The following is a 72,089-nucleotide window of genomic DNA, read 5'->3' on the forward strand; positions in this document are numbered from 1 at the left end:
AAAAAAAAAGATTGATTCCTTACAAAAGATTGACCAAATGTAATGGGTAGGGTAGGGTTTAATATCACTTTAAATTCCCTGGGAACAGAATGAGAAGTTGTTCACTGGAGCTATTTAGCAAAAAGGCAGGAAAGGATGAAAAGATGCTCTGGATAGAAAGATGTGCTGAATAAATATTGCCTACTTTGAGCCAAGACATGTAGTATGTCTAATAAAGCAATGAGCATTTGGAGGACAAACTACTGGAATGTAACTATTTTAAGGTTTACCAATTGGTAAATGATGTCTGAGCATGGTCGCTGATGTTTGTAACCCTAGCTCCTCAAGAGGCTGAAATTCAGAAAAATCACAGTTTGATGACATCCAGGGAAAAAGTTCATGAGAACCACCTACCCCATGTTAATACCTGGGTACAGAAGTGAGTACCTGTTAGCCCCACTCCAGTGAGAAGCATTAATAGGTGGATTACCATCCAGGCCAGCTGGGGAAAATGAAAAATGAACCCTATCTCAATAATAACCAGAACAAAAAGAGTTGGAGTCATGGTTCAAGTGGTAGACCAAGTGACTAACAGATATGGTGCCCTGATTTCAAACCCCAGTGACCATGAGAAAAAAAAACAAGAAAATAACCAATTATTATAAAATGAATCTTTGCTGTTAATATTCAAAATAGAAGTTGCCTTAGTGTAATAGCAGGAGAGGGAAACATCTGGGAGAATGAGAATTTTCTGCTTCTTAATTTGAGAGCTGACACACGAATGTGCAAAGTTTCTGCAAATATATTTTGCTTTGCTATATCTACATTAAAAGAACTTCCAACCTGAGTGCTGGTGGTTCACGCCTGTAATCCTAGTTACTCAGGAGGCTGAGATCTGAGGATCACAGTTCAAAGCCAGCCAGGCAGGAAAGTCTGTGAGACTCTTATTTCTAACAAACCACTCAGAAAACTGGAAGTGGCACAGTGGCTCAAGTGATAGAGCACTAGCCTTGATCCAAAGAGCTAAGGGAGAGTGTTCAGGCCCAGAGTTCAAGTCCCATGACCAACAAAAAAAATAATAACTTCCACAAAGTTATGGATGGAAAGTCAGGAGAAACAGACAAGCCCACAGAGGACTGCTGGAAAGATTTTTCTATTCACATGTTCCCTATGGAAACAATCTGGTAATAGGTATCAAAATTATAAATACACATCTACTTCAATCCAATGATTTATCATTTTGGAGTTTCTCCTACAGAAAAATTACACACATGAAAATGCAATATAAATAAGAATATTCTAAATAAAAATAGTTTTTCTAAATAAGAATATTTTTGGTAAGTTGAGAATAATGTAAAGTGCTAATAACAGAATACATTAAATAAAGCATGTAGAAAGAGATGCTATGTCAGTGTTTAAAAAGTTTTAATAAAATGAGAAATTTCCTATGTAATGACTTAGAAAGAGCTCAATGGATAAGGAATGAAAAAGGAGATTCTTAAAATCTTGTGTGTTAAAAACAAAGGAGGATACTTATATTTGTTTGTACTTAAGAGGACGTTCGAAACCTAGGTAATCTTATTAGTAGTCTATACTTTTTGTTACTCTTCAACCACTAAATTACCTTTCCCCCTAAAAAAAGCTTAATGAAAAATAACCACAAAGTTAAAAACTAGATTCCAGCTGTGATTAAATGCTATTGCAAGGCTTGTATTGCTACTCGGGATGAAAAAACCTAAATGCAAAGATCTAGCACAAAGTTACTACCTACAGCTTACCCTCACAAAGGCAAGCCATGAATTCAAATTCCCTGGGATCTCCCTGGAGTCTCCTTTCCTATGATCTAGAACTTGCTTCAGATATCTTGTCAAGGAAGAGATAGATTGTGATTCTTTGCTATAAAAGTGTCTGTCTTCCACAGCAAGGAATACTCTTGAGCATGTGACTTCTCAAATCATGTCCTGCTCAGGTTCTTCTCATTCTTTCTTTTTGTCATCCTGAATGAATGAAAAGTTGATCAGAGGCAATATCTTTATCCTTACTTATATATGGAAAAATATTAACTCCTTTTGTTCACTGTCCAATTAGGAATGAAACAGAAACAGACATAGTAAGGAAACAAAGAAGAGCGTGGAATAGCTCACATGGCCCATAGTCTGATAGATGGGGGATAGGAAGGGAAAGAAGACATTTCTTGATTTTGTGTAATGACTTGATCAAGGTTCTATTCAGAACATGAATCCAAGTTTTCTGATTTAAAGTACACTGTTGAATGTATAGTGCTTCTACTTCACTAGTGGTACACTTTAATTCCTTAACTATAGAAACCCCTCCAGTGTTATTCTGACTCATAGGATATTCTTTTATAAATACCTTAAGCAGAAATCTCTTTTGGGCCAGTGATCTACAAGAAATTTCACACATTTACATCACATTTTTAGGTGACTTTTCTTTTGTCAGTTGTAGGACTTGAACTCTGGGCCAGGGGACTATCCCCTAGCTCTTCAGCTCAAGGCAAGTGCTCTACCCCTTGAGCAACACCACCACTTCGGATTTTCTGGTAGTTTACTGGAGATAAGAATCTCACGGACTTTCCTGCCTGGGCTGGCTTTGAACCTCGATCCTCAGATCTTAGTCTCCTGAGTAGCTAGGATAACAGGCATGAGCCATCGCCGCCTGGCTTCTTTAGAGGCATTTTTAAGGACTACAAATGGGAGTCTAAGCCAGCTGGTGAAAGCTTTATATTATATTGTGGGGAAGTAATTAGATCAACTTTGATAGGAAGTAATCAGTGAACTGAAGCTCACCCTTTAGGGCACTGAATTTGTATTTGGTTACAAGAAGAAAGGGAGCCATATCTATCACATACACATAGTCTCAGGGTGTGACTAAGACACACCATGAGCACCAGAATTTATCCTCTTTCATTTCACCAGCTCTTAGTGTGGATCATTTCTGAAGCAACATTCACATTTAAGATACATCAGCATCCTATAGGGAAGATAAGCATGCCGCAAAACGTTCGAAGAAATTGCAAGGCGATCTTGTACGATGTACATTTTTATGATTTCTCGCTTTCCCTTTGAAATCCAAAGCACAAGTCCTTTCCATCATCAGCTTAATTCAATCAAGTATATATTTATTAAAGAAAATTAGGGCGCATGGCTTGCCAAGAAGCAATCCCATCTATCAGGAATTTCAAAGTCTACGAAACGCCCTTTGTGGAATCCATATTCCCATTCTTTGTCTCCACTCTCTTCCTCTTCCGGCCTCTGCCACTCTGCAAATCTCACACTCCACATCACAGAGCAAGTTTTATCAGAAACTCCACATTTAAGGATTGCAGCATGTGGTTCCCTAAAATAGAAAGCTTTGTGACCTTTCTCAAAATCCTCCCCATCCCATATTTCCTTCCCAGATCCACAGCCCATTCTTTCTGGGGACTGAAGAGTGTAAAGAATGCACAGCCAGCAAGAAGCTTTGGAGCCCAGCGGGGCCCTGGTGCGTGCATGCATATACATGGAATCAGGGTGAACCGGATGGACCGTCTCTCCCAGTGAGTGAAAGTCTTAAACCAAGATTAACCTTGAAGCTCAAATTAGATAAAAACAAATAGAAATTTCTCCACAGGAATAAGAGCTTAATATAAAGGAAAAGTATTTCATAGCCCACATAACTTTAATTAAGATGAAAGGGTTTCTGAGTATCTGCTTCCTTGACAATCTTATGTTTAAAGATGTGTGTTGAGCTCAGCATGAAGGAACTGGTCTACGCAGCTCATTATTCACTTTTATAAGGACCTACTTTGGAAGCTGGCATCACTTCCAACTTCCTATCTAAGCATGCTATCCTCTAGGTCTTTGTTACATTCTTCTAGGAATCTGTTGGCCCTTTGATTCCAAGATGGGTGTACCTTACAGCAGAGGTGCCCCTTTCCAGTTGAAGAAAGACAGAAGCCTGTTGAGCAAGGCCTACCATCTTCCCCAATGTCTGCAGCCTCACAGGGGACAGGTATGGCCAGCTGCTAGTGTGATTTCTCACAAGGAATTCATTAAGACAAATTATTTTTCTTAATAGACAAAATCCAGTAGGTACAAGTGTATGCTCCAAAGCCTAAGACAGACACATAAACACACTGAAAAACTAGGAAAACCTTCCCTACAGTTGTTAAAGGACTGGCAGAAGGGTGTTTTTTTTGGGGGGGGGGACTGATTGTCTTTTTTTATGGTCATCTTTGTAATATGGTTCTGATGTGTTAGGTAAACATTCTTCCATTTTCTTCTGCACATTTAAGCCATGGCTGGATATCAATATTTATCATGGAACTTTGTTAGAAACAGATGCTCCTGGCATTTCTCTGTAGCCTCCAGAGAACTAGGTCAGGGTACAAATGTCACCCGTCCACATGTGCCCAAAGTTGGCTTCACAAGTTACAGGCTGATAACACAGCTGTGCTGTGCCTGCCCGCAGCCTTGATTTCTAACCACTGAGAAGAATCACGATGACATTCACTTCTTAGAGGGAGGAGCCACTTAGATAATACATCTAAATTCTGTATGTGTCTGACTCCTAATAAGCATCTAAATAGATTATAATTATTTCTTTCTATTGCCAAAGAGCATAAATATCCAAAATATACAAACATGAAATATCTTCTGTTAGGTGAACTGCATCCTTAGGTGGGATCCTAACACAAATTATTTAATATCCAAAGACCTCAGCTTCCATATCTGTAAAACTAGAGATAACACTTACCTATCTTGGGTGGTTAGATAAAGATTGAGAGATAAAACATGAAGAGAGGGCTTAGGGTAGTTAGGAATTTAATAAATATAGGACATTAGCAATTATTATTTAAAATCTGTATAGCAGGTATTAGAAAAGAGCCATCTTTCAGAATCCAGGATCTGTGTGATATCTTCTTACCCCAGTTTTTATGGACACCGTTCAAGTTGACCTGTAAGTCAAATTAAGAAATGTGCTTTCTGCAGTGTGAGAGATTAAAAACAATAGTACTGGCCAAAGCAATCTTTGTGATTTAAAATAATGTATGGTCTGTACCCAAATAAAACAAGCTTTAGAAAACAATACATGGACACCCTACTGATCCCCTCCCTAGAGCCCTGAGTCTTTTGGACACTCACACTGAAGGAACATATGCAACTGTTCTTCATCCTGTTTTCTAGTTTTATTTTACCACAAGCCCTATTTGTTCTATAATATCTCTTAGTAATTAACGAATTGAAATATATCCTGGCATATGATTACAATCAGAAATAAAGTGATCTAATGCATTTGAATAAGGTATAGTTTGTGATGCTGGTGAAGTAGTAATTTCTCCAAGTGTGTGTGTGTGTGTGTGTGTGTGTGTGTGTGTGTGTGTGTCTGTGTCTGTGTGTCTGTGTCTGTGTCTGTGTCTGTGTCTGTGTCTGTGTCTGTGTCTATTACAGCGTGCGGCCTTGAACTCAGGGCTTAGGCGCTGAACCTGAGCTTTTTTGCTCAAGCCTGATGTGCTACCATTTGAGCCACAGCTTTACTTCTGACTTTTTAATTGTTTTTATTGGAAATCAGAATCATACAGACTTTCCTGTCCAGGTTGGCTTTAAACCATAATCCTCAGATTTCAGCCTCCTGAGTTGCTAGGATTACAGGTGTAAGCCACTGGTGCCTAGCTAATTTCCCCCAATTTTGTGAATTAATATTATGCATAAATATTACTCTAGGCATCACTCAGCAGGTGACTATTCACTCTGATGTACACTTCTACCATGATGTGCTGCCTTCACCAGACACCCAAAGCATTGAGATACTCAACTGTACTAAACCTTGGACATTGTAGATCTGTGTGCTAAAATAGATCTCCATTCACTTTTTAAAATTGTTATTATTATTATTATTATAAAGGTGATGTACAGAGGGTTTACAGTTACATAATTCAGGTAAATAATACATTTTTTATTGGACAATATCATTCCTTCTCTCTTTTCTCTCTTTTTTTTTTGGGGGGGTGTCCGGTCGTGGGGCCTGAACTCTGGGCCTGGGCGCTGTCCCTCAGCTCTTCAGCTCAAGGCTAGCGCTCTACCACTTGAGCCATAGCACCACTTCTGGCTTTTTTCTTTTTGCTTATGTGGTGCTGAGGAATCGAACCCGGGGCCTCATGCATGCAAGGCAAGCGCTCTACCACTGAGCCACCTTTCCAGCCCCTCCCCATTCTCTTGTTCTCCCCCAGAACTGCTCTTTAGAAGTAGCCTATTAGGCATTTCACCATAGCAATAGAAAGCTGACTAGTGTCCTTCTAATAACAGTTGTTGATTGCCTACTATGTTCCAGACTCTTCTGGAATGTAAGCACACATGCAGCAATAGGACAAACCAGTTCTTCCTCTCACCAAGCTTAGGTCTGAGTGACAGCAACTAAATGAGGAGGTGTCTCCCCACTTGTGAAGAGGGGAAGTCATTGTAGCTACCTCAGGGGGAAGATGTAGTCAGGAAGATGTCTTCAGTGGTATATATCATGAGGAAAATTAGCAGAGTATGGCTGAGAATGGAGAGTGATAGGTGGCAGGGGAAGGGGGCATATAGAGTAGTCAGGTCTCTCTTGGGAGGAGAAAAGAAAATGTGTGAAAGTTCTACAGATGTCCAGAAAGTGCAGCAGGTCCAGTCCTCTTATGTACTCCATCCTTGCTGTCCAGTAAACACCGAGCTGTTAGCTGGATGCCAATCAGGCTGTTCCCTCGGCACAGCCACTCTCCAAGAGACAGTGATCTGTTCCCTTTGAACAATAAGAAAACAGAACAAACAGAGCAGACAGAGCAGAGCAGAGCAAGGGCAGCTCACACCTGTAATTCCAGCTACTCAAAAGGCTGAGATCTGGAGAATAAACATTTCTATACTAGTCTAGGCAGAATAGTCGACAAGATTCTGTCTCCAATGAACCAGTAAACAAAAAAAGCTGTACTGGAGGTGTGACTCAAGTAGTAGAGCACAAACCATGGGTAAGAAAGGTGAGCAAGAGGGCGATTCACTGAGTTGAAGGCATGGCACCAGCGTGCATGCACACGCACGCGCACACACACACACACACACACACACACACACACACAAACCTGTGAGAGACTGAGTCCCTTGGCCCTCTATTAGAGAGCTAGTAGATAATGCAGCTGGGGTTCTCTCAAGCAGCACAAAACCGACTGTGGCTCTGAACATGGGTTGCATTACCCCTTTGCCTCCTGGAGTAGGATGGAGCTGGTGAGGACTTGCTCTAGAAGAAGAGGCAGGCAAGGAAGTCCAGCTCCTAATTTGACCATGTGACAGCCCTGTTCCTTAGTGTTCAACCTCATCACTACATGTGCACAGAAGGAAAATGAAAGAGTAAGTTTAAGGTTCTAAGAACAAAGTATCTGAAACTCCAAATACAGGTGGGGAGTAAAAAGATCTCTCTCATTCTATTAGACTCACTGAACATCTCCGACCCCATGATTCTTAGAACCAGAAGGGCTTTGGATTGGGACTGTTTTGATTGGGAAATGACTGTCTATAAATAACAAGATATCATACAGATGGGAATCAATCCTGATACACATAGTTTGAAGTTAACTTTACACAATGGGTTTTAGAGCACCTAAAACCAGGTGTATGGAATTCAGTCTACTTCAGGCATTCTGTTGGGGGTATTCTAAAGATTCAGATTTAAAACATTTCAACTTTGGCATTTTCAGGTTAGGATGAGCGAACCTGTACTTCACTTTAGACATGATTTAACCTGGCTTGTTCTAAATTTATTAAAATCTTACTCCCATTCTTTCCCTTGCTAATGAGGGAAAGAATGCATTTTAAATGGTCAAAACATTGTCAAGTAATAGACCTTAGAAATAATCATTGGTGGTAAGGCCGAAAGATTTCAAGGTATGAACCGCAGAGTATCAGACTTCCTGGTTATCTTACTCTCTTGTTTCCTTATATTTTTTATTTGTCCATCACTCCTCATAGTTCATCATCTGTCACAGGTGCTCAATAACTAGTAAACTGACTCATGGAAACTGGAGTCTCTAGGTACAATGATTGGGCCATATACATAAATGCTTTCAAAATTCTTACAGACCCTCAGAACCAGGCTGTTTCTTCCAGAAAACATGGTGCCTAAAATGGTGTTGCAATCATAAGAAATTTTTCTGCAGAGCAAAGAACAGAATGAACTTTGAGTCACTTTGTGTAAAAAGCCAACATTCACAGCCTTTTGCTTTTCTACTCAGTGTGGAATCTTTAATTCAGTCCTGGGTTGGGAGTTTTGAGGAACTTTTTTAAAAATCATTTGTTGAACCAAGGGCTTCACGAATCCCGTGAAGTCTTTTCCTGGTATTAGATACAGCTTTTCATTTAATTAATTTTAATACAGTAATTTATTTTTATATTTTCCTCTAATCTTGTCAACCCAATGTGGATTTTGCTTTTAATAAAGTATGGGGTAAGCTACTTAAAGTGGACTAATTGGGCAAAGCCTGACTTGTCCATCTGATCAGAACGGACATTTGAAAGCGCTGATGAGGAGAGAGCCATGCTAGCTCAGAATCCTCAGGGTGGAGGAGGCAGCCATGTGGGAAGAGCTAGCCCAGCAGAAGACTCAAAAGTGACTTCAGAAGACCCATCTCTAGGGTTACTTAGCCCACAGCCTAGGTGTAGTATGTGTTAGGGAAGGGGTGATGATTGTGTTTCTGAGAATGGGCTGTAATTCCTTAGGCATTCCTATACATCTGTCCAGTAGGCCTGCCCTTGGTAAGACAGCTCGGGTGACAGGCCTGTGCACACACTTCTATCTGAGCCCTTGGCTCCATACCTGTTTTTTTCTTTTTCTATTCTATAAGCAAACTACAGTTCTTGTTTCAAAGAATTCTGCCTTCTATTTCAGTTCAGCATCTATCTTTTCTATTGTATTTTTATTAATAGGAGTCGTTTACAAGAAGGTTACTATAGTTCCATAAAGTTTCGCATGTATCTTGAATATAAAAGCAAATGCAAAATCTTGAGGTTGAAAGAATGAAAGATAAGCCCAGACTTGATGTTTATGCCTGTAATCCCAGCTACTAGAGGGTAGAGGTTGAGAGAATAGTGGTTTGAGGCCCTTGTCAGCAAAAAAAAAAAAAAAAAAATTACTGAGACTTTATCTTAAAAACAACAGCAACAACAACAACAACAAACAAGCTAGTCTTAGTGACCCAGACCTATAATACCAGATACACAGAGGCATAGACAGGAAGATTACAATCCCAGGCCAACCGCAGATAAAACTTGGATACCTTAGATAAAGAATAATAATAACAACAACAACAAAGGCTAAAAGGTCTGGTGCAGGATGGCTCAAGTGGTAATTCATCTGTCTAGCAAGTAAAAGACCCTAAGTTCAAATCCTAGCCTTGCCAAAAGCAAATTTAAAAAAGAGTGAAAGGTAGATTCTTGTAGTAAGAGCCCAGGAAATCCTCTAACCCTTCTTGAGCTGAGCTGAAATGATCACTCTGGAAGCTATTGGAGACTGCTCTAAACTGGTCCCGTGTTCCCTTGGGCTGGAGAGGTGTGCTGGTGGAAGGCCCAGCTTCTGAAAGGTACAGAGTCCACTTTTGGGTTTCAATTCAGAATCCATCCTGGCCTGAGGTCCTAGAGTTTCTCCTGTCCAAATGGGGGACGCAAAAACAGCATTAGGCTCGGTGTTCTTTGTGATGAGATGAGTTCGTACACGAGGAGTGAAGTGTAACTCACGTGTGGAAAGCTCTGTGTTCCCTAACTACTGGCTTTTTTGTCAGAATGCCTGGCTGTCATGACAGAAACCCAGCCCTAGAGCCACAGGGGTTCACTGACTTACGAGACATAAAAGTGAACAGCAGAACCAGAGGCAGATGCGCAGATTACTTCATACCTTCCTCTCTGCCCTCCTTCTGTCTTTGTCTGCAGCTCCTAGCTTGCCCTCCAATGGAAATGAGAGAGGCCTCAGCCCTACAGCCCTACCAGACTCTCAGGGCCATATTTCATGGATAAAATCAAGATGCAGGATGAGCATCTCATTGGGCTGATTCCAGTACTGAAGGCACACCTCGGACATGAGACCGAGAGCCAAGAGAGGCTTCCTAGCCTAAGAGAGAGAAGGAAGGAAGTGCCTAACTAGACATCCAGGGCAGGGGGTGGGTCGGGGCTGGATCTGTTACCAAATGAAGAGAGCAGGAAGTAAGACTAACAAACCACACTTATCTCCTTCACCTGTTCACTCACTTGCTGCCTGTGCTGGCTTCTGGTATAAGCAGTAAAGAAGGCATTTGGTCCAGGGACAAGCCCTGGTATTCTAAGAGCATTTTATTATGGAATATGTGATTGACTATTTAAATGTTTTATTGAATATATATATGTATAGGTATGCGTATATACTTATATAATGTATGTAACATATACATATAATATACATTAAATATATATAAGTGGCAAAGGATTATATATTAATCATAAAGAATATATATTCAGAGTATATTAAGCCAGGTGCCAGTGGCTCATGCTTGTAATCACAGCTACTCAGGAGGCTGAGATCTGAGGATTGTAGTTCAAAGCCAGCCCGTGCAGGAAAGTCCATAAGGCTCCTATAGCCAATAAAACACTCAAACACCCGAAGTGGTGCTGTGGCTCAAAGTGGTAGAGCAGTAGAGTTGAGCAAAAGAGCTCATGAACAGCACCCAGACCCTAAGTTCAAGCTCCACGATAAAAAAGAGTATATTAAAAAAATATATATTTATATATAAATATACATATAAGAATATATATTTATATGAGTTTGTATATAAATATATATTAATAAAGAGTATATATGGTTTATTAAACATATTTAATGTGTATTTAGTTATTATATATGTTTTATTAAAACTTACATATACTCTTTTCTAGGATGTAAGTGCTTACACAATGGCTACCTCCCCCCGCCACACACACACACAATTCCCTTTCATTGCCATCCATGTTGCTGGTGCTTGGTTTGGTTTTGCACTGATATTTTTGGTGGTACTAGGGGGTTGTAAGCAGGGCCTTATGCTTGCTGCTAGGCACGTGTTCTACCTCTCCAGCTACTCTGCTAGCCCTTTTTGTATTGGTTATTTTTTGAGATAGACTTTTTCTTTATATGCCCGGGCTTACTGGACTTCAGTGCTCCTATTGGTGTTTCCCTGCGTTGCTACAATAACAAGATTCACCACTGCATTTAGCCATCAGTTGAGATGAGATGGAGTCTCATAAACTTTATTTTCCCTTAGGCTGGCCTCAAACTGTGATTTCCCCTATCTCTGATGCCAAAATAGCTAGTGGCTTGTGCCACTTATTCACTTGTTCACTTTCTGACAGAGCGTTGCTCTTTATGCCAGGCTGACCTGGAATTCAGAATCCTCCTGCCTCAGCCTTCTGAAATGCTGGACCTACAGGTTTGCATCACCATGCCCAGGAGCCCACCACTCCCTATCAGAGACTATCTTCTCCTCTAGCCGCCTTAGCCCCAGCTTCTTACATGATGACCATCTGACTCTTCCAACACCAGGGAAAAGTTCACTGTGATAACAGACAAGTAGGTAAAAGATAAGGGTGTGGGTGCAAAGTCTAATAGGCAATTTGTAGGTTGAGAGGGGCTTCTTCATTTCTCTCCTCATTGATCCCATTTTTCTCAGTGGGAACCCAACAAGCAGAATGAGGAGGGGGGAGAGGGAGCTAGGAAGTCAGAGGGAGACCTGGCAGGATGTGTGGTGGGGACTTGGTGAGTTTATGGTGGACAGCAGCAAGGGCCCACCTGAACAAAGGCTTCTTGGGGAACCCCCTTCACAGGGAGAGGAGGCAGTAGGAGAAGCCACAAAGTAAAGGTTTGGCAAACATGAATAAAGACTTCGGATTTTATTTCCAGTGGACCCTTGAATAAACAAACTTGATACCTCAGGCTTCCCACTCCTGACAAAACAAGGTAAAAATTCCTAACCTTTCCATTCTTACCCTGGAAGAAAGCCAGAATGGATTCTTACTAGGTTCCATGAAACCGAACAGCTCCAGACGCCCCGATCAGCATTTGTTGAAAAAGTAAAATTTCTCATCCATGCATTTTCTCTTTTCTTCTTTGCACAGCTTATAGTGTTGTTCGGATCCCTTGATCTTCCAATTGCACTCTCTCTGTGGCACTTTCTTTATGGATTGAACTCTAAAACTTTTCACAGACAAAACAAATAGGGGTCAGTCATTCAGCCTGTCTTTCCTGAGCAAAGGTGGTGATCCTAACACTGTGAACTTATTTTCAACATTTTTGGAATACTTTGCAAATATATATATATATATATATATATATATATATATATATATATATATATATATATATGAAGGGTAAAAGATTAAATGTGAGCATACTGAAGTTTGATGGGTGAGTCTGAGCCAGAAATAAACTTCCGTGGAATCATAGATGGATATCAAGGCCACAATTTCTCTTTGGAGAAGATATATTTTTCTCTTCTTGCCTCTTTAGGATTTTCAGGTAGAGCTCTTTCTCCTCTTCTAAAGATACTAATTATAGCATCATAATGATCACCAGCATTTTACACATCCAAAAATCTTGGATTCACAAAATATGTTACCTACATGATGGAAAATAAACAATTTAGAGGTCCTCCTTTGAAGACTACTTACATGGGCAGGGGAGGAGTCCTGTCTTGAGATAATATTAAGATTATATTAGGATTAAATGTTTACTACAATGTTGATTTTTGTTTATTTATAAATATGTCATTAAATCTTTGACAAGATATTGATTTTTTTTTCAATGTGGTATTATAACTATAGGTGATTCACTTAATTTCTCTACAACATCTTTAAAAGTATTTTTCCAGCTGGAGAGCACTCCTGTAAACCTAGCTATTCAGGAAGTTGAGATCTGAAGATCAAGGTTTAAAGCCAGCCTGAACAAGACAGTCTATGAGATACTAATCTGCAGTTAATCAGCAAAAAGCTGAAAGTAGAGCTGTGACTAAAATAGTAGAGTGCCAGTCATGAGTGAAAAGGCTAATGGACAATGTCCAGGCCCTGAATTCAAGCCTCAATACTGCCACATACTATTCAGGGGGAAAAGAACTGATTGAAATTTGGGGGTAAACTATTAAGTCATGTGACCTGGCCTCAGATCTTATAAAATGATAAATACCCTCAATCTATCATTTTTATCAACATTCATGTAGCAAATATATAACAGCTTTTTATTTGACAAAATACAAATTGCACTGACTGTGAGCCAATATTGTTTCTAGATGTTTCTATGGGATTCACTAGGTCCTCAGAATATCCTTGTGATGTGGACAGTATCTCTGTTTTTGTGATGTAACATGGAGGCAGGGAATATAGTTAACCTGAGATGCCATGGCTGGTACATGGGGACTTAGGGACAGTCCCCTCCCAAAGGCAGAGTCCTAGAGCCCAAGTTCCACCCATATTAAGTTGCCACCTTTAATGCGATGCTCTTGGTTCCACTCACTACTAAACAGCAAATTACATCAAGTTCCCATCTGCCAACAACATACAGCCATGTAGAAAGACAGACAGATCACAATCTAATAATCACAAAAATGCAGTTACAAAATATTACAAAAATCTCATACAACTCAGATGGAAAAAAGCAGAAAGTGTGTGATCTGCATGCCAGCATGCAAAGAACAGAACTTGCATGTTAGCCTCTTTAGTAAAATAGGTCATTTCTCTTCCTGGTGGTGACCAGAAGGTGGAATGGGGGATAATGAACTGGAGACCACAGAAAGAAAAAGAGAACTCCCCTTCCCTTGCGTTACAGCCCACAGCCAATTGTTCACTCCCTGTTTTCAGTGAAAGGCAACATGAGTCCACCCACATAAGAACTCAACATAGGAACTCATTTCTCTCTTGGAGAAGAATCAAGAGAAGACTTTTGTTTTAATTTAGCAGAAACCTGTCTTACTAGTGGTTGCTCTGCCATTATGTCCCCCAAGTATGTAGTCTCATAATTTCCTGTTGTCCTCTTCGGGTAGGGACAAGTTAAAATCATAGCACATGGAATCATTGCAGCTTTATGTTCTGTTAGTGTTTGTTAGTACACATTTATGATTGTGTGTATGTGTGTTTGTGTGTGTGTGTGTGTGTGTGTGTGTGTGTGTGTGTTATTGGAGATTAAACTCAAGGCCTCTTGCATGCCAAGCAAGCACTCTACTACTTGAATCTTGTCCCCAGCCCCAAATTTGTAAGTTTTGATGATGTAGTCAGGAGCATTTTATTTTAACTTTGCTCTTTTAACAGAGAAAGAAAGATGTCTTTAATTAGGAACCAGGTCTTGTGTGGGTAGGACAGTGTGAACTGTATAATCTAGATCTCATTTTATTTTTTTAGTTCCTATTTGGGGATGACTTTTTAATCTGGACACATTTGCGCTAATCTGTGTGAAATTATTCATGATGAATACACTCTTGAGGTAGATTGACCTTCATCTTGTAGAATCAAGTTGTCTTGTTCAGCATTGCTCACTGTGGTCATGAGGCTTTGCTCAAACCCCTGTCTGGAGAATAAACTCTTCTCATCTGGAGGGAAACCAAGATGACATCTCAGGACTGGGAAGAATTTAGAATTTAATACCCGAAGGACCAAGTCCATGAAGAGGGTCTTGAAGTATCTTCCATAGTGCTGGTTTGGTGTAGATAAAATGATATTTATCAAAATGAACCCAAGAAATGGAAACAAAAGGTTTTTCACTATTTTACTTTTTGGTTTTGTTTTGTTTTTTTCTCCCTTTGTCACTGTTTTTTTTTTTAATCACTGCTAATTTTTTTGTCACTGCTAATTGCCTTCTATGTAAGTTTATCTGGCTGGAGGAGAGTAAGGGAGACCACCCAAATGGTAGGACAAAGGGTGAACTAATTCAGACACTATGTTGAAAATGAGCTATACTCCTTGAAAGTGGGAATGGGAGGGATAAAATGGGAGCAAACAAGAAGAGGTGACATTGTTCAAAAAGAAATTACTCATTGCTCATTATGTAACTGTAATCCCTCTGTACATCACCTTTACAATAAAAATAAATTAACAAAAGAAAACATTTAAAAATGAGTGCATCAGAACAGTGGCTGCCGTGGTGACCAGGTGGATGTTAATGCTTGCTGAAGAGCGATGAACCACTGCAGGTGTGTCCAATAAGCATCCCACGATGAAAGGAGAGTTACTCCTCGCCTCAAAAAGCTGTGTGTACTCATTTGCCAGTCGATGGCTCACTCGTCTCAGCTCTGCTTCTTCTGGGTTCAGAATTGTTCCTTCCTCATTATAACATGAGGGAACCTTTAAAGATCATCTAGCCTTCAGCAAATGTAGAGGTCCTCCTGTAGAGGTCCCTTTTCACAAGATAAATTCAGTCCAAGTTCACTTAGACACTTAGAGGATAAAATGAGGACTTTCCATTACTGTAAGAAATACCTGAAAGCAAAAACTTTATGAAGATAAATTTTGTCGGGAGCCAGTCACGCCTAGCAACTCAGGAGGCTGAGATTGGTGGGTCGTGGTTTAAAGCCAGCTTGGGCAGGAAAGTCCATGAGATTCTTCTCTCTAGTTAAGCACCAAAGAAGCTGGAAGTGGAGCTATAGCTCAAAAGGTAGGGTACTTTCCTTGCGCAAAAATACTCAGGGACAGTGACCAGGTCTGAGTGAGTTCTAGCCCCAGGACTGGCATTCACACACACACACACACACACACACACACACACACACACACGCACGCACGCACGCACACACAAGGATAAACTCACAAATAGTAGTTTTGCCCTGTTGACTTGGGCCTGTGGTACTGTATCATGGCACCACAACCTGGCATGAGTATGTAACCGAACAAAGCTACTCAAAAGAAAGGAAGTGGAAGGGGCTACCTCCCAAGCTCTTCTTGCCCTTAAGATGGTCTTCTAGGCCCTACCTCTCAAACATTCCACCACCTCTCAGTAGTGCCACAGGTTTGGGATGAAATCTTTAATACCCAAATCTTTCATACCAGGTCTAAACTAGAGCATCAGAGTCAATAGGCCATGTGCTGTGGGAAAGAATAATCTATGTGTTTCTGGCTCTCTTTGGGTTCCTTGATCTAGTCCTTCCTGAGACTCACCATGGATTTCTGTCTCAAAATCCCTTAGCCTCTACATTTTTGTCATGCATTTTCCTTTCTTTCCTTTTGATTGACTGATTTGCTTAAACCAAGCATAATTGCTCATCTTTGGAACTGAAGTCTCAACTGACACCATGGCTTTAATAATGCAGTGAACATGATCACTCTGGTTGTATGTATCACCTGCCTTAAAACAAACTGCCTCAACCATCAGCCTACATACCCAGCTCTAGACCTGCATGCAGATCAACTGGCTCTCCTATTAAAGCAACAAAGATACTAGCCAGAAAAAAATATATAATAAAATAGGAAAAACAAAAAGAAGTTTTAATGTGAGAAAATGTTGCAGGCATTTCCTAGGAATAGCTCTGACCCAAACCCAGCCAGAGCAGATTCCACCGGAGAGATATAAACAGAAATCACACCCTGACTGCTATAATTAAACTAAACTAGATTTTAGAGGAAATTCTTCTTTGTGAGAAGTAGAGTGTATAGAGTAGTTCAGTCTTCTGTAGCACTTAGGAAAACACTTATCTACTTTGTGGTTTGCAGGCTAAAATCTTTTTCGAAACAAACTGATCAATATAAAAATAAAGCATAAGAAATTCTTCTGAAATACTGTTGATGTAGAAGCTATGGGGGTTCAGTAGTGTTAAATGTTTTCTGTAGAGTTGAGGCTTTACCCAACACATCTAAAATAATCATCAAATTCAACACAGCCTTTGTCATTATGCTTTTGTATTAATACTCTTGTATGTTAATAGTCCCTTTATCCATATTTTATCTCCAACTCTATGTCTGATTGTACTATTTATATCCAGGGATGGGAGTCCCTGATAACTTTAAGAGGATTAATATAAAGGAAATGGGCTTTATTAGTTTAGATTTGTTTTATTAGCATTCTACCGTTTGATTAGAATGAGAAAGTCCAGGGAGTTTTGTTTGCCAAGCAGAAGTAAAAACAACATAAAATGAAATAAACCGAACCTTCATGTATTATTGATAGAACACAAAGACATATTCCACAGCATTATTGTAAGGACAAAGGTCCTTGTATGTGACAGAGAAGAGCAAAGACATTTCTAATTTATTTTTCCAGACTGCTTTTAGTTCCTTCACCGATATTTTTAGTTAAGTGAAGGACATACTTTCTGTAAAGGGAATTTAGAGGGGAAGATACCAAAATATGCCAGGCAACTATATTGAAATATTTACCATTTGTTGATTTGGGATATAAAGTGAATGACAGATTTCAGCATAATATTTGCAGAGGGAAAAAGAGAATTTTCCATGAGCATCTAGAATGGTACTTTACTTGGATTTGTTTAAAAAAAAAAAAAAGCTCTGAAGAATATGAAAGTTAATCTGAAGTGGGGGAGAATTCGTCTGAGAACCTAACCACCTCTGGTCTACAGGTGATTAGCAGAAAAGAAGTTCTCTGATGAATGTATTGTTGGGTTTTTTTCTCAACATAACATTTGCAAGGCATTGAGCTGTTTTGTACAATGGCTTAGTGACAAAATAGGTGTGGTCCTAAACACATCATTACAATGTATGTGTAATGATATATTACGATGTATCATTATATGTGTGTCCACCTTTTTTTTTCTCAGTCATGGGGCTTGAACTCAGGGCCTGGGCACTGTCTGCGCTTTTCTGTTCAAGGCTAGTGCTCTATGACTTGAATCACAACTCCACTTTCCATCTTCTGGTGGTTAATTGGAGGTAGGAGTCTCATGGACTTTACTGCCCTAGCTAGCCTCAGATCTCAACCTCCTGAGTAGCTAGTATTATAGGCATGAGCCCACCTGTGTGTCTGCCTTTCTTCTACCATCATCTTCTCTTTCAATCTCCATAGATTGGTAAATCTCCTAATTGGTTATATAGATTTGGAGATGATCTCTATAACATTTATTTTGAATAAAACTCTATAATTAGTAGAAATTAGAAAGCCCAAAATATGGGGGAGAGAAAGCACTGGAAACTATATTATTATCTGGAAACAATTATTAAAAAGTTCCTGTATGCTTGGAATTGAAATTTCACCTTGAACTTGCCAATATCTTACATTTGGACCCATATCTTCAAGTGTGGTCTGGAAGACATTATTAGCAAGAGATTATTATATCCTCCAATATAAGTAATAATTATGTTAATGCTGCTTGAGTACTCTTAAATTCACAACACATTATTTGGGGTTTGTTTAATAGGGGGGCCGGATAAAATTCCAAGTTTTATTATATATAAGCAAATATTAATTTTGATAGCCCTTATTTTGTGCCTAACTTATTGAGGGAGGGTATTATCTTAACAAAGTCATGTTTATATATTATTTTTGGATTATAAATTGATTTTATCTTATTGACTCCCCTATCAGTAATCTAAAATATTATATCTGTCACTGTAAACATTAGCCTTTGAATTTTGTATGTTTCACAAATTGGAAGAAAGCCTCAAGCCTATCCGTGAGCACCAATCTATTAAGCCTCAAAGAGGAAGCACTGTCTTGGTGCTTCTATTTCTTGCGGAGCCACCAGCTTGAAATTTGGCTGATGACTTTATTCTAGACCATTTGAAGCCTATTGACCTCTTTTCTGGGTGTGAGGGAAAGCTTTTCTCTCTCTCTTATACGGAATAGCTCTCACACCATTCATTCTTGCCAGGTCCTTCAAGGGGAAATGCTGCAATTAATACCAATACATTTTTTTCTTTAACTTTTTGAATGAACTTGCAGAATATTTGTCTTCATCCTTTTAATATTTCCCTCCTCTCCATTTGTTAGATTTTATGGAATCAGAAGTCCTTCTGAGAAGACGTTCATTCTGCACACATAGTAGCAAGGACTCTTTCTAAAGGGTAATGTTTTTCTTTTCCTATGTGGCAGTGGTAGGGATGCAACCTTAGCCAGATAAATTGCTCACTCTTCTCTTTTCTCACTATTATGACTTTTAGCATAGATTGGGTTTCTCCATCAAAAGTTCTAGCTATACTTTACGGTCTTCTATGAGATCAAAATTAATTGCTTCTGTCATTGTACAGACTCCTCTTGAACCATAAACCTCAGGTCACTTTCCCGTTGCACAGGGAAAGCAGAGACTCAAAGCCAAAAGTTTACTTTCAGTGGTTAATTGATTCAGAGCTCCTCTGGGACACTGGACAGATATCAAAGATAAATTGCTTTGTGTTCCTTCTGGTCTTAGGGCAAGAAGTTAGTCTTTTACCATTAACTACAAATGTTAACTTTAAAGCTCATGGAGGTGTTCTTTACAAAGTTGAGGAATATCTACTTGGTTTGAATTTTTATGTGAGGATTTTTTTTTATCATGAATGGGTGTTGAATTTATCAAGTGTTTTTTTTTTTTGAGGTCTCTCTTGATGTGATCATGTGAATTTTCTTCCTCAGCTTCTTAATATGATGGGTTACATTGGTTCTTCCAATATTTAATTAGTTCTAGAATTTTTAATTAGTCCATCCTTACAATAAACTCTACTTCCTTACACAAGGGAAGAGGTGACACTGTCCAAAAAATTTACTCACTACCTGACATATAACTGTAACCTCTCTGTATGCTGCCTTTATAATAACAATAAAAATTAAAAATATTCATCAGGAAATAAAAGAATAAACTCTACTCATTTACAATATTTAAAAAAAATTATTACTGAAGACGGGCCCTGGTGGTTCACACCTGTAATTCTTGCTACTCAGGAGGCTGAGATCTGAGGGTCACGGTTTGAAGCCAACTCAGGCAGGAAGATCTGTGAGACTCTATCTCCAATTAATCACAGAAAAGAGCCACAAGTGGCTCTGTAGATCTGCTAGTTGAGTGCTAGTCTTGAGCAAATAAAGGGAGCTCAGAGATAGCATCAAAGCCCAGAGTTAAGTCCCAGGACCAGAATAAAAGTTATTACTGAATTCTATTCACTAATATTTTGGTAAAAGCTTTAGTTTTTAATTCATATTAATAGGAAATTTTATTCACTATTTTAGGTTGTATTGATTATCTCTTTCTCTCTGCCTGCCTCTTCACACCCCCTTTCTCTCTGTCTGTGGTTAGGTAGCTAGGGGACCTATGTTTAGTTTGTTCTCACAGTGATACTAGCTTCCTAAGATGAATTGGGAAATGTTCTCCTAATTTCTGGAAGAGGTTTATACAAATAGTGTTAACACTTGAAACATTTGATAAATTTCTTCAGTGAAACCATCTAGGATTGGGAGACTATTTTATAGGTGAGACTTTTTTTTTTTAATTACAAATTCAACTTCCTTAGTGGTTATGAGGACATCTAAATTATCTATTGCAACTGAATGAGTTGGAGTAGTTTGTATTTTTTAAAGAAATGAACATTTTTTTTTAAATCATCAAGTTCATGTGTGGTGTTGGTGTTGGTGTTTTTCCTTATTTTACTTGTGATGTCTGCAAAATGAGCAGCAATATCTTTAATAGGTCTCTTGCTTTATCTTTCCTGAATTTTGTCTACAAATCAGTTCACTATCTCATTGATTTCCTTTGTTGCTTTTTTGTTTAAAATCCATTGTTGTCTGCTCATCTTTATTTATTCCTTCCTTCTTGAGAAGGGTTATTTTTGGTCCAGTTTTAGATTCTTGGGTGGTAGGTCGGTAATTTGAGCTTTTTCCTTTTTTTACTAGTGGCTCTTCAACATTATTGATTTGAGCTTTTTTTTCTTTTCTAGCATTTATGCTATATGTTTCCCTCTCAATACTGCTTTAGCTTTTCTACATTGTTTCAAGACTTTTAAATTTATTGGCATTTATGGCCTAGGATAATATGTTTTGGCTGTCTGCCATATCTATGGCCTTTTTGTAAGACAAGTTCTTTTAAAAACAGTGTGGATTTTGCTACTTTTGAATATCACTTTCTCCAAATATTAGTTTGAATCTTTTCTAAATCCTTACTGGTTTTCTCTCTAGTTTACTTTAATGGTTAAGGGCAGAGTGAATAAATTCCCTATTATGGTTTTGTGTTTTTCTGTTTCTTCCATTTAAATCGATTTTGGCTTTACATATTTTGGAATTCCATTAATTTTTGTATGCCTCTTGAAAGATTATCTCTTTCATCATAGTATAACCTTTCTTTTTTACTAATGACTCTTTTCTTAGATGTGAAATTAGCCTTATTTGATATTAATATAGCATTCTTTCTAGTAATCAGTGATTGCATGGTACATATATATCCATCTAATTACTTTTATGTCTTTTATATTTGCAATAAGTTCCTTTTTAAATGTTCTATCTCTGTCATTTACTTTGTATATTAAAGAATTACATTTAAATAGTTATGGACACATTAGGACCTACATGTGCTATTTCTACTGTTTGTTTCTTCTGTTTGCTATCTCTCTCTCTTCTTTCCCCTGCCTTGCTATGAACTGAGCAATTATCTCAATTATTTCATTTTTCAGCACAATTGCTAATCATATTTTTCTTTCCTCCTATTATTCCAAGTTTTCTTCTTCAATCACTTTTCTTCTGTGTAAATTCCCTTAGCTGATTCATAGACAAACTTCAAGCAAGACAAAGCAAGATACCCATTAAAGACATTGGAAGTAAAATGGAATATCACCTTGTGATATCACCTTGGAATATCACTCCTTGTAGACATCACATGTAAAATAAGGAAAAATAACAGCACCAATGCTATGCATGAACTTACTAACTTAAACCTATAGAGGAAACCTACAGAGGAAATTTTAGTAATTAAATACTTAAGTGCAAGCCCTCTATAGAGGAAAGATGCTGCCAACAAATTCTCTTAGTTCTTTCGGATTACCCCGCCACTCAGGGAGGTTCTGTTCAATAGTTCCAGTCTATTTTCTCTGGCTAATGTCTCTTTTTCTCTCACTACTTTTTCTCTGCCATCAGCCTCTTGCCCTTATACTATGGTATCATGCACTGTTTTTTTAATCTATTGTACTTTGATTTTCAGTTCTCACATTTCCAGTTTGTTCTTCTTTATATCTCCTACTCCTTTATCGAGATTTTCCTTTTCATTGCTAAGTCTTTCTTATTTTTTTTCTTTTGCCTTCATGTTAACCGTTATTATCATCTCACATCTCTGTATTCATGGGGTTAGCATTTGTTTCTTACCTCTTTTCACTTAGATGCTCATCTCCCTGGGTCTTGGTACTATGGACAATTGTCATTAGACACCTGGGCATTTGTGTATTACAGCTTACGAGTCTGAATGTTATCTAAGGTTCTCTGTTCACTAGGGTTTTCTAGGACAGCTCCAGCAGGATAATCAACAATCATTGCTTCATGACTGTCACATGAAGGCAAGAGGCCCTGTTCTTCTCGCAGCGTGTGTTGATAGTGGAGGTCATAAGGTCCATGTTATTGCTGTTGAGGCCTGGAGGTCCAAGTTCCGCCTCTGTAAACTTCAGCCACACAGCAGAGCTATGAGGGAGGGACAAGACTTCTCACTCCGTCCCAGAAGCAATGTAAGTCTAGGCTCCCTTCACAGCCTGTTCTGGGACAGTCTCTGTGGTGGCATCTGGTACTCCTTATGTTGTCACAAGGATGGATATCTAAACTCCCCCAACTAGTCCATGCTCATTTGACTGGGGTGAGTTCTTATTTTCCCCCTGTGGTGTTACACCCGAGTATTTAATTACTAAAACATTTTCTGTCTTGTTAGAGGACCTCTTCCTTGGGCAAAAGGTGGTCGACTTTCCTTCGGAGCTGCATTCCTTTTTCCAGTGCCTTCTGAAGCTCAGAATGATTGGCTTTTTAGCTCTAAGTTCAATGTGCAAGCTGGAGAAAGGATCATGTCTACCCTGGTCCTTAGGTTCTAAGGTTCCTGTCAGGTCTGCCTTCTTTTCTCTACCTTTCAGAGGTCTATGTGACACACAGTGCCAAGGGGTTTTAGCTGTACGTAGCGAGAGGCATAGGGGAACCCATGCCCATCCATCTACACCAAACTAGAAATAAAGAGGTTTGACTTTTCAATAGGTAGAATGAAGACCTCAAAGGAAGAACCCTGTCTTTGGGTATCTAACCATTGTATTCTATCTCAGTTAGTTGTTCTTGAGTCCCACATCCAGCACTTATCATTGTTGGTAACTAAGAGGTAATAAATCAGGTCACATAAACATGGCACTACTTCAATACCAACCCCCCCCCCCACTTACTTCAGACTCCTGTTAGATGGTCTGTAATTTTTTTTTTACCACTATCCAATTACAGAGATGCCATTCTCTGAAAAAGAGGACATCCTTCACCCCGCATCACTGATGGAAGGCCACCATCTTCTTGGAGAATGTGATGCAGCTCTGATGAGGCATAGCTTTACTTTGCCTCTCAGAACCAGAATTGCCACCACCTACCATGTGTATCTACATGTCTCCAAAGTTGGCTTTGGAAGTCAATTTGGTAAAAACAAAAACTCGGAATCATTTCACCCAGTCTCAAGTCTTCACTTACAATTAATAAACATCACTCAAATTATGTCTCCTCTAACTCCAAGGCCGCTGTCTCTCTACCTTAACCTAGGATTCTGCCTTTCTTATCTACAGCTAACATGCCTACATCTCATCTAATGGTCCCTTGTGCAAAGTTGTAAGAAACATTGTTTGAAGTTAAACAAGACAGCCTCTGGAAGAATCTTTAACAGTTCCTCTCTCTTCATCCCATATATAGTAGCTTACAGCTTAACCAGATATCCCTAAAAAAGAAACACGTGTATGTATTTAGATTTATCATAGATTTTATTGCACAAGTCTGGGGCATAACTCAATCACAGAGTACTTGCCTAGCATGTGTGAGGGCCTAGATTGCATCCCTAACACTTTATAAATACATACTTACTTACAGACATACATAAAACTCTTATTTAGAATAACATAATATGCATTGCTCTATTATAAATTTCATATTTACAATTGATTCTCAGAGAATGCTTTAATTTTCTGAAAATCTCCTAGATGTATAATTAAGTTATGGTCACAACAAATAAATGGATTCATTTCTGATATGTATGTTGGTTGATCATTTCCTTTACATTAATGAGTCAAAAAAGAATAGAACTTCACAGATATGTATTAAAACTGCATTGTTTTGTCAAGGAGATGATTGACTAGCTGAATCAAATAATTGTTTTCACGTATAAGGACAATATTTGCTTGATTTTGTATGATAGTAACAATGAAATATGTGCAAAAATGACATACTTGCAAATGTAATGTGAGATATTAACATTTTTCCCATCACTCAAGTCAACAAAATCAACAATATAATAAATCAAGCCCTGATTTATAGTGTCTGACAATTACCAAGAAATAAGTACTACCATAGCTGATTTCAAGCTACCAATAAGCCACAAATAAATAAAAGTAGAGAAAAGCCACACAATAACATCCCATTGTATAGTATTTCACCTAGAAATACAATATATATATAAATGTCACCAGGAGCACATACAATAAAAATAGATGAAGTGAAATAATTAGGAAGTAATGACTTTTATATTATATTACTTATATTTTCATGTAATTTAATTTTTAAGTTTATATAATTTAATTTTTCACAATGTCTGTATTTAACAACCAACACAAATCTGTTGAATATTTAATAATCACAAAGCTATTGTAAGCTAGCCTATGAAGATCTGATATAGAGTCTGAGGATTCCACCTAAAAACAAAACAAAACAAAACAAAACTTATACTAGTTTACTTTTCTCCACTTCTATGATCAACTCCTTCATTTAAACTTTAAAAGTAATTAATTACTTTCCCACCATTTAGCATCAAGGATAGGTTAGTGTTTGGTACCTAGAAAAATTTCAAATGTTTGCTGAATGAATGGAGAAATAAATAAAGGAATAACTTATGTATTGACATACTCTCCTACTGTTTAATCCAAGTTCTAGATCATGACTGATGTTCTGTACAATTTTTGGATAAATAGATGGTCAAATGGGTATATGAATTAATAGATGGTTGAATGAAACGAATAACGTTTTCCTGTATTCCCAGTAGTAAACTTGAACTCTGATGTGTCATGGCTTTTTTTTTTCTGTTATTGGTAATTGAACTGGTGGCTTCAGACTTACTAGGCAGGTGCTCTACCACTGAGACATGTCTCCAGCTCTTTTTGATTCAAGCAGTCTACCACTGAGCTCTTCCCCAACTACTTTCACTTTTAGTTTGCTTTTCAAATAGCATGTTGCATTTTTGCCCAGACCCAGCCTTGGCCCACAATCTTCCTGCCTCTGCCTCTAAAGGTTTTGGAGATAGGGTGTTGGGGATTTTCCTCTGGACTTGCCTCCAATTGCAGTTCTCTTATCTCTATCTACCTCCCAAGTTACTGGGATTACAGGCGGCCATATACCACCACACCCAGCCTAGCATTCTATAGTGTGTGTGTGTGTGTGTGTGTGTGTGTGTGTGTGTGTGTGTGTGTGTGTGTGCGTGTGTGTGTGTGTGTGTGTGTGACTTAAGTGACTATATAATCTAATATATGAATAGATGGATGGAAGAATGAATGATTGAATATATGAAACATGAGTAAGTGAATGAAAAGATGAATGAAAGAAGCATCGTTAGTAAAGTCAGAAGACTTTCCATCCTTTGAGAAAGCTGTCTTCTAAGTTGGTTGCTTGATCAGCTCATTAGTTCTCCACTTGGTTTGCTGCCATGGCTATATTTTGAAGAACATTTTTATTAGCTTTGGAGTGACTTGCAAGGTACTCTTGAATGCACTCTTGGCTCGTCTGCATTCTTGTTCACACCTGACCTGCCATCGTTTGCAGATCTCCCTGGTTTTCTTACTTGGGCCGTATTTCTAAATGTCCCTTTGATCTCTGGCACATACTTTTGCTGGCTTCCAATAAGGTGTTTTCAAACAGTCTCCAGATTTCCTGTGGCTTATTGACTTTTTAAATTATTCCTTTCATTTGTTTTTCCTTCCCAGTGCCTACACTTGTTCTTGAGTTCTCTTTATAACATGGAGTGACCACATGATATATAAATTTTCTCTCCCAGCCCAGAATAGCCTCAGTGTTCTGATCACCCTGAGATAGTTTTTCTTCCCAAGTCTTGTCTGCCAGTCGATCAAAAGGAACTCTAAAGTATTGTCCCTCCTTAATAATTCTAAAAAGGTATTTTTGTAAGAAAAGATGATTAATCCTCCCCAATAAGCCTGTGTTTACATCACTAATGTAAGGTGAGCTGTGGATAAATGAATCTCACATACAGAATAGTGTGCTGTGTGTAGGTGCTATAGAATGTGTGTGTGTGTGTGTGTGTGTGTGTGTGTGTGTGTGTGTGTGCCTGTAATAAGCAGGTACTTCTAAAACCTATTGCCTTCTCTTCTAACTAGGAAAATGTCTAATCTCCATCAGTCTTCTGTGGAAACCAAAATGTTTTCAAATAGAACTCATGAGGTGCGTTAGGTTCCTACAGAGGCTAAATGCTATCTCATTTCCTTTTTGATCTGTTTTCATATGCAAAGCCATGTCCAGGAAAAGAATCCAACAACCACAAAGAATTAATAGAAATAATTTGATCTAATGAAAACTCAGCTTTCATGTTTTTTTTTTATTATTTTTGTTTGTTTGCTTCTAAGTTTTCTTTCTTTTTTTCTTCTTTTTTGTCATGGAGCTTGAATTCAGGGCTTGAATGCTGATCCTTGAGCTTTTGTGCTCTAGGCTAGCACTCTATCACTTGAGCCACAGCTCCATTTTTGACTAACTGTAGTTAATTGGAGAAAAGATCTCACCATGTTTCCTGCCTGGGCTGGCTTTGAACTGTGATCCTTGGATCTCATACTTCTGAGTAGCTGGGATTATAGGCAGAAGCTACCAGCGCCCACTGGCAGTTGGTAGGTTTTTGATCACACATTTCATCGGTCAGGATTTTTCCTACCAAAGCTGTTGATTTTCAACCATTTGCTGGATTTGGCTAAAAGGGAGGTTCTTTTGCTTAAATAATAATTGTGTCTCTGCTGCCCAAAGTGGAGATCACAGAATTCTCATAAGGCAGATTTTGACCAGACCAAAGTGAACCAAAGAACATATTAGAAATCAGATCCTTCAGTATCTATGGACTTCTCACAAAGATGTTAGCAGATGGGCTGGACTTCAAAACTCTTACATGATAAAATACTCACATCCTGTTTACTCAGATTAGAAATGATGGCGGAAATGTACTAGATTTTGCTTTAAAGAATAAAAACTGAAAATGTACTTTTTCTCCTACTTCCAACTTTTGAAATTGGTCAACTTGTAAGAAAGCAGCTTTAAAAATACAATGATATGTTTTCCACCCAGAATATTGACATATGCTCATAATTGCCTTTTTCCCCCTTTTTTGATACAATTTCATTATTTGTCATGCTGGCCGTGGCACACCAATAAAGCCAAAATATCATATTAGAATTCATGACAGTTTTCACATTGTGTTATCAATATGTGGAAATAATTGTCTGCTCTGAGATTAAATTACATTATTGTGTATCTTTTTCATGCCTAATAAATAATGATGGATGGCTTTTATTTTCATCAGCACCTGCAACCATTTAGTCACTCCTCGATTGTTGAAGATAAAATAATAAAAGGCAAGTGTTATGTTGCAAGGAGGAGAATATAGTGAAAACACTTGTGTGTTCTGTGCTCCTATTTGCATTTTCTCACTCCCCAAACAGCAATATGTGGTGGTCTACAGAAGACAGTAACCTGGAGGAAATATACCAAACAGTTCACAGAAATACAGGAGGGAAGTAGGAAAACGTATTTTTTCCTTACAGAACAATAATTATTTCTGGGTGCACGATTTTTAATCTGAAAATGAGTTTTTTGTTCTGCCCTGCAAATCAGTTACGTGTAATTACAATGCAAAGCAGAATCCCATCTTCCTGTTTAGCCTTTTTTAAAAATCAAAATCAAAACAGCCCGGAAATTGTAGCAAAGTTGGAAATGCACGCTAGGTAATTTTGAAATCCTGAGACATAAAACCATGCATAATAAAAAGGCCACTCTAAGCTCATTACAGTTTTTGAAATTGGCTATTGGAAGGCTTAATTTTAAAATCAGAATTTGCATGTTTGGAAACTCATTAACAATATTTGGAATGGGTCACAGTGAAGGTATGTTTTGTTTGTCCTGTACTTAATTTCATTTGGTTTGTCTGTGGCTGATCTGCTCAGAGTTTTGTTTTTCAATTGTTTGGTATTATGCTTAGGCAAATTGTTTTCTCTTGCTTGTTGTAACTTCAGAGTTAAAATGATAATCGGCAAATGATGTGATTCTTAAGGGGGTAAAAATGAATCACCTCAGACTTTGATAATACTCTTTATATTTCACCTCTGAAAAATGTTAAGCTTTTTCTTAAGTATAAAATAAATATATGGTGTTTATAATAGAAACTAGTCATTTAATCATTTCAGTTCACAACAGTGAGGTAAGAAAGCAAACTGCAGACAAAATCTTTTCAGATATCTGGTTATGAGTCACAGGTTGACTCTTTACAGAACTGTTTCAGATGTTTGGCTCTATTATCTGTAAATCAAAAGATGACAATCTCAGGCGTAGCCCAGACTCAGACCAAAATCCAAAGGTAATCCCATCAAATGTCAAGTTACTGCAGAGAAATAGCTGGAAAAATAGGCCAACGGGCCATTATTTGACAAACCCCAAGTGCATGCGTATGCCCCTGGAGCCTGTCCTGAGCCGAGGATTTCATAAATGCTCTCTCCAATTGTTTTAGACCATCCATTTAAGAGGAACGGAAGGTCCTTTCCCTTGTTTATAGCTGGTTTTCTATCTGACTACCCATCTCCCTCTATAATTAAATGCTGCGAATAAAATAATAAACATAATTTTATTTGTACCATTACTCACTGAGAAATTACATCTTTACATTTCCTATGAGAATCCAAAAGTAGTCATGCTTGTTTCCTTAAAGAAAGCTGTGCCAAAGTCACCAACCTTTCTAGATTCTCCGAGCCTCACTGGCACCTTAGGGATTAGCCTAGTAACAGTTCAGACAAACTGTTTTGCAAAACTTGTACTGATATTTATTTATTTATTTCTAATGAAAGAGACTTTACCTGATTTATGAAAACACCTTGGAAAACTAGACTTGGCAAACAGACTTACATAAAAACCACTGAGAGCTGAAATCTGGGATCTCACACACATACACATAGACACACTATAAAGACCGTCCAATTATGCCCATGCTACCTACATCTTCTAATTAGATGTCCTGTTTGTCTGTCCCACAGCTTTATGAGGATGTCCAATGAACCCAAGGCTTTATCCAAATGTACCCAACCTTCTCTCACACTCTGGTTACAGAAATTTCTAGAATGCCCTCCTCATGGAATCTTGTCTTTCTCTCTTATTACCTTTAGTCTGTTCTGATTGTCCTCAGTCTAAGTCTCCTTGACAGGACCTACCAAAAAAAAAAAAAAAAGAATAAAGAAAACATGTTAAATAACTCTACCACAAATACACACAATAAACTAACTCCATCAAAATAAGTCACTTTTAGTGCCATGGTGATTATTTTTATTTTTATTTTTTACTTGCACATTTTGTGCCACCGCAGTAAGCTGGCTACTTCTTATAATGAGCCCTCTATCTGTGCCTGGTGAAGGCACTCAGAACTCCTTAATGAATATTAAAGTGATTAATTCCCTCAGCCTGCATCTTTGCAAGGGGAGACACATAGGTAAACTAAATCATATTCAAGTAACTAGGTAAAATGGTGGTGCCCAAATATTCCCCACACACAAACACGTAATACCACTGCCATGGTTAGCAACTAATAGTTCAGTGTGTTGGAGGAAAAAAGGCCCTCCATACTTCTCTCTAAAAAAAAAAATGTAGGGAAAAAGTAGTCTGGACTAAGAAAATGAGTGTTGGAATGACAGCAAACATGATCATCCAGGAGGCCCTTGGAGTACTTGCGGCATTTAGACAATGGCACAAGCAACTGTGCAATTTTTAGTTAATGAGCTTTTTTATGCATATAAATGTTTAACACCAAAAGGATAAAAATATCTCTTTATCTATCATATAGCCCTTGAAAGCATCACTGGTAACTAAGTAACTTGGGATAAAGATTCTGAATGTATGTCTACTAGCTGGACTGTAAATTTTTTTCTTTTTTCTTTTTTCTTTCTTTCTTTCTTTTTTTTTTTTTTTTTGTAGGCCATAGGGCTTGAATGCAGTACCTGAATGCTGTCCCTGAGCTCTTTTGCTCAAGGCTAGGTTCTACCACTTTGAGCCACAGTGCCACTTCTGGTTTCCTGGTGATTGAATGAGAGATAAGAGTCTCAGGGGGCTGGGAAGGTGGCTCAGTGGTAGAGCGCTCGCTTTGCATGCATGAGGCCCTGGGTTCGATTCCTCAGCACCACATAAGCAAAAAGAAAAAAGCCAGAAGTGGCACTGTGGCTCAAGTGGTAGAGCGCTAGCCTTAAGCTGAGGAGCTGAGGGATAGCACCCAGGCCCAGAGTTCAGGCCCACGATGGGACCAAAAAAAAAAAAAAAAGAAGAAGAAGAAAAAAAAAGAGTCTCAGGGACTTCCCTACTCAGGCTGGCCTTGAACCATGATCCTCAGATCTCAGCCTCCTCAGTAGCTAAGATTATAGGCATGAGCAACCAGTGACTGGCAGTAACTGTTTCTTAACTTGAATATTCTAAGAGATTAAGTTTGTCATCATTTTGACTGGACTCAGGCAGGACAAAGAGAGCACTCTCACTTTCCTAGCAGTTACTCTTAAGTCCTTTCTGTGTTTCACAATTGGGGTATGAACTCCAGAAAATGCTGTGTTAGGGAAGGAAAAGCAGACTATTTCCCTAGAGATGTGAAAGAAGGCGGGACACTATGATCTGCATGATCACATGAGTTGGGAGTGATTTTCTTTTGGCAACAAATTCAAGGTTTCATGTTGGGCTTTCTGTTGATTCAACTATTCATGGACAAATCACCAAGTACAGGAAAGACTTCCACTCATCTGCAGAGGACAGATAACTGACAATTGTTCTATCTACTCTTTCAGGCTGTGGAACCCTGCAGTTAGGAAGCCCTTGAGCTGCACAATGATCTGCTTCAAGGTAAGTGATAGGAATCACAAAACAGTGACTCAAAGGTGCACACAGAGCCTGTTCCAAATCTAGGTGACGAGAATAATCAAGATGTGATGTCTTACGTCTGTTTTGATGCTTTGGTTTGCTGTTCTGTGCAAAATGTCCTAGACAGTAACTTAGAACACTGTACCTTGTGTTGTGATTGTTTCTCCAGTAAAATGGTACAGTCAACTTCACAAGATATTTCCCTGCCTAGACGTTTCTTTGGAAACTACAGGGCAGAAATACCTAGTGAAAATGCATGCTATTGACCATCAGAGCCAGAGGACTTTCCTTCGCCATAAAATCAGGACTCAGTCTCTCCTCTTAATGTCTGGGGTGAGGAAATTTTTGATGGCACTCTATTACAGTGTATTTTAAGCTTTTCTGGAAGTTCAGGAATATATCTTTCAGAATCCGTCAGTACTTCAGAAGCGTGGCTCGCCAAACCAATCAATCTAGTACAAAGTTTGTTTTTAGAATTCAAGCTCCTTGTTACTGCTTTGCAAGCAGATGTCTTCAAAGATATAATATGGTGAAGAGATTATGTGATTTGGGGTTTAGCGATTCTGCCAGTTATAATTAAAAGGGCCAACATCCAAGTTTTGTTTTCTTTATAAACACTGTGGAGTGTGTCAGTGGCCAATCTAAAATTACCCACAGAGGAGTGCGCGTGCTCTTCTTTAGCACAAGATAATGAAGATGGTGTGTGAAACGCACCATGGTTATAATAAGCCGGTGGACTTGCGGGTCCTACGCGCAAACGTGTCCAAATGTAATTATAGAAGTTTTAAAAGAATTGTTGCTTCCTAAATGGTCTAGTCAAGTGACTCAAAAGTTGATATCACCAGCTTGACTTTGAAGGTCTACAATTGTACCTTGAAAAATAAGTGCCTGGCCTTAAACCATTTTTTTTTTCCTCATGGGAAAAAGAGAGTACCTTCTAGAAGCATCTCAATGCAGGACAAATGTCCTTTATCATTCTCCATGTGCCTGGCTTCTGGAAAGATGAAGTATGCATGCAAATGAAAAGTAACAAACGGCTGGCTGGAGTAGAAGGCCCAGTGGGAACCGGCACTGGTATCTGTGTGGTTGTAAAGGTGTGCTTACCAGACTCATAGGCAGAATCCAAAGATTCTTGCTTTGACTCATAGCAAGAATCAAGATTGGGGCCCACAGAAAGACTGGGTATACCTTCAGACAACGATTTACTCATAAATCTGTGTAGTGGTTTTCACACACACCAATAAATGAAGGACTTGAAAGATGTAAGACATCAACATGTAATTCTCATGAGGACTGGGAAGCATCTGCGATAGAGACATTGATTGGTGTTAAAAGCCAGGGAAATCAGGGAGAAGAGGGGAAGAGGCCTTTCTCCTGAATATTGGGGATAATCCTTCACAAATTCTGTGGAGAAACTGAGGCTGGAACAGCCCCAGACAATTAGAAATAGGAATCCTAATGCCTCTGATTATAAAAGCCTCCCCCTGCCTCCACTCCAAATGGCTACAAAACTCTTTCCCAAAGAGTCTTGGTTTCAAAGACAACCAATGACAAAAAGTCGTCCTCAAAACCAGCCTCATGTCCTTTGCTGCAATGCCATTTGCTTTGGCTGCTCTCAGTTATGGTGTGGGGGAGGGGGGGAAGGAGGGAGTTTTCTCTCCCATACTAATCAGATTTACTGATAAAGTGATCCTTAATTGTGAGATTAGGAAGGAGTAATAGTAATAGCCATTAATGGGAATGGATTACCCTCTTCCATTTTTTTGTTTCCAGTGCTCACTGACTTGTTTTATAGGTTTTCCCTCTTTCCACCCTGCATAGTAGTTGACTGTCATATTATCACACAATGTAGCTACAGCAGTTTCTCTCCCTCCCCCCCCCCACCCCCGCCCTGCCCCAAGGACAAAAGGAAAATCAGATTCTTTACTATCTTGAGTGAAGAACAAAATATTTGCTTTAATAGTTTTGTCCCTGAATTCTTCTCATGCTTAGGTAGTGCCATCTTCTGCTATTTCCCTTCAGTCTCTCTCCCCTACCCGATCTGCTCCTCCACCATTTACCTCCTGTCATCTGATTTCCATAGAACTGTCTATCTGTTCCCCTCCTCCATGGGTGCCTCCCTAGTTAAAACAAATTATTTAGCCATAGGACCATGACACTATGTCTCCTAAATGACCATGGTCTTTACCTTTACATCACTTCCTGAACTACTTGTTCTGTATGTTTCTTGGTCTCATTCTTGTATCTCCTGGTCTTATCCCAGTTCTGAGAACAGAACATTCAAAACTGTTTAAGAGAACTGGTGACTCACGCCTGTGATCCTAGCTACTCAGGAGGCTGAGATCTGAGGATCATGGTCTGAAGCAAGCCCAGGCAGGAAAGTCCATAGAACTCTTATCTCTAATAATCAAATTGGAAAAAGCCAGAAGCAGAGCTGTAGCTCCATGGTAGAGCAATAGCCTTAAGAAAAAGAAGGGGAAAAAAAGCTCAGGGGCAGCACCCAAGCCCTGAGTTCAAGCCCCAGGACCAGCACAAAAAGAAATTATACACACACACACACACACACACACACACACACACACACACACACACACACACATGTTGGGAATACATGTCAAGATACTTGTTTTCCTATATCGCAAAGGCCATGGATCTATTTTATAAAGTATCTAGTAGAGCTCCTAAGGAATATAGCTGAGGATTTCTCTGTTATCATTACTAATCAGATTAACTCGGTCTTCTGTCCAGAACAAACAGCCCCAGCATTGCTCACTTTAACATAACAGACACTGATGTTTCTCTCTTGGCATAAATGTAGGGTTGCAATGTTGCACTTGCTCTGCACCTCAAGGTCATGCTCCTTAATTCCCTAGATTGTTGGCACTAATAGGAAATTATGAGGGCTGGAGGAGGGTTTATCACTTCTATCCATATCTTATTGGCTAAAATTTAGTCACATGCTGCTGTATTTACTTGCAAGGCAAGCTGGGAAATGTGGCCTGTCTCATGCCCCATATGGTTTTGCTTCTGTTACAATTAGATATGGTAACTAAAATTTGCCAACATTTACTAGATAGTTCAGAAATTATATTATCAATGAGTCCAGAGTAGAACTGTCCTCAAAACCAAACTCTCAAAGGAAACAAATGATATGAAATGAACTGTCTTGGTGGTATTGTATCTGTCTAGGAATATGCTACAGGGTTTAATGAAACAGAGTTTTCCTCCTTCAAAAAATCTCTAAACAAGTACATTTCGAAAAGAAACTTTGAGAAATCAGCTGGAGAGTGTACACATTTTCATATTGCCTTTAGGATTTTTCATTTTCATATCGTGCTAGTTAATGTGCCAAAATAAAAATAGCTTCCCACAGAATGGAAGTTATAGTATGAAGTTGAAATTGGTATTATATCTTTTTTCTCGCTGAACTGCAACAGAATCTCAAATGCAGTGATGTCACGTTGAAAACAAGATCCTCTCCTTGAATGTTTCCACAAGATTCTGTCAAACAGATCAGGAAAACAGAATGTATGCAGGATTGACTTTTCAATCAACAGGCACAAAAAGACCCTGGTAGATAAATCAGTTGAAAGAGAACATGTACAATAAACTGACTGGCACTATTGTAAAGACACCATTTTATGCTTGACATTGAAGATATTCTGGAAGAATAATTTATCTTAGGGAAAAGAAAATCAACTTCCTCTATAGAACTGCCAAATGTAGTGTTTCTCTACCTAATTCATCTACATCAACCTTAATATTTGGGAAAGTTCTTCTCTTTTCAGCTTTTCCCTTGAGAAAATATGTTGCGTGAACCCAGTTTTGTCCTTTGATGTACAAAGGACATTAAATTGGATTTCAGATTTAGTGATAGAGGCAGACAAAGATTAAATACCAAAGTCATCAGGAAATTGATTGAATCATTTGTTTAATGACAGCATATTTTGCTGTCAAGAAGTACTGACCAACTTTGTACTTTCATCATTACTAGTCAGTCACTATTGTACAATATTTAATATCAATATGTCCTTCTACTTGGGGGACAGAAACAGGAAGTAGGGAATATCTTATTTAGTCAATACTTCCAGCTCAGTTTTATTCTCTTTTTCCCACACATAGAAAATTGTAGTCACAATTGCAATACATTGTATCTAAGATGTCAATTGTAAGGTGCACCAACTTTTATTTACCACTAAGAAAGGGCTTTGTCACCTAGAATTTTTATTCTATACTTACCAAAATAATAGTTACAGACTTAGACATCTATTTCATCACAGTTCACACTTGGGTAAACATAAAAAATAATATATAAGTAAAAAGGTGAATGTTTTCCTGAAACTTTTGCACATGTATAGTGTCACCTTACTTAATTTATTCTGACACATTTGTGGATGTCTATCTTTCCATCTATTATTTTTGAGACCTTTGCTATTCTCTCCAAGACTTTCTTCTGAATAGCTGACATGATTCATGGAGCTTTTGTGAGCAAGTACAGGTAATGATGGCCCTGCCCCAATACAATGCGTGATGCTAGCATGTGAAGAAAGAGAATGTGATATATATATATAGATATATATAGATATATATATATAAAGAGAGAGAGAGAGAGAGATTCATAACTCAAGAGCTTATCTGAATACCCTGATCTACTGTTTTTCAGAATACAGACTATAACAAATATTGTATTTTCAGTTAGCTTTTTATATTAATACAGATATTTAATTGCAAAGGATACATCTTCCTTCTTGATGCAAACTCTTGACATTCTAACCAGCTAATGTCTTCATTCGCTATGCTTATTATACTTTATATATCATTTTATTGGAACAGGAAGCTTTCCATGAATATTGGAATCTTTATAGTTCTACCTATATTCAGATTTATTTTTTGCAATACTAGGGTTTGAACTCAATGACTCAACTTTGGTAGATGGCACTCTGCCACTTATGCCATTTGTCCAGCCCTTTTTCCTTTAGTTATTTTTCAGGTAAGAGTCAGATTTTTGCCCCAGCCATCTTGGAACATGGTCCTTCTATTTAAGCTCTCTGTTTAGCTAGGATGACAGGTATGAACCACTACACCCAACATTTTTTAAATGTATTTATTCATATTTATTGTAAAGGTGATGTACAGTGGGGTTACTGTTACATAAGCCAAGTAATAAATACATTTCTTTTTTAATAATGTCACCTCTTTCCTCGTTTTCTCCCAGTTTTCTCTCCTAACCCCCTCCCCAACAAGTTGTATAGTTCAGTTTCAATGTAGTGTCTAGTGAATATCACTGCTGCATTTGTTCACCCTTTCTCCTACCATTTCTGTGCTATTTTAACTGTTTCTAGCTCCTGAAAGTAAGCAGTACATCAATATAGGCATTCCTCACTTAGCGTGTTACTTGCTAACTTCCTTAAGAACTATTAGTTAATAAAATGCTCTTTTAAAAATCATGGTTTTCTACCATTTCATACTTCCACTTCAGAATTTCTTAATATCTGGTAGAGCTGGGTGCCGGTGGCTCACACCTGTAATCCTAGCTACTCACAAGGCTGAGATCTGAGCACTGTTGTACAAAGCCAGCCCAGACAGGAAAGTCCATGAGACTCTTCTCTCTAATAAACCACCAAAAAAACACAAATGGTGCTGTGGCTCAAGTGGTAGAGCACTTGCCTTGAGCTGAAGAGCTGAGGGACAGCGCCCAGGCGCATCCACACACACACACACACATGGTAGAATGTTAGGGAAGACAAAGTTATGCAAACTTTAGCTTCACTTACTTGAGATTGCTCAATGTTTGAAATAAACTCCCCTCAAACACTTTTACGAAGTCTTAAAAATCCATGTGTATGTTGCACATAAACCAATGATTATCTAGTTTAGACTTGTTTTGTTTTAAATTTGGCTTAAATTGGGGACATTTTAGTTTCTATTTATGGCTTAACACCCCTAAATGTGTTCTACTGAACACTATAATTCCCTAGCAACTTCGTTCTGCAAAACAAAGGATGCTTTATCAACTCCACTAATTTTTGTTGTATTTTATCTCCCTCCCTGTGTTTGTGTTTTAAAATAAATTTTCTATGGTAGTGACTGTGGATCTTAGAAACGCAACTAGACAGATGTACTGACCACCGTTACCAAGGGAGCGGTTTCCTTGGCAATGGCCAACTGTCATCAAAGCAGGCCACATTCTCTGTCCTTCCCATGTGACTTCTTCTCACATGTTGCAAAACTTAGGCGGTAGAAACAGCTCCTTGAAAATCATGAGCATCTATCTACCCAACACACCACCAATTTTTGTGAAGCAGGCAGCTGAGAGGAGGCATAGGCAAAGAGTATGCTATTGACTTCGAGAAGTTTCTACAGCCCAGGTCATCCTGAAAGATTGTTTGTTGATATTGTTGTTGTTGTTGTTGTTGTTGTTGTTGATCTCTCAGGCTTTCAATTGCAAGCTAGGATTTATCCTTGTCATTATAAAATGATCCCCAAATGGACAGCCAATAGCCAATGGCCAAAACTACTAGAAAAGGGAGAACTCATTCACAGGATTAGTGTTTTCTTATGACTACAAGGTGAGATGTAAAGAATCAGGTATTTTCTTTTTTTTTTTTTTTTTGGGTCCGGTCGTGGGGCCTGAACTCTGGGCTGGGGCGCTGTCCCTCAGCTCTTCAGCTCTAGGCTAGCGCTCTACCACTTGAGCCACAGCGCCACTTCCGGTTTTTTTCTTTTTGCTTATGTGGTGCTGAGGAATCGAACCCAGGGCCTCATGCATGCAAGGCAAGCACTCTATCACAGAGCCACTTTCCCAGCCCCATGAATCAGGTATTTTCTTAACCAGGACTTCTGGTCAAACTATCATGTCTCTGTCTATATTTCTACAAGACATGGATATTAATTCTTGTTTATGTATTTTGATTCTCTAATAAAATCCATAAGGATAGTTGTTTGTTTTGCCCTGTTTGAACTCAGGGCCAACTCCCTGGTGGGCTTGCTTTGTCAGTATGTGCTTTACCACTTGAGCCATGCTTTCAGTCCAACTTTTTGCTGATTAGTAGAAGATAGAATCTCACTGACATGTCTGTCCAGACTAGATATGAACTGCATTATTTAGGTCTCAGTCTTCTGGGTAGCTAAGATTATAAGCATCTACCAAGGACCACCTTAGTTGAATATTCTCATTTTAAAGTTTTAAAAAAACATTTATATACTTTGATTGTTGCTACTGCTTGTTGTGGCTGCTGTTTTCTAGGATAGGCTCTTTCTGTGTAGACCCAGCGAGTCTCGAACTTGTCATCCTCCTACCTCTGTCTCTCCAAAGTGCTGAGATTTACAGACAGGTGCCACTACACTCAGTTTTACCTATATTCCTGAACCTTCAAACACTCAAAGTGTCACTCACATTCACAATATAGTGGCATTATATATTTGTTCAGAGGCAGGGCCTCTGTGTTTAATGTCTGATTGGGCTATGTCACTTTCTCTTCTTCAGAGTCATGAATGGAGGCATTGAGAGACATAATAGTGTTCCAAATGTCTGAAAGCTAGTCATTTGTGTGAGGATGTGAATTCTAGGTAGTCTGGCCATGGAGCCCATATTTGACCCCACTATGCTGCAATGCCCCTCAGTCTGCTGGCTTCCTTTTGGGATGTCAAATTAGCATTTCCCAATTGCTTGATTTTTTTCTGTGCTTCTACATGCCTTAGGTTGATTGAAACCATGTCCAAACCTAAGAATCTGTGATATCAGCTTAGAGTTTGAAAAACATAGACAAGTAAAGTATAATAAAATTTTGCTATACTTTGTATATCTGTCCCCTATGGGGCAGTGTATAAGACCTTGGGCCCCATCCCATGCATGGAATGATGGAGAAGCACTAGAACCGTTAAGAAATGAAGCTAGTACAAGCCATTGGGGTTGGACTCTTGAAAGGAATTTGGGACCCCACCCCTTCTTCCTCTCCTTGGTGTCTTAATTATGAGGGTCAGTCAACACATACTTTTTGCCACAACACTCAGCCCAAAAAATGGAAACAACCAGCTGTTGTCTGAAGCCTCCAAAGCTGTCAGCCCAACTAAAGCTTTTTCTCTTTATAAACTGATTGCCTTGGGCTATTTGTTACAGTGATGGAGAGCTAACTAACACAACTTATAAAATCATCACCCAACCACAGATTTTGGAAACAAGAACATAGCAATGAATTTATTTATTCATCTTCCCAAAGGCATTGATTAGAAAACAGAGACTGTCATTTTCAACTTAATCACAACTGATTCGATCTGATAATTTTGACCTATTTTATGTATTACGCTTTTTTTCTGAACAGACTTCTTGGACTAAAATACATGAGAAAAGAAGTTTTAGAGATGTAGAAATATAAGAATACATTTTGGCATCTCTAAAAAGATACTATAGATGCCATTCTGTTTCTATTAGGCCCAAGAAAAGAGGAGGGGGACCCTGGAAAACAGTTTGAAGATTCCTTATAAAACTAAACATAGAACTACCCTGTGATGCAGAAATATTACCCTTAGGCATCAATCCAAAAGTAAATTAGGATAGAGTTAAGCCACCAGCACAAACATGTTCTCTGCTGCATTATTCACCATAGCCAAAGTATGGAAACAGCCTAGATGCCCCTTAATGGATGAATGGATCAAGAAAATGTGTTATATATACAAAATGCAATATTACTCATCCATTAAGGAGGATATTACATCATTTGCAAAGAAATAGATGGACCTTGAAAAAAGTATGTTGTGAAGTCAGACCCATAGAGACAAAGTTGCCTGTTTTCTCTCATATAAGGAAGCTAGAACTAATTTATAAATATACAAGTAAATGCACACAAATATAATAACCAATATATTTACAGGAGAGAATTAAAACACTGTAATTCCTTAGAAAAACTAACTCATATCCCAACAAAATAAACTGGCATTTGAAGGTAGGAGGTACTGAAGGGAGGGAGTTAGATAAATGAAGTGAGGAAGGGAGAGGAAGCAGTCATGATATTCAATGCATAGCCTATGAAATTAAGGTAATTGAGGGGAGGGGTTGAGTTGGGAAGGATGGGGGAGGATGATGGAAGAAATGACATCAATGTTCACTGAGCTTATAAACTGATTTTTTGAATGTTAACTCTGCACAACTACCTAAAGATAATAAAGATATAATTTTAAAAATTAGGAGTGGGAGTTTAAAGGGTGGAAGGGAAGACTGAAGAAAACTGTCATTGTAATCCTTTGGATTAAGTGGGCTAAGGTCTCCCTAGGAACTTCATGGGGGACCCAGAAACTTTTAGGATAATTTCATCTTTCTCTTCAACTGTGCCTTGTTCTAAGTATATGAATCTAGCATATGAAGTAGTTTCTACAAGGAAAGAGTCTCTAAGCATGTAACCATCATAAGCTAAGAATTGTAGTCCAGTTGGAGCCAGTCTATGAAGCATGGTCCCAGATGTGAATCAGAAATTGCAAATTTGTAACTCAAATGGTTTGAAATTACTTTTTAATTTTTGATATCTCCATACATGCACACAATGAACTTTGAATAAATGCAGTCCTTCATGTGTTCTTTCTTTACCCATCTCTCCCTTTATTAAACAACTTTAGTAGGTCTCATTTTTCTATGTTCATACCTGTGTATGAAGTATGTTGTTCATATTCACCCCCTACTTTTGCCATCTCCCGTGGGTTTTTTTCTCCTTTCTCCTTTTCCTTAATATTTATCTCATGAAAACAAATTAAATATCAAAATGGTGTTTAATATCTGCCTTGAAGGAGAATTCAGATGCCTCTCTGAATTTGGTAAGTGGGTTTTCAGTATTTTATCAGTATTTTTTCACTTTCTAAAAATGGATACCTGCTAACTTTGGCCCATTGCAACGACATTTTTAAAAGCCATGTTGAGGATTGTGGGGGGAGTGTTTTGTTTTTTTAAGTGACACACATGATTGATGTAATCTGTCATGATTCATTACAATGTCAAACATCAGAACATTTTGGGGGAAAAATCATCAAAATCTATTACTGTAGAAATTGCCACTCACAGATTCTTTTTTGGGTTAATTTCCTGCGTGGTAAAACAACACCTTGTTGACGTCATAGAGCATGTTTTTTAGGAAGTATGGTTATTAAAATAGGTGTTTCCTGAAGTCCTGGTGTTACCTAAGGATTTCTCTCTAGGCATCCCAGGAATATCAACAGCAAAACCTTAAAGAAGTTCCTTCCACTTACCTTTAGCAGAAAGAAATGTAGAGTTGTGACTCATGACTCCTGCCAGATCTTGACTGTGTTGTTTGACTAAAGGGATGAAGTTGATGTGCTTAGACTAGCTGCAGCTTCATTAGATGATGATAGAATGGAAGGATAGAGCTAGATGTGGATTCAGAGTGCAGCTTTCATGGATAGAAAGGCATCTGTTGCATAAAGCTCAAGGCCATGAGGCATGGGTCTATTACCTCTGCTGTCTGTCTCCTGGAGACAGATGTCCCTAGGCTGGCTTTGTCATTGTCCATGTTGCAACCCTGACCAAGGCCACCCTTGTTCTGAGCACTCCCAAACCAGATCACCGTGACTGTTACAGGATAATGAAGGCAGTAGTCTTGAAGAGGCTCATGTCTTTGTATTCTAGGAACAAGATGGAGAAAGGTTGTGTGTGTGTATGTGGGTGTGGGTGTGGGTGTCTGTGTGTGTCTATGTGTCTGTGTCTGTATCTGTGTCTATTTTTGTATATATCAGTACTGAAGCTTGAACTCAAGATCAGGGCACTATCCCTAAGCTTTTTGTATTCAAAGCTGGTGCTCTACAACTTGAGCCACAGGTCCACTTCTGGCTTTTAAGTATTTAATTAGAGCTTAGAGTCTCATGGACTTTCATTCCCAGTCTGGCTTCAAACTGTTATCTTCAGATCTCAGTCGCCTGAGTAGTTAGGATTAGAGGCATGAGCCTCTAATGGTGCCCAGCTAGAGGAAAGGTTCTAAGTCCAAGAATGTTTTGAGCAATCACATATCACAACTTTATTATTAAATTGTGCTACCAAAATACACATCATGTTCATCGTGATGAATCTTCACTTGTGTATCCCCACTTCATAATCTTTTCTGGGTCTGGCAGTCAGTAAAAGCATTTATTCAAGAGACTTTTGCTGTGCCAGTCCCACTGTAAAAAGTGCTTAGACTCACAGTAATAAAACAAAAAAAAAGTGTTCTCCTTCCTCCCTATGTTGCTGACATCCTAAGGGGAAGACAGGAAAATAACAAATGCCAGAATAAATAATCAACATATTCAATTTCATGGGTGCTTCAGAAACAAATAGGTTTAAGAAAAGGTTTGGGGCAAAATGAGAACATTTTGATTCATTTGCTCACTCACTCAAAAATGCACTTATTAACTACATCGGTCCCCTGCTGTCAGTCAGGTGATGTGGTAGGTTATAGCGGTGTAGAAAGGAAGACTCGGCCATGGCTTAGACTTATGATTGGAGTCCAGTTATTCGACTTAATCAGGTTAGGAAGCATTGGGGATCCTGATGGGGCAGGGCATTCATGAACTGGACAGTCATTATTTTCAAGTGTGCCTCATCTGTGTTCCCCTTCCTGTCCTTTGGTGACATGACAGTGCCCAGAACCTGGCCTTCATGTTCCCCATTCAGAGTCCTTCCCCATAACATAGCTCTTCTGATGTTTCAGTCTCCCAACCTTCTGCCGCAATTCCCTCTTCTCCCCAAGGCAGTACGAGCCTGGTTTTCTTCATCCATAAGCAACATACATGATCTTATGGCATCTGATGTAGTAACATAAGCATCCCACTCCTGACCTTTTTGCATCCTGTTGTCTCCCCCAAGTTTGTTTCTCATGTTCAAAAGGGCACAGGGTCAGATGAGCAACATAGACAAGGAAGGGTTCAACCAGGGAAGTGGGATCCCAATCCACCTCACTACACATGCACAGTGTCTCTTCAAAGAGCCTGACTTGATGTCCACATTCCATCAGGAGACTAAGCCATTCCACCTTTCTGCTCTTCAGAGAAGAAAGGAAAACAACCACACGTTTGTTCTCAACACCATTCGTCTGTCAGGCCCTGGCTGTTTTTGTGTAGCCAACCAGGAAACAAATAATCACGAGATATAAGAAACAAGGGGCTGATGGTGCAGCTTAGTGCACAGTACTTCCCTAGCAAGTGCAAGGCCTTAGGTTGCATGCCACAGTAAAGGAGGGATGGAAGTCATGGTTTGTGTGGTAGTGCACATGCCTGGCAAGCAAAGGTCCTGACTTCAAATCCCCGAACTGCAGAAGGAGGAGGAAGAGGAGGAGGAAGAATGGGAATTAGGGATGAAGGAAAGGAGGGAGGGAAGGATTGAGAGAGGGAGGGAGGAAGGAAAGAAGGAAGGAAGGGAAGAAGGAAGGAAAGAAGGAAGGAAGGAAGGAAGGAAGGAAGGAAGGAAAAAAGAGATATATTTTTAAAACATAGCAAATGGAAACAATTCAATAAATGACCCAATAAGAGAAATTAACAGACAAGTGCATAGATGTATTAAATATTTTCTAGGAAATGAGGGATATAAAGATAATATTTGAAGCAAGAAATAGAAATTTTCCAAAGACTCAAATAGAAACTGTAGCACCAAAAAACAATGTTTGTTATTTTTAAAAATTCATAGGAGAGGCTTAGCAGCAGACCGACCATCAAAGAATAAAGAACTAATAAAGGCAAGTCAATAAGAGTTCTTCAAACTGGAAGAGGTGGAAAAGTTAAACATATACAGAGAGCATCAGTGAACAGAGATAATAACAAAAGGTCTAATTGTATAATTGGAGCCCAAGAAGGGATAGAGAATGGACTAGAAAAACACTTAAAGAAATGATATTGAATGTTTTCCAAATGTAATGAAAAGCTTGAACCCAGAGATCCAAAAAGTTCAACAAACCCCAGCCAGTATAAATACGAAATTAACCACATTTAGGATAAAATAGTCAAATAAATATTAGATTAGACCAAGTGAAATATATTTCTTTCTTGAAGACCTTTTTAGAGCTTTGAGCATATACAATATAAAATTCCTACAGAGAAATATGATACATACACTTCACATATTTTAATTAACCCCTTTTTAAGGGCCTCTTTCTAGGGCTACCATTCTCAGAAGCCTATTTTAGGAAATTTGGGCATGGTGGCAGAGACAGAAATCGGGATGGGGAGGAAGGAGATAGGGAGAGGGAGAGAGGTAGGGAAGGGAGGAAAAGAGGGAGAGAAAAGGAAGAGAAAAGGGAGAGGAAGAGGAACTAAAAATTGTATATTCTGTTATAGTGATGTGGCCAAGAACATGCTCTATAAACACAAGAAATAGCACAAGTAGCCTTCCTAGGACTAAAATGCATATATAGAAGAGTGAAAGATAAGGATGAACTGAAGTCTTCAAGTACCAAAACCCAGTCCCTGGGAATAGAACCTCATTTTCAAATAGGACATCCTTGCAACTGTGTAATTAAGTTAAGATGGGATTCACACTAGATTAGGGTGGGTCCTAAGTCCAAACACTGGTTACCTTAAAAAGGTACAAATACATGGATGCCCACAAGGAAGAAGGCTGTATGGAAGTAGAGAGGAGAATGAAGTAGCTACAACCTAAGGAACGCCAAAGATGGCCACCATCTGCAGAAACTAAACAGAGGCAGGGATTTTTTATCTAATAAACTAGATCTATGAAACAATTTATTTCTGGTTTTTTGTTTTTGTGTGTTTGATTTGTCTATCATGGGGTTTGAACTCAGGGCCTGGGCACTGTCCCTGAGCTTTTTCACCCAAGGCTAGTACTCTACCACTTTGAGCTACAGCACCATTTCTGGTTTTCTGGTGGTTAATTGGAGATAAAAGTCACAGGATTGGCTACAAACTGCAATCCTCAGAGCTCAGCCAGGATTATAGGAGTGAGCAGCATTCCTGGCTCATTCTGTTATGTTAGCCACATCGTTTGTTTCAGAAGCCCTGAGAGGAAAAATGCAGATAGCTTTAAGTTTGAACCACACAAAAAATGTTTTTTTTTAAATATAGAGAATGTGGGGCCTTTTCATATAATTCAGTCTAAGGTTGCATTTTAGATGTTGAATTGAGTAATAGAACTGTAAATCTACATATCCAAGGTCACCTTGCTAAAGGGAAAGCCAGGACTTGAACTCAGTCTGATCCAGATTTGGTCATACTGGATCCCTTTAACAAAATAACTAGAAAGCATTCATAAGTGTTAGATAAGGCTTGGGATGTTGGGTTGTCTTGTAGGAATAAGGACACCATTCCAAGAGGAACTCAGCTAGGCCAAGTTGACATCTGTAGAAAGGTGAGCCATAAGCCTACAAACAAGTATACAAGCTGTGATCTCTCTCCTCTCTCTCTCTCTCTCTCCTCTCTCTCTCTCTCTCTCTCTCTCTCTCTCTCTCTCTCTCTCTCTCTCTCTTTCTACCTCTCCCCCTTTTCCCCTCTCTCTATTTCACTCTCTCTCCTTTACCCACCCCATCTCTCTCTCCTCTCTCTCTTCTCTTCCCCTCCCCCCTTTTTTCTTTGCTGGTCCTGGGGCTTGAATTCTGGACCTGGGTGCTGTCCATGAGTTTCTTCTTTTGCTCAAGGCTAGTGCTCTATCACTTGACCTACATAGGATGTAACTAAAATTTAAAAAGCTGGTAACAGGGTGTCTTAAAGTATAGTAGGAAAAGGATGTCACTAGAAGTTCATGAGCAAGGGCCAAGACACCTAGCCAAAGCAAGAACATCTCAGAAAAACAATTTTCACAAGATTGACAGAAAGGAAGCAAAAAAATCTTTGATAGAATAGATGGCTTTTCTCACATAAGTATTAGTGAGTTGTAAACTTAGTTTATTCTACTTTGCTTTTCTGTGGTATCATCATATTTTTTTTCTGTGTCAGAGAAAGAAGATAAGAAGGTGGAGTTATAGTCTCAGCCACGTCGGTGGCCTAACTCTGAGCTTTTGAGTACAGAGGCTGAGCATACTTGCAGTTGAGTCTATGCACACACTCTTGGTATGAGAGAGGCATGGTCTATTTTCTTGCTACAGATCCTTTGGTATGCTTTATGTAGCAATACTACTGTATATACCTTATCCAGGATTTTCTGTATCCTTGTTTCAGCTACCTAAGAAAACCCTGGTCAGAAAAATGTTAAATGGAAAATTCTCAAAAAGAAGCAGTTGTAAATCTCAAGGCATTCTGAGTTACATGACGAACTCTTGCCCGTTTCTGCTCTAGCCCACCTGGGACCTGATTCATTTCTTTGTCCAGTGTATCCATAATGTATACAGTGTAAAATGAAATAGACCCCAGCAAGCCAAAAGCAGCCAATACATATGACCACCTGCTCATCACTTGTTAGCTATCCTGATTATCCGATGGACTGTGTTAGGCTCTAGGCTCTCAGCTCTCAGTGTTCATGTTCAAGTAGTCATTTCATTTAGTACTGGCTCCAAAGTGTTGGAATGGTGATGAGGTAGAGACCCTAAAATTGATACTTAGCAAGTGTCCAGTTTTATATAAAATCCTCTTCTATGTGTGTGGTCCTTTCTGCTGGCCTTCTAGGAGTTTGTTTACCAATAGAGAAGTTCTGAATCTGACTTACAATGGGAAACATTGGACTCCTCTGGAAGGTGCACACCGCATACAATACTATTTCTTGTTTTAGGGAACTGATTAATCCTCTGAAATCTACCATTCAACCCTAGATGAAGACTCTGCCTTTAAAGCTTCTTCTTTGGTTTCAGAGCCCTGATGAGTGAAATAGCAAAACTGTGACATGAAAAGTAGGGCTGCATCTTTACCACTTACAGGTTAAAACAGAAACTAAGCTAGCATAGAAGCAAAACAAATGGGAGCAAAGGAGAAAATAGTTGACATAAATGTAGAGATAGTATGACAGTCACACCTGATTTAACCAGGATGTGCTGCTTCTGCAGGGTTGGCTCTTGACTCAAACAATATAATCAGATATGTTTGCCAGCAATGTGGGGAGGAGAACTTTATTCCTGCCAATACTCTATCTGACAGAAAGCATCCCTTCCTTTAACTATTGGACAAGAATAGTTCAATAGTTGGAGATTGAACCATCTTAAATGTCAAGTCCATCTTTAAACCAATCATTGTAGCTAAGAGTTGGGGGGAGACTCAACTTTGCCTTATCATCTCAGAGCTAGGAGACGTCTCCACTTCTTCCAGAGTAAATATTCATGGGAGAAAATCCAAACAGGAAGTCAGATAAAATGAAACAGACCCCACAGAAGGCCAAAAGCAGCCAATAGGTAAGACAAAGATCTAAATGAAGGTTCACATGTAAAATATACACACACGATATGGTTGAAAATAGCTCACTGCTTCCTGGATCTGGACAGCCCTAATCAAGTCATGTCCCTTGAGTAGCAACCATGTGTACCTTAATGGCCCAATGCTAATTGGTCACCAGTGAGGAGCCTGTGGCCTTCCCTTGCGCCAGCATTTTTAAAAAGGTCCCGCTGAAGTCATTTATATATTTTAGAGCAGTTAATGTGCCCCAGTGGGCTTGAAGCAAAAGATGCATTTTGAAATATCTAATGAGTAAATGGAGCATTTAGTAAGACACAGTCTAATTACTTTAGGTCTTTGTAAAATATTAATTTAAGGCAACTGCAGCATTAAGGAGTAAGTTTGCCGAGCGGTGCTCAGTGGTTTAGCTCTGTGACTGCCATTAATATCAATAGAAGTCTTGCAGCTCACTTGCCGCCCATTGCTTTGGAAATGTACCCCTTAGGTATAGAAACCAGCTACTGTGAAGGGTTTTTTTTTTTCGATTAAAGTTCCAGAAAGACATGTGGCACTTCATTTGGATACATGCATACAGACGGGGGTCACAAATACAGATTCATATTCCCTGTTGTGACATCACTGTTGTTGAATTTCCAGAAGAAATTATATTTCTCAAAGTCAAAAAAATCACCTGACCAGGTGCCTGTCGCTGATGCCTATAATCCTAGCTATTTAAAAGGTTGGGATCTGAGGATTTCAGTTCAAAGCCAACCTGGGCAGGAAAGTCTATGAGACACCCAATGAACCATCAAAAAGCCAGAAGTGGGAGTGTGGCTCAAGTGATAGATTATTAGCCTTATGTAAAAAGGCTAGAATAGAGCACCCAGGCCCTGAGTTGAAGCTCCAGTACCAGCACAGACAGAAGAGGAGGAAGAGGAGGAAGAAGAAGAGGAGGAGGGAGAAGAAGGAAGAAGAACTGTACAAATAACATCAATGTCACTACAGTTTTGTCTGCCTTAGAATTAAAATACTTTCCAAGAACCTTTATGCTTATATATATTCCATTCCAGATTTAGTATTAAATTAGCTTAAAGATGCCACATGTCAATTCTAATACACATTGGAACAAACACTGAATAATTCTGAATTGAAACTTACAGAAGAATGTATCTAAATAAACTGAAAGTTATGGAATTATCATAGGCCAACTTCCCAGCTATTGATTTAGCTGGTTTGATGCCAGTGGAAGAGAATGAAATGGAAGTCTTTCCTCCTATTCTAAAATTTCACACTCTATTTAGAGTTACTTCTCAGGTGCACACTAGTGGCTAACTTGACTGACATCATTAGCCAGCCAGCTTAATGAGTTTTCCAAGTCCAATGAAGAATTAGGTTGAGGAATAAATCATCCTTTGGCCCCTCCATTTGCATGATGGCAATTCTCAGCTCTGAGCAAGAGCAGTGTCATGATGTCAGGGAATGCAGAAAGAAGCTGCTGAGATGGGAAGGGCTATGCAGTGTTGTAAAGATGAATTGTGCTCTGGTGGTACATGTGCAAATGGCTGATGCAGCGGTGATTGTGGATTAAGAAACTTGGGCCTGTAAATACAACCACACAGGAGGTGGAGATTGGTAGAATCATAATTCAAGGGCAACCTGGACAAAACTTAGCCAGCCCTTAGTAGCTACTTCGGAGGGCACTAGTTAAGAGGGTCACATAGGCAAGAGATTCTCAGTCTAAGGTTAGCCCCAGGCTAAAGCAAGAGACTCTGTCCCAAAAATAACTAGAGCAAAAATGACTGGAGTGTTGTTGAAGTGGTAGAGCACTGCCTAGCAAGTGTCAAGCCCTGAGTTTAACCCCTACAACCAGTAAGGAGGGAGGGAGGGGAAGAAAGAAGAGCAGCAAGGAGGAGAAGGAAGGGGAGGGGAGGGGAGGGGAAGGAGGGGAGGGGAGGGGAAGGAGGGGAGGGGAGGGGAGGGGAGGGGAGGAAGGGGAGGGGAGGGGAGGGGAGAGGAGGAAGGGGAGGGGAGGGGAGGGGAGAGGAAGGGAAGGGAAGGGGAGAGGAAGGGAAGGGAAGGGAAGGGAAGGGAAGGGAAGGGAAGGGATCCACCAGAGTTTGCATTGAGCAGTCTAAAGACATAGCTGCAGTTGTTTCTTTGGCATGGAAATGGCATGTCATATCACACAATCAGCACACAGTTTTGGAAGCCATTCATGATGACCCTGAGTCATTCACTGATTGATTGAAGTAGGACACTTTCTTGTCCTACTTCATCAGACCCCTCTCCTCCTAAGTCCCCCATACCTTGACTTCCTGAGTGGTTTCGCCTCTTGCAAGAGCTAATTTAATTTGGGAGTGGGTAGGCTAAGTCCCCATGTTGTTCTTTCAACTCCAGCAAATATTTCATTGTTTGTAATGCCTCTTAATACGCTAAACAATATTTATGCTGCACTCTACAACATTTTATAACTTTCTTCTAATTGCCTTAGCAGTCTTTAAAACCAGAGCTTAGCACTTCGATAATAAGCGTATTAATTTGTCTAACGTTTAAGTTCTTACAAAGGAAGAGACAAGCATTAATTTTGTTTAGTTAAAACAAGCTTTGCTTTTGAACAGCAGGTGGTAATTGAAACAAAACAAGGACTCATTAGAGGAGCGTCTGGTGGCTCATGATACAAACAGAGCACACTAGAAAACCCAAACACAAGAGCCCTGAAATAAAGTGGTCATCATCTAATTAACAGAACATGTTTTAATTACCGAGTAAACCATGCAGCGCCGTGTGTCAATTTAACTGATGTGCTAAGTGCCAGTTTACAATATCAGAAACAGACAAATAATTGGAATCTAATTACATGCAGGTCTATTGCACACCAGCGCCTCCAGCCCATCTTAATAAACAAGTTTTTACATCAAACCATGAATAGCAAATACAGCCGTGCTGTTAATTGCTACATTGTGATATTGGGACTTTGCCAGCTCTGACTATTAAAATAAGCTCTTGTGTGGATTGCAGTTTCTCTGCTACGCTTTAATTAGAATCAAATGAGAGGCAGAGATCGGGCGGTATTACTGCAATTCAATATATGTAAATAAGATAACTGGCTAATCTTTTTATTTTATTTCTGAGCCTCCATGCAATAGGCGGTTTAGTTATGGTAATAGGTTATCACTTTGCAAATGAAATAGACTTGCACTGTGAGATGAATCGAGAAACATGTAATCTTTGCTAGAGAGTCTAAATATTCTCCTTCATTCACACGTGAGATCCAGAGAACTTTCTCACCCAAGATATATGGTGCTATATATTTTTTTAATGCCCAATATTGGCCTCATTTCTTGAGCAATAGCTTTTGATGTTGTATTTCATTTGTCTAATAAACGTGTGATCCATAACATGCTATTTACAATGCTCCGACAGATATTTCAAGATCAACTCTTTTCATGGAGAATCATGTGAGTACTTGAGAGGTGGCAGAGAAGGTCTACATAAATACTGTATAATGTAAATTTTAAATTAAGACCAAGGCACAGATAACACTCATATTTCATACTGTATATAAATGTGCTGCTTGTCACAGAACTAATCAGGAATTCAAAAATACCGAGAAAGAAAATGAAATCTATGGTCAGGCTGTCACTGATGGGCCATTTTTCTGTATTTTTCCAAATAGGGAAGGAAATGGTATAGCTATTGTTGAAAAATTACCAAGTAATGATCTCCTGGGAAGATCTCCTTATGTTTCATTAGAATTGTAATTAGAAGTGTCCGTGACCTTGGGAAACCAGCTTCAGGAGCAAGCTCTCCTCTCTTTTGTTTAAGAAAAAAAGAAAATTCCAAGTTTCTTCTACTCCTAGGCTCTGGGCAATGTAAACTGAACTCTATGGGGGGGAGGGGGTGGAAGGAGGCATTTAAAATATGCTTCTCCTTCTCTGATGCAATAAATGGAAATAAGCAAATGCACCAGGGGATAGCATGCACTCAATTTGAGTTGCAGTTTGTCATTGTGAATCAACCCCTTCTCCAATCCCCCTTCAACCCCAACCCCCCTCCAATCACCTCCACCCTGGGAGACTTTTTTTCCCCTGGGAGATTTCCTAGGGTCAAGCCAATGGTTTGAACTATCTTCTACGGAAGACCGGGAAAGCTGTATTGAGTAGCTGGAAATTCCCAAAACTGTAAAGAGAGCTCTGAGCCATTTTGCAACTTCTGCCTTGAAGGAAGAATGCCAAGCCACTCTCACTGGCTTCAGCTGAAGTCAGCTTACAACAATACTCTGAAAACTTGGCGCCTGTCCTCGTCTATTTAAATTTCCATCACACTATTGTCCGAGCCTCATGCTTTTCACATGGTTTGCCTGGTGGATGGGATCCAACTCCCAAAAGGGAGCAAGTGTACCACACGAAATCCTGGAAGGGTCCACGTGTTTCAAACACCTCATTGGATACCTCAGTACAGAGGTACAAAACATCCTTGGTAACTCTTGTTGTTGGCAAAATCACAAAGGAGTTCAGGTTGGTACCTCATCCATCTCAGTTCAAAAATGAAATAGAGCATCTTGGTCAATTTTCAAAAAAAAAAAAAAACCTCCTATCATCACACCCCTCCTCTTTCCCTGCTTCCTGCTAAAGCACCCAGCCCTGGTCATAATATAGAATCAAAATGTTTAAAATGCAAAGTAAATGTGTATCAAAACGCACGAGGGGCTGGAAAAGGAATATAATAAGGTTAAATTTTACAAGCATAATTCCATATGTTGAAAGCATCATGTAGTTATGTCAAATACAGATGAAGCTATAAATTAACCCAGAATCAGAAGTGTCAAGTTTCAGACTAATGCTGAAAAAAAATATATATACACACACATACACACACACACACACACACATACACACACACACACACACACATATATCTTCAAGATTCTTATTAAACTATGAAAACATGCTAAACATAGTAAAAAGCTAACAACTGCACCAAAAGTAAGACAAAGTGTTACTAACGTCTGCCAACTGGTGTTACTCACCAGGGCAATCAATCACACATGAGCAAGCCTCTGTGGCAGACAAGCAGGAAAGCTGAAACCCACCTCTCTTCCACGGTTGTCTTATTTGTGGTGTTCTTGCAGTGATTCGACATTATTCCTTTTGCTTGCTGTTAACCCTAAGAGGGCATGGTTAGTGAGAGGAAAACGTTTATTCAATTAGAATGTCTTTATGTCTACTTAAAGCACATACAAAACTGTCAGCAATAGACAAATTAGTTACTTTGGGCTGAAGCATTGGCTCAGTTTATTCTATATATGAATTCTAATAAATTATATCCATGTTATTACAAAAACTATAACTGACATGCTGTCAGAACTCTACACATATATGCCTAGAAATTCACATAGTGATTTGAAAGCTGTCACATTCAGTCCTGTTGTAAACATTGCCCTCATTTGCTAAACAGTGTTGTTATGTCTTTGGGCAGCGTTAATTTTTATCCCCCGTTACAAGCCTATGACTCTAAATGCATGGAAACTCTAAAGGCAAATAGCCTCTCTTAACAGATTGAATGGATCTATCAGATGATGAAGCAAAGCATAGGAAAATATTTCCTTCTGAAACTATCCTCGGCCAAGAAATAATATGGACCTATTTGATGAAGTTAAAGTCAATAAACACTTTCCAGATCCACGTGACAACAACGTGATGATCATATTTCTGGAACCTCGAAAGAAATCCTCAATATTTCGTGAAATCACATCTGCTCTTGCTAATTTGGAGTTGCATAAAAATGTTGGCTCTTTACCAGAAGTTAAAATAATTGTCACAAAGGTAAAAAAAAATAATAATAAAGTCACTTCTGAACTGTGACAGAGGGGTGTGTATTTAGTGAGGGCTACAAACTGCTTGCTTGTGTCTCCTCCCCAGTTCTCATGCTAAAATCCTGCCCATAAAGGTGATAGGATCAGAAGACCTGGGAAAATGATTGGACCATCAATAGGACTAGGGCCCTCAGGAAAGACCACAGAGAAAGAACCCTTTTCCCTTCCGTGGACCTGGAAAAAGAGGAAACCAGGAAGTGAGGATCATCAGACCCCAGTCTGCTGGTGCCTTTCAAAGTCAGGCTCCCAAAATCCATGTTGCTGATCATCTCCTCCACATCCTTCCAGTTTATGCTCTTTCATTGTAGCAGCCTGAATACTATACAGCAGTAGGAGAAATATGTTTTGCATCATCCATTTCTTTCCCTGCCATCCTACAAGTGTTTGCTCAAAGCTCAACACAGCATGCTGGTGTCCATCAAAGGTAGAGTCACATAGTAAGAAAATAAATCATGATGAATGTGACTAAACAATAATCCTAGGTCCCAGGGCCATGAAGCTAGGAGCTAACACTCAGAAGTTTAAATACAAAAGGACTGCTTGGGCTCTTCCCGGTACTTTACATGTCACGTCCACTCCTCCATCCCTGAGACAAGATGGTAGAGGTGGAGCCCAGATGGTGAAGACAGAGTGAACGGAATTGGCCACGTTGGGCACGTGGTCATTCATTGACCCAATTACATGGTGTACATATTCCAGCCTGACTTCCCCCATGGCAAGTTCAAGAGCCCGGTCCAAACTGAGAAGGAAGATTGTATCCATGGGAAGGTCATCTCCATCTTTCAGGCCTAGATCCCGCCCAACATTGAATGGGGTGATGTACAGGGTCCACCAGTGTCTTCATCACCATGGGGAAGGCAGGGGCCCACGTTAAGATGCCAAAACCGTCATCCTCTCTGTCTCTTGGGCCAAGGTCCCCATGTTTGTCATAGGGTGAACCATGAGAAGTATGGCAACTCGCTCAAGATCATCAGTGATGCCTCCTGTACCATCAGCTGCTTAGCACCCCTGGCCAAGGTCATCCGCGATGACACTGACCTCATAAAAGGTCCATGACCACTGTCCACACTATCACAACCACCCAGGAGACTTTGGACAGCCCCTCTGCAATGAAATGGCCTTGGGGCCACCCGGACTATCATCCTGGCCATGGGCAAAGTCATCCACAAGCTGAACAGAAAGCCACTCAAGGGCACCCCTGGCTACACCGTGAACCAGGTGGTTTCCTGCGACTTTAAGAGTCATGCCCACTCTCCCACCTTCCACGCAGGGGCTGGTATCACCTTCAATAGCCACTTGCTCAAGCTCGTCTCCTGGTATGCCAACGAATTTGGCTACAGTAACAGGGTAGTCGACCTCCTGGTCCACCTGGCCTCCAAGGAAGAGGACCCCCCTGGACCACCCAGCCCAGCAAGAACTCGAGAGGAAAAGAGAGGCCCTGGCTGTTGGGGACTCCATGTCCCTACTCAGCCCCCCAACACAGAGAATCTCCCCTCCTCACTGTTCCCACCCTGGGCCCCTCCCAAGGGGAGGGGCTTAGAGCCCTAATTGTGACCTGTGACCACCACCAGTAAGCTCACTGCACCCAGCCAAAAATTAAAAAAGAGGAAAGATGGAAGGAGACTTTGGGAAGCTCCTCCCACCAAAAACAATTCTACCCATGTGGGAGTTAGCAGGATGCCTGGTATTTTTACTTGGGCACTGAGGTGCAAGTCACAGCAACCAATTGTGTTTATCTAAGTAAAAGGAAATTTACGGAAGGGAGTTGGAGGTAGAGACTCACCGAATTGATGACTGCGACGGGACCTGGTTTAGAAAGGAGCAGGAAGGATAGAGAGTCAGGAGGAGTCGGAGCGTAATAGAAGGGTGATCTGGCTGCTGGCCACTGTGCAGCCTTTTTGTTCTTGTCATCTGCTTAGGACCCAAATTTCTGGAAGATGGTTCACTCCAGCTTGAATTTAGGTTGGTACCTCTGGCTCCTTGGGATTGACAGAAGGAAATGGTGATAAAGGATGGCCTTACCCCCAAGAATCATTGCCAAGGAAAAGGAGTAACCCCCGCCCGGGCATCCCCCAAGAAAAGTGACATACTTCGAAAAAAGAACAAATGAATTTAACAAGACAAATGACCAAAGATCTGCTATGTGTTCAGAATCTTAGAAAAGGAATGGGTTTGTTTTCTTTTGTATGCCTTGAATTAAGCTCATTTTGATGTATATAATACTCCTAATATTACATTGAACGTCTTGACTGACTAATGTTGGATCTGTACAGGTTCTAAAGCAAACAAGAATATACTTTGGTTTTTTTTTGTTGTTGTTGTTGTTTTTTGGGTCCGGTCGTGGGGCCTGAACTCTGGGCCTGGGCGCTGTCCCTCAGCTCTTCAGCTCAAGGCTAGCGCTCTACCACTTGAGCCACAGTGCCACTTCCGGCTTTTGTCTTTGTGTTTTGCTTATGTGGTGCTGAGGAATAGAACCCAGGGCCTCATGCATGCAAGGCAAGTGCTCTACCACTAAGCCACCTTCCCAGCCTCAAGAATATACTTTAAAGGGAGAGATTTCTGAATGAATGAATGTATGATTGTAAAAGGCTTCAGCTGGTAAAAATATGTAGGCGAAGATATCTTGAATATTTATTATTTATTTATTCTGGAAATCATTTGCCCGTACTAGGCAAACACAAAGCTCCCCTTTCAGTCCCCCAACTCAATGTTTTTGTGCGTTGCTAATGATTGACTCCAGGGCCTCCCACGTGCCAGTCCTAAAAACACTTTTCAAATTGATGAATCTATAAACAAAATGATGTGTAACAATAAGAAGGTGACAACATTTGGTGTCAGAGATACTGCTACTGAAACTCTTATGATTTTTTTTCATTAAAGTGCTTCACTTGTATGAAACAGTGCAGACTAAAGAATGGATGGAGAGAAGAGATGATAGATACTTAAACTGTATCCCATTGCATAAGTAAATTGGAATTATATCTTCAAACTATATCTTGGAACAGAGGGAAAAAATCAATGAACCCCAAATGAGGGCTGTAATTTCATTACTATCAGTGTTCTCTGGTGCATATTTAATTTTAATAAACATTCTCTGTTCGTGTAAACTGTTAACATGGAAGAAGCTGGGTAAAGAAAGTAGCTCACTTTTACTATTTCTGTGACTCGTTCATAAGTCTAAAGTTATTTCAAAAATAAAAATATGTTCTTATTGCAAAATGCCAATCATGCATAGGTATTCAATGAATATTAACTATTAACTACATTCTAGTTTGCCCCCTCTCAGTGTTGTAATGTTTATGTTCAGCAGTTTCTTGGCACAATGTCCTTCTGCTCTTCTTTCATGAATCTTTGTAGGTGCCAAAAACAAAAGATTGGAAGGAAGAAGGAAAAAGAGAAAAAAATAACTCCCCCCCCCCCAATCTAATTTTTCCTGCTTGTTGCAATAGTCTTGGGCGGTGGAGGCTGCTAGTCCCAGAGCTTGAACTCAGGGCCCAGGTGCTGTCTCTCAGCTTTTTTTGCTCAAGGCTACCACTTAAGCCATAGCTCTACTTCCAGCTTTTTGGTGGTTAATTGGAGATAAGAATCTCAGACTCTCTTGCCAAGACTGGCTTTGAACTACAGTCCTTACCTCTCCGCTTCTTGGATTATAGGCCTGAGCCACTAGCTCCCAGCTTACTCTTTTGTTATTATTGCTGTTGTTGTTGTTGAAGTTATTTTTTTAAGTAAAGTCCAGACACAAATCATCTTGGGCATTCTCATATTGGCAGCCTGGAAATACAGGGCTCATGATGACAAGGTGTATGCCTACCCCTTACATTATGTAGTTATTTATTCTTTCCTGTGCTTTTACTTTTCTCCTAGACAAAACTAACACTTGCAGACATCTTGAGAATGCTATAGTTCATCTTTAACAGATAGAATTTTGTTCTTATTTTGTTAAATGTTACATTTACATAATTGTGTATGTCATTGGTGTTTGTAAGGATACACCAGACAGTAAAAGTTTTCTTGGGAAAGTATAGAGAATTATTAACTCAAAGTAGGGCAGGTATCACTCACCTAGCCATGCTTTGCTAACTTATAGAATCTGAATTCAAGAACCAAATAGATTTTAGAAGATGAGGGCAAATTTTCTTCAATCTGTTCTGAGATTAGTCACTTATTCTTTGCATAGAAGTTACGCTGGTATCAAGCATGATTTTTTTTAATCAAAGATGAATACATTGCTTTAGAAATTCCTGACAGTAGGCAAGATTACATTGCTAGCTGTGGTTTTCATTTTGTCAAATTAAGTATCCTTAAGTTTCTATGTCTTGCTTAGTTTACTCAAATCTAGTAAAATAAAAAGAATCACAAAGTGACATAAAATAACACAACGTACTTGCATAGTTATCTACAGAACTTACTGCTGTTGAAATATTCTTATCATTACCCACGAAAATATTTATACAAAAACTGCATTGTTTATACATGATAATATCTTCTTTTGCTGAGGCCAAATGGAATGGACATGCAATACTTTTGCCTACCCATATCATATCCCTCACTTTTTTCTTAAAAAGATGCTGGCTTTGGTGGGGGTGGAGGAAGGAGACCCCTCCCAACTCTCTTCAGTTCATATGGTTTTCATATGGTCTTCATTCTTACCTACAAACTCCAAAACCCTCCTTTGAAAGGTGGACTTGTGACTCAGATACAGCCAAAAAACATCACAGACTTCCCTGCTAGTCTCAGAGACTGGTTCAAAGTATATATATGTCCTCTCAACCACACCAAAGAGATGCAATTCAAAGCTCCTCTTCCTGGAAATTAATACAGGAGGGCATTAGCCTGCAACTACTAGGGGCAGCCTTGTGACAAACCTAAACCAGCAGGGGAGGAGAGAGGAGGGAGAGTGGAAATGGAAGCTGAATCATGTGACAAATGGCAGCCAGAGCTGAAGACGGAGACATGCTAGGGAGATGATATTTTCAACCTTTCATGAAACAATTACTTCTCCTCTTCTAGTTGTTTAAATCCAGTGTACACCTTTATGTCTCTTGCAACTAATATAATTCTACTCAACTCATAAGATGTCCATGCTGAGACTTCTTCCTTGATGAATTTAACTGAGTTGAAACTTTCCTTCCATTCATTCCATGAATATGTACTGAAAACATGCTACATAAGATGACAAAATGGCCCAGAAGATTTCGTGATATCATCTGTGCCCTGAAACTAAAATGTGCAAAATATTTTTTGTCAAAATTGATTGAAAACTTAAAATTGTGTGTGTGTTTGTGTGTATGTGTGTGTTTTTGTAACTGGAGCATTGTGCTTTTATCCTAAGGAAGGCAATCAGTCCAGAAACCCCTAGAATGCCATATTTAAGAGTCTGGGCTTTAGCATCAGAGGATCTGGTCTCAGGCCTGGGTCTGTCTCTGATTACAAAATCTAGAAATTATTTAAGCTCTCTTAGTGTTGAACTCTCTGTCTACAAAGATAGCACGAGCATACTGGGTCAAATAATGTTTAAGAACTGGGGAAAATGTGTATAAATTATATACTATGATGCCTGAAACATAGCACTAAATGATAGTTTTTAAACAAGATTACTTAACATGTCACTCAATACCATTACTCACCAATTTCAGGGTTTGGGGGTTAGTATCTTCTCCCTTTGGATTTTGTGCAGAGACAACTGTGTACTAGTGATAACCACTAGATTTTCTCACAGATGCTTGGATTCAATCAAGTGCTAAACCAAATTCAGTGTTTCTACCTCACCCGAAACTCAAGATCTCCTCTGTGATCTCAGCATCAGTAAATGGCGCCATTCTGCTTCAGAGTCCCTGCTTCCTTGCTCATCAACTCCCCTCCGACATCAAATCAGGGGCTGGATATGCCAGAAACTTCCTCTCTACTCTCTCTGCCTCTGTGTTTCTACTCCATGATCCGCTTTAAATGTAACAGCTAGAGCCATATTCTTAATGAACACATCCTGAAAATGAATAGCAGCCTCCCATTGGTGTTTTAGCATAAAGACTGAAGCCATCTTTTCTTGCTGTATAGTATCCTTGTCCTCCTTCGTCTCCCTAACCATATCCATCTCATCATCCATTGTCTAGCCCTGAAAACTCATCTTGTTCCTCCCATGCTTTTCTCTTGGTTTTGTGGGGTTTGCACGTATGGTTTCTGTTGCCTAAAGCAGTACAACACCTATCTGCCCCTCAGCTGTCTCCTCCATGGGTTAAATCCCAGTCATCTCTTATACCTGTTATTCCTTCAGATGCCCCAGCCTTCCTCCACCCATGACTGGAGATGGTATAGCAATAGCATCTACATCTCCCTTCATGTAACCTGCCATGTATTCTATTTTATTTCCGTATGGGTCTGTTGACAGAGATGCAGTATTATAAAATTACCATCGTCTTTGGTATCAGCCAAATCGACATTTTTTGCAGCAGGTTCTGGACTTAATAGGGGGGAGAGAACCTTGGAACTTTGTTCTCTAGCCTCAAACTGAAATTCCTCAATGTCTACTAGGATGAGTAGAGACAAGACAGCCAAGTCATCTAGGCAGCAGCTTGACTTTGCAGAACCCCACAGGTATCCCATCTCGCATGACAGTTGCTGCTCAAATAGTATTCCCTCAAATAGTATTCATACTCATCACCACTGCTCAGTTACAGTGCTTGCTGCATGCACAGCCCTGTCATCAGTGAAGAACTCCAAGAAATCAAAACAGGAGGTTAACTACAAAATTAATTCTTTTTTTCTTTCTCCCCGCCTCCCTTTGGTTTATTCCCTTGTTTTTGACTTCTGTATGCTTTCTCTTGTATATAAGTTTATCTGATTTGGGGAAGGGAAGAGGGAATCACAGAAATGAAGGGTGAACCAAGACAACAATGATACTCCCGAGACACTATGTTGGAGATTAACTTTACAACCTGGGGGGAGGGAGGGGAATTTGGGGGGGGATGAGAGAAGATGAAGGAGGGGGTAATTGTTCAAAAAGAAATGTACTCATCACCTTACTTATGTAACTGTAACCCCTCTGTACACCACCTTTACAATTATATATTTTAATGAAGCATTTGCATTGTTATAGTACACTCAAACTATTTAGCAGTTCCATTATCATGGATTCTCCCTGTATCCCAAGTATATTTAATGTGCTTAAAAATAGTATTCTGATGATCTTAGCTACTCAGGAGGCTGAGATCCAGAGGATCACAGTTGAAAGTCAACCTAGGAAGAAAGGTCTAAGAGACTCCATCTCCAAAGTCAGCAAAAAGCTGGGCTGAGTTTCAATTCACATGGAAGAGAAATAGCTAAGCATGCAAGATGAGCATAAGAAGCCCTTAATTTAAATATCAATACCATCAAAAAGGTGGAGGAGGAGGAAGAAGAAGAGGGAGGAGGAGGAAGAAGAGGGAGGAGGAGGAGGAGAAGGAAAGGAGTAGGGAATAAGGGAAAGAGGGAGGAAAGGAGGGAGGGAAGAGAAAGAAAGAAGAGGAAAAAAGAGGAGATAAAAGTGGGGGGAATGGAGAAGGGAGGGGATGGGAGGAATAGTTTCTATGCCAATCCAAGTATATGGGACTCGTATTCTATTCAGTTATGTTGGGTGAGGTCTTGTTTAGCAGATGGCATTAAAATATAACAGATATCATGAGAATTGGTAGCCTCTATGAAAAGGCAGCTGGCAACACCTACCCTGGGTGATATGAAAGCAGGTAAGGAGCTATCATTGAACAAGGGTGATCTATTTTATGAAATTCTATGTTTAATTTGACTTGGAGCCAGTTGTTTAATTGAACAATGCTGTTGCAGCATCCGCTCCAACCTTTATTCTTTCCTGCATGTCCATAGCCTGTGGAACAAAGCACATTATCAGTCATGGTTGGGTGAACTGTGTTGACAGCCACCCTCTTCACAATTACCCCATGCAGGATTGGTAGCTGATTGAGTCACTCCAAGAACACTACAGCCAATACCATTTGACTTTGGAGTGGGCTCTGAAGAAGGTCATTATTTGTTTTCCTCAATGATGATGAGGGAAAGCACAGCATAAACCTTGACGAAAGGATGCACGGTCTGAGTTCTACCTAGGTCCCAAGAAAAACAACAAAGAAAGCTAAAGACAATTTTTTTCAGCCTCTTTGAGATTTTTCTTGAAGTAAAATTGGATTCATTCCTCCATTCACTCAACATATTATTGAGAGTTCAATGTGTGTCAGGAGTTTATTGTCTTGGTGAAGGCTTGGAGGAGTTCATCACTTGATAGGAAGAATTGAGACCTACCTTGTATCTAATGTCACCTTTCAGTCATGTGTCAAAGGGCTAGGAGTGGGGACTGGCAAGCCATCCTGCCACCCCAGGCATTATTCCCCTAGAACTTTGTGGCTCAGAGCCACAAAGATGAAAGGCTCACTCAAATGATGCCCTGGAGCACCCCTGGCTTGTAAGTGTAGACAGCCAGCTAGCTTCATCAGAATCAATTGAGCTCTACCTCCCACTACCTAAGTGGGGCTCCAAGGTATTCTAAAAACTGCAAAATAAGAAACTCAGGAAGAAGTCACGTCCTTCAGAAAAGCAGATTTGGTCTCTACCATCTCAAAGACCTGTCAGCCATTTCCAAGGAAAGAGTCACAGAGCGGAAGGAGTATAGGGGTCCAAGCAATTCATTATTTCCAGTCATTCAAGACACTGACCTTCAACTCTTGCCGGTGAGCTAAAGGATCCAGGAAACTTGTCATCTATGATGGATTGGTGGGAACTATTTGAGCCACCATGTTGTAGGTTCTGGGTCCCAGGTTTGGCTCAATTGAGGAGAGTTTGTTGTCAGGAATGTCAGCTATGTGCTCTTGATGGGGCTTTCCCAGACCCCTGATAACTTTATACGCCATTAATTTCAAGAAGGGAGGAGATGCATATATGCAAATGTCCAGCCCTCTGCTCTTCTTTTGAAGAGGACATAGGAGTGAGCAGGAAGTAAATAGCTTTTGCTGGCATATCTCTTACATAGTACAGATCACTTGGAAACCTAGTCCAAAATAAAAATAGAATTCATTTGGAAATAAAACAAGATAGATCTACAATCATCCATGACCTATCTTCCCTGTTCTGAGTTGAGGGCCAATGGAAAACTAATGTCCTTAGTGCTCTAAATAAAATTCCACTTACTTTAGAGATGAATGAGCTCACTCTTTCTCTTTCTCTTGTGGCCAGGGTACATTTCATTACAGATGACTGCCTTAATCAGGGAAATTCATGCAGTAAGATGGTTGAAAAGAAAACTGCTGAGGAAGGAAACTAGAATCATTGGCTGTTAGGGAAAATTGGTATCGAGTAAAGTTTATTGTTGTTTGTTTGGCTCTTATTTGCTTTTGTCTCAATCGACATTTTTTAGCAGGAAAAGAAGATGTCCATGTCCTTTGCCTGAATTGCTTAATTTTGTTTTTTCATTTATGTTATGAAAATAAACCTACAAGCATATCTTAAATGCATTTGTAAGGGATAAAGGCTCCAAACATCAAAATTTTGGAAGTCCATGAATGGCAGAGATTTCTAGAAGTGAGAATTTGGGAGCTAGAGATAAATGAAGATGGATGGTTGGATACATAGATAATAGATAGATAGATAGATAGATAGATAGATAGATAGATAGATAGATAGATAGATAGATAGATAGATAGATAGATAGATAGGTGGCATAAAATTAAAGCTGAATTTCCTGACAATTATATGAAAAGAAGATGACAAATCCCCTGTGAGGACAGTTTAAGTACAGATGTTGCCAGGGTCCCAGTTTAGAACTTCTGAATCTACATGTTTGTCATTGGGGCCCAGATAGGTGAGTTGCAAATTCATACATAGTGAACTTAGGGTGAGTCCTGGTGAGGAGCCACTAGTAAAAGAATCTTTGTATGCCTTGCTTCTCTTTCGAGCTTTGAATTTACTTGAGGATTTTCATAGTTGTTAGTTAAGTGCTAGGCTTAGTCTGGTCACCACAAGAACACTCGGGTTAAGACAGATTAGTTCCTATTCTGAGAAAACTTCAAATAAAATAGGGGACCCTTACTCTGCAAATGGGATGCAAGCACAAGGTCAGCCTGAGTGTTTCAGGCTAGTGGACAGCAGCAGAGAGCTCACTGGAAGCAAGCTTCTTTCTAGCTTCTATGAGTACACACTGGTCCTCTAGTTGGATGTCTAGTACTCCTTACATACTTTCTCTATAGCCAGGTACCACATCCAAGTTTCTGGAAAAATTGAAAAAACACAAGAGATGGCTAACTAATTTTTTTCGTAAAGAATAATAATCAAGTCTGTGTGTGTGTGTGTGTGTGTGTGTGTGTGTGTGTGTGTGTTGTGTGTGTGTGTGTGTGTGTGTGTGTGTGTGTGTGTAGCTTGAACTCATGGCCTGAGCATTGTCCCTGAGCTTCTTTTGCTCAAGGCTAACATTCTATCACTTGAGCCACAGCTCCACTTCTTGCTTTTTCAGTAATTTAGTGGAATTAAGAGTCACAGACTTTCCTGTCTGAGCTGGCTTTTTTTTTTTAATTTGGAAAGCAATAGCTTCCCAGGAGGCCCTGCCCAATACATTACCGTTCACTTCTTACTTGACAGGGCCGTACCCCACAGTCAACACTAGCCAGAATCTTTCTAGGAAGCTGGCTATTAAAAAAAAAAAAAAAAAACAACTGGAGAACATAGCCCTGCCAAGCAAATCTAAGGTTGCATTAACAAAGGAGAAAAGAATGAAAACTGAGGTGGCAGTAATAACCGCCATAATGGGGGCAGAAACTGGAATATACAAGTAAGAATCTGGCCCCAGAGAAAAAGCAGGCTGCTTGCTGCTTTCCAGAGTTGACAACTTAGCACTCTGTTGAAGGGAACTCTTCCTCTGCCCATTGGACTTATTATTGGAGTTAATGCTGTTGGTAATGGCCGCCTTCCAGCTGTTTATTGATTTCCTGACCTGCCGACAGCAGTGTTCATTTCCAGTATCTTGGGATGCACTCCAGTGAGACACATAAATACAGATGGCTGGGATTGTGTGCTCAACTTGTGTCCTGTCCCTATTAAGGTAGATCTTTTACCTTGCTTAATATGGCTAGTCACCAGAGTTTCTGCATACAGTTGCTATATAGGCTGTGTTCTTCTGTTTGTGAATGTTAATTAAATTTTTTAAATTATTAAGTGATGGTATATAACAATATAAATGTAATTATATACATCTATATAAATATTATGCCTAACATAATCTGATTTCAAGAAAGGAGAAGGTCCTGGGAGGTAGGGATGAAAACTGCCAAGGAATAGATTAGCTCTGATTTTGTCTTTTGTCCATCAGACTATGAAGAATATATTCATGTGTATACCTACTACTTTTATTGTATTTTCACAAATTTAAACGTAAGCATAGTCCGAATTTTCCTTTCTCCTATAATCAGGTTTGCTATGTTTAGTTACCTCTTAAGGGTCAATAGACTTGGGGAATTTTTTTGTTTTATTTCTTGTTTTGTTTTGTTTTGTCTTGCCCTGTCAACATTCTGGCCCTCACTTCCTCAAAAGATTTTTTAAAATTCTGGAGAAATTTTTGGTTGTGATCCATGTATAAAGCAGGGAATTGCTCAAGATTCCAAATCTGTTTAAAGCTAGTAAGAAAAGAAGACATTGAATATCATAAACACACTAGCCAAGTCCACCTCTTTCTTCCCCCACCTGCCTGCTGAAGTTATAAGAAATTAGGTTTTGTTATTGGTATTCAACATGCACTATTATATTTTCCTAATAATAACTTCACTAATAATATAACCTTTGTTCAGTATAGGCACCTGGTTAGCTAAATGAGACCCCAGCTGTCAGTGAAATACCTACCTCAATATAGGAGTTAAAAGTTAATAAATTCATAATATGAGTAAAGAAAATAATAATAATAATGTCTTGCTTCCCTCCAAGGAATTCAAAGCCCTGTGTGGGTACTGTTTCATTAATCTCTATATAAATCTTAGCTGTATGGTAGAGAAAAGAATTTGAACCTGGGGAGAAACTGACTGTGGAATTATAGTCTACTTTGACTCCAGAATGGTTACCAAATCCATCCACTTCTCTCCGTCCATCTATCTGATATCCACATGGTCCCAGCTACCATGATCTTACTTGAATGGCCAGATTGTCTCCAAGTATTTCCCTTTTTCATTCTTATCCTCTCTATGAGCATTCCCTGACAGAATGATCAGCAAGCGTGTTTCTTTAAGTCAAGATGATATTGCTCCTATTATTTTTTTAAAGTTGGATGACAGGCAAGTACCGCCGTACCAAGCTCTTTGTTGTTATTAAGATGGTGTTAACATTTTACTTGGACTGGCTTTAAACCACAATCCTCCCTTTTTTGTACCTCTGGAGTAGCTGGGATTGTAGGTATAAGCTACCATCCCTGATGGTATTACTTACTCCTAATCTTAAGCAACTTTAATGCACTCTTTTTTTTTTTTTTTTGTAGGGCTTGAACTCTGGGCCTGGATGCTATTCCTGAGCTCTTAGCTCTAGGCTAGTGCTCTACCGCTTGAGCCGCAGCACTACTTCTGGTTTTCTAGTGGTTTATTGGAGATAAGAGTCTCATGCACTTTTCCTGCCCGGGCTGGCTTTGAACCGTGATCCTCAGATCTCAACCTTCTGAACAGCTAGGAATCCAGGCATGAGCCACCAATGATACCCAGCACTTTAATGGATCTTATTCTCCATACTTGGCCCTTTTTATCCACTCTACCTATTCCCTCTTACTCAACTCCCTTTCTTTTCCTCCAAGAAGCCAAGTGTTGGACCTTTTGTGCCCACTCACTGTCTGGCATAGTTAGGCTTTAGCAGGACTACTCCATTCCCTTACGTCAGGTCTCATCTTACACAGTCTTCCTTCTAGACTAGCTTCCTCAATCACTGATCTCCTTCAGACATTGTCTTCCACTGCACTTACCTTGCTTACTTGACCATGTTTAACCATCCTAGCTCTCATACCATTCACAGATCAAGTATCAGCTCTTGCGAGAAAGCAAGTCACTTGAACTATTCCACTGATGTATCTCCAGGGCTTAGCATGCTGCCCAGAGCACAGCAAGCATTCACAAATCAGATTGCAGGAGTAACTGGCTGCATGTTGACATCGTTGTAGTCTGTGTCCTACAGGACTCTTCTTGCTCTCATATTTCCCACAGTCACATCTGAATTCAGGAGGTGTATATGCATTCGTGCACAAGCACGGCCACATACCCACTGAGCTCTTATTTTTCCCTCCCCCCAAGCTACTGCTGTACTTTATGGACACCTCGTACACAGTAGCACCAGGTTTGCCCTCTCTGCAAGTAATCCCCAACATCCAATCTCTGCTCCTATGGAGAAGCGCACTGCCTGCATTCAAGTCTCTCGTTTCCCCCTGCCAAAGCCTTGGTTCACAGTGAGTTGTCCTGTGATAGAAAGATCCTTTCTTTTCATCCAGAGACTAAATTGTTATAGATTGGATAAGGCAAAGTATATGACTTGGTATAAAGATGCAAGAACGACGTTCCAAAACAAGCGAGTGGAATAAAACTCCATCTGCCAAGGTCCCTCTGACTAACACTACAGATCCTGTTACATTAATGAAGTTCCTCTAAGGTCCATTTTGGCTGTTGTGAGTTTATCAGATTCTTGACGAGAAATCATAAATCTAATTGTGTCTTTCCAGTTCTTTTTTTTTATATTCCTAAGCAAATTTCTCCCAGATATTTGAGTATGAATCAAGCCTTGACTTTAATTCACTGACAGGAATTAGCCTCCTTAATAAACGTAGAAGCTAAGGCCTCTGTGCCAGCACCAGACTCAGTTGCTGAGCTGCTAATCAAGTTCTGTTCCCTTCCTTCACAAGGTACCCAAAGCATTTGGGGGCCAAGGAATCAGACTCATCTCTGTACACAGGGATCCTCCATGGGGTATCTGTTTCTTATTCCACTTTCCTTCCTGCCATTTCCAATACTATTCATTGGTGAGAGAATGAAGTTAACGTTGTTTGTGTAGTGGGCAAGGAAGGGCCCAGACCTCAGCCAACTCTCTCTCTCCAGAGGCATGTCACCCCCTCCCCACTTTGCCAGTTTATCATAATCCACTAGTTCATTCCTTTATTTTTTTGCTCATGGGGCTTGAACTCTGGGCCTGGTTGCTATCCCTCAGCTCTTTAGCTCATGGCTAGCGCTCTTCCACTTGAGCCACAGTGCTACTTCCAGCTTTTTCTGTTTATGTGGTGCTGAGGAATGGAACCCAGGGCCTCATGCATGTAAGACAAGCACTTTACCACTGAGCCACCTTCCCAGCTCTAGTTCATTCCTTTTTGTTTTGTGTTTTTTTGTAATGGGAAAAGAGACTTGGACATATCTGTTTCATAAGTTAAAGCCTCTCATTTGACAGTGTTAGTGGTCCCATGTCATCACAAATACATCTGTCCATAAATCTTGACAGATAGATGGATTCGTGGCATCTGAAAGGCATGACGTGAACATTAGACCCTTTTTGATTGTTAACATGATTATCTTTAAAGCCAGGCATTCCCGGTGCTTTCTGAATTGACTTCTGTCAAGTAAGTGCATAGCTGTACCTGACTTATCTACTCTTATAAACTTAATACCAAGAAGATTGACCAAATGTAGATGCTCAAGATGTCTGGACGCTATGGGGAGCCTGGCATGTACTTTCAAACTAGGTATTAATTGTATGCTTTATGTACAAACTGCTGTATAGTCATCTTAATAAAGTGGAACTGTAAGCAAAAAACTAAAAAAAAGAAAACTAAGTAAATAAAAATACAGTTAGTACCACCCTACACCCTGCTGTCACCTGCTCTACAGCTACCTAGTCTGTGGCCAGAATTTCTTTCTTCATGCACTCAGTATTCTTTGCTATGGAAATGCTTTTGTAGTGGGGGGGGGCTGTTTGTTTGGAGGAAAGTTTTGTGTGTGTTTGTGTGTGTTTTGTTTTAGGGAGTCAGACATGACTGCTCTTTTGTTTTTAAGTAGGGAAATGTGTCCGGCACATCGATCAAATGAAGTATTTCCTAGCAATCAGAGTCAGGAAACTCATTTTAAAAAAAATCAAGCAGGCTTAGGAATGTGAGATGACAAATTGCTCCATAGTCATTTCACCGTGGAATCAGCAGACCCAAAAGGAAGGAAATCTCACTGATGGTTAGACAAGAAGAGCATTGCTGCAGTGTTTGCTAGGTGCCAAGCCCCATGCATAGCGCATTGCATTCAGTATCTCATTTAATCTCCCCAACAAACTACAAGGCAGAATTAAACCCACTGCCTAGGAGCTAGATTGTAAGTTGACTCAGGCCAACAACTGGTAAGGCATGGAAAACATCGTTGATACTCAAAAGCTGTCTATCTGATCAACATGTTCTGGTTTACCACCCAAAATATTAAACCACTGTCCTGAGCTATAACTTTACCTTTGTTGTACTTCCTAAGGCACAAAGTGATGTTTGGTGCTTTCCTTAACACTGATCCAAATGCATTGGTGCTGCTTGGAAAAGATGGTTCAGACTATACATATGCACATGAGCATGAGAATCCAGCCTTGATCACTAACACGGTGATTTCTTCTCCAAAAGAAATATTCTGCTTCAGGAAACTTTCAAAACCTGGAGATTATATATATATATACATATATATATATATATATATATACATATATATATATAGCTTTTAAAACTATGGATTTTGTGATTGTTTCTAAGTCCTGTAACTTGGATTGTATTGTTTTCTTTTTTTAATTCATCCAGTTGGCAATCCAGTTTTTGTTGTTGTTGTTGTTGTTTTTCTTAGCTCTCCTTCTTCCCTTCTTTCTCTCTTCCTGCTTATGAAATCACCACTGCTGACAAGCCTGCTCTGCTGATCCCTTCTGGAAACCCTTTAATCCCAAGCAGGTTTCTTCCTGTTCTCTCTGAGCCCACTGAAGCCTGCCTCTGTTGTTTGTTTAGATACCACAAATGGAAAGCGCCCTTAAGGAGGAATGAATTTATGTGCTCACTGTTACAAATTGAGTTTTTTTTTAAATATTTACTTAAAATTATATTTTTTCTGGTTGAGTGTGATATGCATTTATTAAATACCTAAGTGGACTCCAAGAAGACCAACATGAAAGCTTGAATCAGGGCCAGGCTTGGAGATGGTTCATGTCTGTAATCCCAGTACTCGGGAAACTGCAAGTGAGAGGAAAGCCTGCTCTATATAAGATGAGAGAGAAAGAGAAACAGAGAGAGAAAGAAAAGAGGGGAGAGGAGGAGAAAGGAGGAGAGATAAGAAGGGAGGAAGAGAAGGAAGAAGAGGAAGGGAAAGAGAAAAAAAGAGGACAGGAGAGGAGAGAGAGAAGAGGGGAGGAAGAAGGAAGGGGAGAAAGGGAGAGAGAAACAAGAGAGGAGAGAGGAGAGAGAGGGGAGAGACAGAGAGAGAAGAGAAAGACAAAGGAGGAAGGGAACGTAGAGAGGAAGGAAGGAAGGAAGGAAGGAAGGAAGGAAGGAAGGAAGGAAGGAAGGAAGGAAGGAAGGAAGGGGAAGGGAGGAAAGGAAAGGAAGGAAGGAAAGGAAGGAAAGGAAGGAAGAAAGGAAAGGAAGGAAAGGAAGGAAGGAAGGAAGGAAGGAAGGAAGGAAGGAAGGAAGGAAGGAAGGAAGGAAGAAAGAAAGAAAGGAAGGAAGGAAGGAAGGAAAGAAGGAAGGAAGGAAGGAAGGAAGTGGAAAGAAAGGAAGGAAGGGAAGGAAGGAGGGAAGGAAGAAAAGGAAAGGAAGTAATCTAATCTCTTCCTTCCCCTCTAACTGAGCCCCCTATTCTACACAGAGCAAAATCTTTCCTGAATTGTGTTTTAATAAATGTAGGTCATGGTCAACTCCTGATACCTTTGGCCTTGAAGAAGATAAAGGCCTCCAGGCCAGGACAGGTGATAAAGGTCTGATAATAGGATGCCCATTCCACGTATATCATGAAGAAGTGATTCCCATGCTTTGGCCTATACCTGGAGAACTTATCAAAACAAATGGCTTGACGCACCCCAATTTTCTGATTCAGTGGGTCTGGGGTGTTTCTTTCCTAGGTGACACTGGTCCAGGATTTACTGCAGAGCCTAATAAGAGCATCATCCAAGCTCTCTGCCCATTGTCACAGCACCTCCTGACAGTGGGAGGTGTAATATATAAAGGAGGTTCCAACCACCTAGGGAACAAGTATAAAAGTATGAGGGCACCAGCAATCTGCCCCAGCAGGGCTATGTAGGGCTTCTAATTTTATAGGGCAGAATACGAGAACATCAGCACACACACACACACACACACACACACACACACACACACACACACACACACACACACACAGAGCTCCTGGTCCCCTCACCTAGTGCACCGTGACTAGCCTGCACTTTCTTATTCACAGCAGAGACTGCACCCCTCCAGTCCATTCTTCATCAAGTAAGGTCACACATGGTTCTTCAGTTCCACTTGGAATGTTGTGTACTTGCCACATGTATCACACAGGATTTTGCTCTTTGTTGTACACACTGCTCAGTTAGAAGACAAGAAATCAGTCTATAGGTTGGGAGTAGAAAATGTATCTTCTATGTATGGTGAGCTAGGCCACGCTCCTCAATGAAGACACTCTGGTAGGGGAGGAAGGGAAGGCTGAGCCATTATGAGAAGCAGCAGAATACAATTGGATGGTTGGAGCCAGGAAAATAGAGGTGTTTGACAGAGGACATGATGACAAGATGGAAAAGTAAGAGGAGAAGGTGAATGAAGAAATGATGGCTAAAAACAAAAACAAAACTGCAAATAACAAGCTACACATTAAGCAAGGAGCCTCTGGCCCATGGCTTTAATCCTAGCTACTCAGGAGGCTGAGACTTAGAATTGCAATTGGAGGCAGCCTCAGCAGGAAAGTCCATGAAATTTTTATCTCTAATAAACTACACAGGAAATACTGGAAGTGGAGCTGTGGCTCAAGTGGTAGTGTGCTAGCCTTGACAAAAGAATTTCAGTGACAGCACCCAAGCCTTGAGTTCAAGCCTTAGAATGCACACACACACACACACACACACACACACACACACACACACACACACACACACACACACACATTCAGGGACAACAGTGCCTAGGACTTGAGTTCAAACCCCAGGACTGGCACCAATACAAAGCCAAGTATTGGTCCATTCTCTAGGCCACCCACAGGAAGGTTTCTCTGTGTTCTCAACTTTCTCCATGTGTGCAAAACTAGTGTATCATAAAATTTTACTTAAATGAGTGTGAAAGAGCTCATTCAGTAAGAGAAATATAAGCTGAGTAGTGGTTACTAATGCTGCAATCCCAGCTACTCAGAAGGCAAAAAATCCTAGAGACTGAAATTTGAGGCCAGCAGGTACAGTAAATTCTGAGGACCCCATTTCATCCAACAGCTCAGCGTAGTGGTCTGTGCCTGCCATCCCAACTATGGCAGGAAATGAAAACTAGGAAGACTGAAATCGGAGTTAGTCTCAACAAAAAGCAAGACCTTATCCCCCAAAAATAAGCAAGAAAGAGCTGGAAGTATAATTCCCAGCAAATGTGAAGCCCTAAGTTCAAAACCTAGAACTCACACACACACACACACACACACACACACACACACACACACACACACAAGAAATATAAGAGTAACACGGAGTAACATGT

General features: G+C 39.7%; 1 long non-coding RNA gene across 2 annotated transcripts; it reads right to left on the reverse strand.

Annotated features, from left to right (window-relative positions):
* Window positions 1–11,996: 11,996 nt before the first annotated feature.
* On the reverse strand, window positions 11,997–54,867 carry LOC138824546 (uncharacterized). Of its 2 annotated transcripts, none has more exons than XR_011371124.1 (4): window positions 54,664–54,867; window positions 52,598–52,671; window positions 29,496–29,542; window positions 11,997–12,186 (listed from the first exon to the last, which is right to left on the reverse strand). It is a non-coding gene; the product is annotated as an uncharacterized lncRNA (long non-coding RNA). The 2 variants fall into 2 exon arrangements; XR_011371123.1 differs by having other exon boundaries at window positions 54,640–54,867.
* Window positions 54,868–72,089: the final 17,222 nt, after the last annotated feature.

The sequence above is a fragment of the Dipodomys merriami genome, unplaced genomic scaffold (genome assembly GCF_024711535.1).
Source record: "Dipodomys merriami isolate MVZ:Mamm:240054 unplaced genomic scaffold, mDipMer1.0.p SCAF_13, whole genome shotgun sequence".
NCBI classification, from domain to species: Eukaryota; Metazoa; Chordata; class Mammalia; order Rodentia; family Heteromyidae; genus Dipodomys; species Dipodomys merriami.